At 42.1% G+C, this 72,089-nt stretch overlaps 1 long non-coding RNA gene across 1 annotated transcript; it reads left to right on the top strand.

The window, feature by feature from the left end:
• The first annotated feature begins 45,639 nt into the window (after nucleotides 1–45,639).
• Nucleotides 45,640–46,535, top strand: LOC143336501 (uncharacterized). Its single transcript, XR_013078532.1, has 3 exons — nucleotides 45,640–46,006; nucleotides 46,207–46,383; nucleotides 46,476–46,535. It is a non-coding gene; the product is annotated as an uncharacterized LOC143336501 (long non-coding RNA).
• Nucleotides 46,536–72,089: the final 25,554 nt, after the last annotated feature.

Below are 72,089 nucleotides of genomic sequence, written 5' to 3'. Positions count from 1 at the left end.
TTGCATACTTGTCATGGTGAATGTTTCACCAAACAGTTTCACTTTCATTTTATCTCTAGTTTGGTCTCCAACTCGAGATAGACATATCTGGCTTTTTCGCGACTTAGTGCTCCACAACATTCACCAGTTGGTAACTAACTATGTCTGTTTGTTTAGTGCTCAGCAGGTGTGGTCGGAGGTTGTTTCCCTCCTGGCCACTGTTGGTCACCTGGTGTCATGCGCACCAGGTGTCTTATATCCAGGTGTGTGGCAGTGGCTCTTCCTCTCTTTTGCTCCTCACTTGCTCCTGTGGTGGCTGTGGCTTGGTGTGGTAGTGTTGTGTTTGGACAGCCTGGTGTTGTGATCGCCATTGGGGTGCACTATTCTCTCCACTCATGTAAGTGCCCACCCGTCTTGTCCTTGTTGTCTGTGTGTTAACTTGATTGCTGGTCACACAATCTCCACTCCTTTTAGCACGGCTGATTGCTGCAGCCGGGAAAGAGGAGTGATCTGCTGGCACCCCGCTGTGCTGTGCACGCTTACCGGCAGCTCTGGTACGTTAGTCTACACGTTGTCTGTCTGTTTGTTTTATTTGTCAATCGGCTCCAGCTGATAAATGCAGAGCGTAATTTTTAGGCTGTGATTTTGAGCCGCACATCCAAGGCTCACATCCTCCAGTTGCCTAGGGTTTGCTGTGGCTGGTACGCACTGATTAAGTTTTTCTTCCTAAATTCTTTAGTCGGTTTCATTTTACTAATTTACTAGACCTTATGTTTGTGTTTCTTAAGCAGCCCGCTGTAATTGTCTGTCCCGCCACTACCATCACTCTCTGGGCTGCGCTGCTGTTTTGGTTCTTTTTATTTTGTTTTCTCTGTTTAGTTTCGTTCCTTTTTGGCTCTGTCTCGGGGGCTGGTTGGGTTGGAGCGGACTCCGCCTTGGTCCAGTACGGCTGATTGCTGCCTGAGTCCGCTCTGTTTCAGAAGCTTATGTGGCACAAGCCACTCTGGGGTCTGCAGGATTGCTCATGCCTAGTGACACAGGCCCATTGTTTTAAGCCCTTATGTGTTAATTTTTATTCTTTGGTTTCTTTAATTATCTAAACGTTTGCTTAGTCCACACCAGCTTTGTTTAAGTAACCTGTGTTTCTCTATTACCAGGTGCTGTGGGCTGACTGTGGCAGTTTAATCCCTGGCGGTGGTGCGTTCCTCATGGTACCCCCTTTTTTGATTTTGTGTGTGTGTTTGCAATGTCACAGGTGATTCATTTGAGGACCCCTTTCTCCCTTTTGGTTGCCCTGCCGCATGGTAAGCCCCAGCCCGATCCTTACTCCCCCCTTGCCCATATTGCCCATTTTAGTGTGTTTAACTGGTGTGTGACCTTATTTATCCATATCATCTTTTAAATAACTTTTGTTAATAAAATTGGTTTTAATTGGGAATCGTCTCACTCTGTGGTATTTGAACCTGTGTGACCTTGTTTACTAAAGCAAACCTTAGTTAGGATTTCTTGGGGTGTAATTCCCCAAGTGGCATTATCTGGTATCTCTCCATTTGCAATGCCGGCCCGCTGTCGCCACATTCTGGCGTTGTCGACAGGACACCACAATTAAAGGGGCAGAGACGTGTTTTCCTTTTTTCTTTACTGTTTACTTCATTGTTAGTAGGTGTTTTTTTTTTTGTTTTTTGTTTTTTGTGTGTGTGTGTGTATGTGCGTGCGTGCGTGTGTGTGTGTGTGTGTGTGTGTGTGTCTGGTATTTTATTTGCTTTAATAGGAGAGCCAAAACAGCAGTGTTCCTCTGGGGTCCATTTTTAATTTTTCTTCTTGGGTTTTGGTGCAACGCTTGCTCAATCAGCATGGAGGAGGAGGTGCGGCAGCTCAAGGAGCTTGTGTTACAGCTTAAGGCAGACAAGCAAGCAAGCAAGCAAAGTTTATTTATATAGCACTTTTCACAGACACTGGTCACAAAGTGCTTTACAGTTCCACAACATCAAATATGTATACGTACAACAGTCATGTACATACAATCATATATAGCACCCCAAAATAAATAAATGAATAAAATAAAATACATATATACATAAAATGCACATAAAATATACAGTCATACAAGAAACATTGAGAAAGATGTAAAATCTCAGAATTTATCCAAACGCCTGTCTGAACAAGTGGGATTTTAAGTGTTTTTTAAAGCTCTCCACAGAGTCAATACATCTCAACATAGCTGGAAGGCTGTTCCAGAGTTTTGGAGCTGCACATTCAAAACTACAATCACCACAAGTTTTGAAATTAGTCCAAGGAACACTTAGCAGACCCGTGTCAGATGATCTTAATGCTCGGCCCAAAGTGTAAGGATGCAGGAAGTTACTGATATATTTTGGAGCCTGGCCGTGTAGGGCTCTGTAAGCACTATGATTTTAAATTGAATTCTAAATTTGACTGGTAGCCAATGTAGTTCTGTTAAAATAGGGGTGATGTGAGACCATTTACTAGACAGGGTTAAAAGCCTAGCAGCAGCATTTTGAAACAATTGTAGACAGTGAATTGAGGATCTGTTGAGGCAGGTAAAAAAGGGCTCTCTACAGGCGGACTGTAACCACAGTAGTCTAAACGTGAGGAAATAAAGGCTTGAATTAACTTCTCCAAATCATTTATTGAGACAACAGACCTTAATTTAGCTATGTTTCTTAAATTAAAGAAATTAGATTTAGTCAGTGCCTTAATATGAGCATCAAAGCTCATTGACTGGTCAAAAATTACACCAAGGTTTCGCATGTTGGAGCAAGTAGAAAGGGATAGGGCACCAAGTTTCGCTTTAATAGGGACTTGATTTGTATCAGGGGCAAAGATCATGACCTCAGTCTTATCATCATTCAGCTGAAGAAGGTTATTTGCCATCCACTGCCTAATTTCCCATAAACAGTCATTTAACATAGATAGGTTGTCAATCTCAGCTGGTTTAAATGAGAAGTACTGCTGAATGTCATCAGCATACAGATGGTAGGAGATGTCAGGGAAATAACTAATAATTAGACTGAGTGGAAGCATATAAATAGAGAATTAAATTGGTCCCAAGACTGACCCTTGAGGAACACCACATGCTAGCACAGCAGTGTCTGAAGTAAAACCATTAGCAGAGACAGAGAGTGTTCTATCAGCCAAGTATGATTTAAACCACTCTAATGCAATACCTGAAATGCCCACTAGGTGTTTAGCCTATGAATTAAAATGTGGTGGTCCACAGTATCAAATGTTGCGCTAAGATCTAGTAAAATCAAACAGAACAGTGACCAGTGTCAGCAGCCATTAAAATGTCATTAGAAACCTTAAGAAGAGCTGTTTCAGTGGAGTGGAGTTTACGGAATCCTGATTAGAAATTGTCGGCTATATTGTGCAAATCAAGAACCTGAAGTAGCTGTTCTTGAATAACCTTTTCTAAGACTTTGGAGATGAAAGGAAGTTTTGATATAGGTATATAGTTCCCTGGCAAGGATGGGTCTAGGTTTGTTTTTTTTTTAAGCAGGGGATGAACTATAGCCTGTTTAAAATAACTGGGTACACATCCTGTTAAAAGAGAGCCATTTAAAATGTTAACAATGCTGGGGCCAATACAATTACAAGCCTTTAAATACAGGGTGGTTGGAAGGACATCGAGTGAGCTTGAGGAGGGTTTCATTTTCTCTACCAGGGAGGTGATTTCAGCTGAGACAGGGCAAAAGGAATCCAAGATGGATGGGTTGCAAGGACCAGTAGATAGAAGACTGGAGGAGGGTGAGATATTTGCTCAAATATTGGCAACCTTATCCATAAAATATTGCAAGAAGGAATTGCAATCATGGTCTGAAAAAACTGGCAATATAGGAGGACTTGGAGAGACAAGAGATTTTATGATGTGGAATAAAAATTTTGGATTTTTGCTTGTTGAGATGAGTTTGGAAAAGTATGAGGATCTGGCTTCCATCACCATATTATTAAAAGTACTTATGAGGTCTTTGAGGTGTAGCCTGTGCACTTCAGCCTCATTAATAAATCGAGTACACTTTTTGTGCAAGGAGGGTTGAGACTCCAATTTAAAACATAGATTAAATAAAATACACTTATGGTCACTGACAAATATGTCTTTGAAAAGTCCAGCTGAATGCCAACGCCATGTGTGAGAACAAGGTCCAGAGTGTGTCCTCCTGTGTGAGTGGGGCTGGAAACATGTTGCTTAAAATCAAAAGACTCAGTGAGGCTGATAAAATCAGAGGCCATTTTACATGAAGTGTCATCAATATGAAGGTTAAAATCCCCAACGATTAAAACACTATTCAGTTTTAAAATGGATGATAAGAACTCTGAAAAATCTGATAAAAATGAACCAATTGGGCCAGGTTTACGATAAATTAAAATGCAAAGAAGAGGATTAAAACAACCAACTCTGGACATTTGTAGTTTGAAAGAACTGTAAGAGTCTGTATTCACTTGTTGGCATGAGAACTTTTTCTTGTACACAATGCAAGCCCACCTCCACGACCCGTCAAATGTGGTGTGCTGATAAAATGACAGTCAGAGGGACACAGTTCTATTAAATGTGAGTATTCCATGCATTGTTGCCATGTTTCGGTCAAGAACATGAGGTCGATATTTTCCACAAGAAATAAATCACTGAGAAAAAATGATTTATTTGTAATAGACCAGGCATTACTGAGGGCTATCTTGACCGGTGGAGAGGGAACAGTAACAGTAACCGGTGCACGAGTCAGTCGGCGGAGATTTCTAGTGCGCGCACCACCTTTGTACTGAGGATGGGAAGCTCTGTTTGTCATAATGGTCTGTATAGCAAGGGATGCCTGAAGCTGACAGAGGGAGCTAGTACTGTGTGCAGTCTGGACAATGACCTGAGGGGGAACCGGTGACGAAGAGAGAGGAGCTACTGATTCAGGTGTGAGAGAGGGGCTTGCCTTATACGGTTAATCACGTTGGCCAGCGGAAAGTGCGGCGTGTTGCAAATTAGCTGCTAGCATACGGCTACCCAGCCTATTTGGATGGACCCCGTCGGGCCTGAAAAGAGAGAAGTGGTTCCAGAATAGATTGAAGTTGTCAATGAAGCCTATATCATGCTCTCTATAGGCGGACTGTAACCACGAGCTGAGCGCGAGAATTCTGCTGAAGCGCTCTGCTCCAGGGGCCACAGTTGAGATCGGACCAGATATAAAAACAGACTTTCCACAGGAGTTTAAAAGGCTAAAAAGGTCTTTAAAATCATTCTTGGTCAGCTCAGACTCCTGCCGAGCTGTGTTGTTTGTTCCAACATGGATTATCACTCGTTTAATGGACAACGGCAATGAGCGCAGCAGACCCGGCAATTTATTCAGGATAACTGGGACTTTGGCTCCTGGGAAACAATGTGTGAATGTGTTAAAAACCCAGAGGTTTCTGGTTATTGAATCACCAATTATATCTGTGGAGGGGAGGGAACGGGAGCGAGGTGGCGATTGGTGTGGGCTATTATTTCTGGACGAAGCAGGAGCGGACGGAGCAGGAGCAGACGGTGAGGGGGACTTCACAATTAGCGGCTTCGTCAGGAGCAGGCCTCTTCCACTGCTCCCGCTGGTCATGCCCCATCTGCCAGTGCTGCCATGGTCGTCACAGCAGTTGGTTGTTGTACCAAGGGATCATAAGTGTCTGGTATTTAATGGAAAGACTGGCATTGGGATATCTGAGTGGCTGGAGGAAATCCAGGCATGTGTTCGTGCCCGCCACATTTCTGTTTGCTGACCAAGCCCTTTTCCTCTTCAACCATTTGGAAGGAGAAGCAAAGGAGCAAAAGGAGGAGATCAAAGTTTCACTCTAGTGCAGAGCGAGGAGACCCAGCCCAGGTTATCGCCATCTTAAAGGAACTATGTGGCTGTGCTCAATCTTATGTCACTCTACAGCAGCCTCTCTTTTCTTGGCACTAACTTGAAGGTGAGACACTGCAAAGAGTTTTCTTTAGCCCTTATGGCTTTAATGGCACAGGTAAAGCAGTGTGCACCTGATGGGATGCCCACTGCAGATGTGCTCCTTCAAGACCAATTTGTTGAGCTTGTTTTTGATAGTTCTCTCTGGAGGGAGCTTAAGCAGCTTGTTCGCCACCAGCCAGCTGTCACTCTGTTGGAGTTATGGAGTGAGGCCATCAGGTGGGAGAGGGAGGGTCTTCCAGCGGGTGCTGGGGGCGCAGTTTCTCTCTGTCATCAGCTTGTGGCCTTCAGTGTTGGGTACAGAGTCGTTTTCAGCCAACCCCTATGATCGCTTCACAGGAGCCAGGTTCCAGCAAGCTGGTGGAACTCATGAAGCGCCAACAGGAGCAGCTTGACCAGCTCACCCAGACTGTATCCTCCCTGCAGGCTCCCCATTCCTAAGGATGGAGTACTCGTAATGGCCCTTTAATCTGCAGGAGGTGTCAGCAGCCTGGCCATTTTGCTCGCGAGGGTGATGGTGAGCGGGTCCCTCCCCACCCCTGTACTAATTCTGTCTCTGGTGTGAACTCTAACACTGCTGCCCGCTGAGTTGCTGAGCCACAGCTCAATTGGAGAGTCGTTCACAGGCTCACAGGAAAGTACAGCAGCTGAATTAGTTGCTCCTTGTCGAAACATTGAAGTCTCCATTGAAGGGGTCATGGTTTCATGCTTGGTGGACACAGGTTCCATCGTGTCACCGAGAGCTTCTTTCTGGCACAATTCGCACCTTGGGGCTAGGATTGCCTTCACTCTTGTCACTGGCTACAGCTGTGAGCAGCTAATGGCCTAGCCATTCCATATATTGGCTACTTGGAGCTTGATGTGGAACTCTGTGGTAAGGTGATGCCCCTCTGTGGGATCCTTGTTGTTAAAGACCCCCCTGGTGCCATGTCCCCTGCCCCTGGAATCTTGGGGATGAATGTGATTCGCCGGTGCTACAGTGAACTCTTTGGTGCATTTGGCCCCTCTCTTTTTGATTCACCTTTTGTGTCACAGGAATCTAGCCCACTCATTGTAGCCTTGCAGAGGTGCCATCAGGCTGCCACTGAAGCCCCGAGGAGCTTCACAGGTGCTGTGAGGGTCCAGGGCAGGCGAGCTGTGTGCCTACCTGGTCGGGTAATGAAGTTTGTTGCTAGCACCTGCCCTGGACAGTTCTCTGGTCACTGTGTGCTGTTTGAGCCCCACAAAGCTGGGCTACCTGCTGGGTTGTTAGCTTCTCCTTGCTTTGTCCAAATCATCCAGGGTACAGTGTATGTCCCTGTGGTTAATGTCAGGACAACGGAGGTTCTTCTTCACCCTAGGACAGGTCTTGGCACACTAGGAGTTTCCCAGGTTGTCAGCCTGCCTGCTGGTGTGACTGAAGAGCCCATGGTGGCTACTGTGTCCTCCCAAACAGCTACCCCCTCAGTGTCAAGTAGGGTCAAGTCCCTTGATCTGTCTGCACTGACGGAGCAGGAGCAGACAGGTGTAAAATCTTGCTGTACAGGTACCACTCTGTCTTCTCGGCCCGTGATTGTGATTTGGGCTGCACCAACCTCATCTCACATGATATACCTCTGCTGAATGATGTGCCAGTCAGGCAGAGGAACCGGCGCATCCCTCAATGAGAATATGAGGCAGTGAAGACCCATATCAACCAGCTTCTGGAGTCTGAGGTCATCAGGGAGAGCAGTAGTCCCTATGCATCACCCATTGTTCTGGTTCAGAAGAAGGATGGGGGTTTGCGTCTCTGTGTGGACTACCGCCTCCTAAACAGCAAGACCAGGAAGGATGCCTTCCTCTTGCCTCGTATTGAGGAGAGCTTGGATGTGCTTTCTGGGGCCTGCTGGTTCTCCACACTCGACCTGGCCAGTGGTTATAACCAAGTTCCTGTGTCGGAACAGGACCGGCCCAAAACTGCCTTCTGTACACCCTTTGGCTGTTTTGAATTTAATCGCATGCCTTTTGGCTTGTGTAATGCCCCAAGCACTTTCCAGCGGCTGATGCAGAGGATATTCAGTGACCAGCAGTGTCAGTCTGTGCTGCTCTATCTTGACAACATTGTTGTCTACTCATTCTCTGTTGAGCAACATCTGCACCGCCTGGAAATGGTGTTTGGTCGGCTGCACCAGGAAGATCTGAAGGTGAAGCTTGAAAAATGTGCGTTTTCCCAACAAGCGGTGGGCTACCTTGACCATGTGATCTTGAGCCAGGGAGTCTCTATGGACCCCAAGAAGACTGAGGCTGTGGCTAACTGGCACCCCAGCCATGTGTCAGAGCTGCGCTCCTTTTTAGGTTTTGACAGCTACTATTGGCGCTTCGTAGAGGGCTTTGCCTAGCTAGCAGCCCCTCTGCATCGGTTGGTGGCCGAACTAGCCAGCACAAAGTCGATGAGAAGGTTGGGTCAGGCTCTGGGGCCGTGTGGACACCTCAATGTGAAGAGAGGTTTGAGGCCTTAAAGACAAAGTTGGTCTCAGCCCCAGTCCTTACCTATGCTGACTTCTTGCGCACTTTTATTTTGGAGATCTGGGGTTCTGGCCACAGCAACGAAAATGCGGACGCACTTTCAAGGCAGTATGTGCCGGGTTCACATGTAGTTGCTGATTCCTTGCCTGGCACTTCAGTTCCCAGCGACCTTCGGCAAGACCCACGCTTAGGCCCTGTGGTGTTAAGCACTCAGTCTGTCATCTCAGTCCTTCCCTCCCACTCTGTTGCCAATCTCTGCTCCTTGGAGGCAGATCCCCTCTTGAAGGCTGTCATGCCATTTTGGTGATGGAAAGCCTCACCCACCTGGGCTGAGCGACAACAGCTTTCAAAAGCAGCTCTAGTTCTTTTGCACCAATGGGACCGCCTGGTGGAGAGGAATGGGGTTCTTTTCCACAAGGTCTTCCGTCCAGATGGGGGAGAAGAGTGTCTCCAGCTCATCTTGCCTGCAGTCCTTAAGCAGGAGACTTTAAAGGTCCCATATTATGAAAAACCCACTTTTTCTGAAATTTGGGGTGTTCTTTTGTGTCAATGTCTCAGCAACCCAGTGGTCGAATTTGATGATCGCCACCTCTATCGACCAGTCAAGAGAATCGAGGGGCAGCACCCAAGTTCACCATAGAAACACCAATGACGATCCAGAAGGAAGTAACCCCCAGAGACAGTATATCGCACGAGGAGCGCTCCCCCCACTCTAGAAACAAGGACCTTCGGACTCTCTGCTTTCATATGTTACCAGGCTTGTGTGGTTTGCGTGACGTGGTGACATTAGCAGATGCGCTAAAGTGGACATACACTATTTTTGTGTTTTCGTTACATGCTCATAGAATTTCTTGGGGTATGAATTATGTTTCGTTTGGGTGGCAGTGCTTGGTAGAGGCTTTTAGCTGAGTTTCTCCCTGTCATTCTGGTATGCTACAAGTTAGGATTGGTGCTTCCTTAGCATGAGCATTGACTGTCTGAACTGCATGCATCTCACACTGCTCCTTGTACAGGCAGCGCTCATAAGAGAAAAAAAATGGAAAGACATTTTTTGACTAACCATTCAGAAGCATCATGTTGAATTCTCTGAGTCTGAGGTTCTGTAGGAGCCTCCCCTCCTTCAGGATCCGATTCAGGTTCAAACATGTACGGTTGAACTACTGAAGAACTACTACTACTGCTACTTTCATGCGGGTAGTGCTACGTGAGTCTACGCTCTGCCTGTTACCATGGTAACAGTTTATGGGTGGGGCATAGGCATGAATAGCAGCTCATTTGCATTTAAAGCTCAGACACCAGAAACAGCACATTCTGAAAGGGACTGAAACAGAGGGAAATAGAGGGAGGTGAGATTATTTTCCTTAAAGCTATGTCCAGCAAACAGCTTCAAAAACATGTTTTATGGAACTCTTAGACCTATGTAACTTATTGAAAAAGCGTCATGATATGGGACCTTTAACTAGCTATGACTTTCCTGATTCAGACCTAAAACAGTTGTGCTTTGCCTTGCGCTTATGCACTCCTGTATGTCTTTTAAAGGGGACATGAGACACTTAACAAAGTTTACAAAATTAATGAAAGGTTTTCCACACCAAAACTTTAGCCAATGCCTAACGTTGTTAATAAGTTGTAAGAAAAGAAATTAACTCCCAAAGTTTATGTTCTCAAACAAGGGCGCAGCCATATTGTCTTGGCATAGTGCATGACGTCACAAGGTTGGTTGGATCAAGGTCTTCCAATACTCCGCTGGTGACAAACAGTGACAAAATGGAACCACAAAGAAAGAAGTACTGCAAGGGAGGTCACTTGGTATCGCTCAAGGCTGTAGCAATGAAGTCTACAGAGTGAAAAACCAGGGCAAGACTGTACATTTTCACATTTTGCCACTAAAGCGGCAATCGGTTCTCCGCCGCTGACTAGCTGCTCTCAAACGCCAGAGTCCCCCTCTCAGTCCCGCAGCTCGGGTTTGCAGCCTTCTCTTCAATGTTGTCAATGAGGACAACATTGAAGAGAAGGCTTTTGAATCAGGTGTCCTGGTGACTCGTAAAACAAACAGGTTAAAGCCCGTAGCTGCTCCATCTGTGTTTGATTTTTCATCTTACAGTGTAGGGTCCACAGACCGCCCGACAGAGTCTGGTGGCAGCAAAGAGGCGGCTGTGCGCCGTAAGGCCAGAGCAAAACACTGTGCCGTTGTGGCAGAGCAGAGAGAGATAGCTGGTGGAGATCGCTAGTGCTATGCACAACTGATCAAACTGTAGTCATACATTTAGGTCAATCAAAACGGAAACTGACTGCTGTGGCTAGAGCATGCACTGTCCTGTGTGCGTGCAGTTTGTGCGCGGAGGACACCTTCTATTAATCAGAACCATTACATCATCAGACATAGAGCCGGCGCATTTATGCAGCACGGCTAAAAAAAACAAAACAAAACAAAAAAAAAAACCTTGCTATCTACAATATAATTTGCCTTTGCCTTTTATTCTTGCCAACACAGTGTAATTTAAAATGGATACAAGCAACACCAGTGATGGCAGGCTTAAAAAAATACTGTGGCATAGTTATTTCATAAAATAAAAGCATGGCCACTTCCAACACTTCCCTCTCGCAGCAGAGGTCTGGTCTGGTACGTGCAGGATAAAATCATGCAGGGAAGATCCCCCAGAAGATGGCCTACGTTTGTCTCCCGACAACAAATACACTCTGTCGGGGTGGGCATTTCCCTGCAGTTGCCACACACACCACGTTGTGTTGCCTACTCTCTCAGCACCTGCAGAAACTATCAGCTGCTCTTCCTCCAAAACAACCCGTGGCTGTATTTAAGGTGCTTGTCTCCTCAGTGGCTCGAAGGCGTATGCCATCGGGTGTGATGGTATCGCTTCGAAATTCCGCTCAATTTCGTCCTCTTCCATTCTTTCTTCGTGCTGCCAAGCTAGCTACGTATCCAACCTGATCCAACCAACCAACCGCATGACGTAGGTAATGATGCAAGAACAACATGGCGGCGCACTACTGCTGAAGCAGTTTGATCAGCACAAAAAAAAACTTTTCTAATTTTATGTAAAAGCATTTTCCACCTTAACAAAATCACAGACGTATTCCCACACACTTAATTCTGTGTGAAATAAATAAGAATCGGAGTGTTTCACGTCCCCTTTAAATTGTATTTTACTTGATAATATACATTTTATGGACTCTATTTAATCAATTTATTTATTAACTTTATTTTATTACTACTATTCATTGGGTTTCATTTTCCACATTATATTATGAATTCTCTTTGTAAAAGATTGTGGTATTTGTTATTTAACCCTACATAGCACCAGTGTTGTAACAGGGAAACCAGAAGTGTAGCGCTGACTGGACAGAGAATCACGTAAGTTCCCTGGTACTCTGGTCCAGAGAGGGCAAGGCGAAAGTCATAGCTGGGGTCACGAAGCAGGGGTCCGTATCAGGGGATTGGAGAGCAGGCGAGGTCAAAGGCAGGCAGGGTCGGTAACAGGATATCCGTCGGAGAGTAATCGCTGGAGAGTCTTGCATCAGGGCTAAGAACAATCTGGCAAAGAGTGAGTGTGAGGAAGCCGCTTAAGTATGGCACTGGTTGTGATTAGTCTCAGGTGTGCGCTGGCTGAGCAGGTGTGTAGATGAGGAGAGAGCGGCAGCGGATAAGGAGCTGGCAGACTGTGACAAGTGTGTCTTATCTAATAATACTCAAAGTGAGGTTAAACCCCTTTTGAAAATGTTCTGGGTTGGGCTTTATGCTGAAAAAGGCTTATATTTTTTAAATCAAGACTGGTGGTGAATCAGTTGAATTAAATTAAATTCAGTTTCATTTATCTACCAAAAAATCACAACAAAAGTTGATTCAGGACATTTTCCATGCAGAGCAGGTCAGGACCTTACTCTTAATCTACAGAGACCCAACAATTCCCCCATGAGCAAGGACTTGGCAAAAGTGGGGAGGAAAACTTCACTTTTAACAGGCCAAAACCTCATCAGTCTGTGTCCGTCAGGAAAGGGGGAGGTTCCATTATGCTTCTTTGCTTCAGAGACCTATGCAACGAGTGGGCAGAGTTCTCGCCTATTAAGTATCAAATGGTGACTGCTACTGTAGTAAAGGAATAGGAAGAATGTGAAGATCTTCAATGCCTCTGTTTCCATCTGTATTTCTATCTTATTTTTACTATTATTATGACTGGTATTATTCTCCATCTTATTTACATTCATTTTCTATGTTTATGTTCATTCTGTCTTTTTTATGTGAAGCACTTGATACATGTGATTTTTTTTGTTGTAAAGCACTGTAAGGTAGCTATTCTTGTATGGAAAGTGCTATACAAATAAATTATTATTATTATTATTATTATTATTATTATTATTATTATTATTATTATTATCAGTCAGATTTTAGTTTATAACTAGTCAAGATAATCCATAAGAAACCATAAGAAAAACATAAGCCATAATTCAGTATAAGTTGGAAAGTTATAATGTTTTGTGTTCGTTGATGTAGTGCATCAAAAATCATTGTGTGTTTGTGAGTGTAGTCATAAAGAATTATGATTGTATTATAATTCACCATGAATGCCCCCATAATTCACTATAGATGTGGTCTTCATAGAAATGCCTAATGTGCCCTGTTGTCAAGTTTTTGACAGAAGCTGAAAGGAATAAACTAAGCCTAGACTCCATTGATCTGGTATTTTTTCCGTGTGGCAGAATGGAATTTTCCAAAGCAAATCACTGGTGAATGAAGCCAACTGCTTTCAGTTACGGTGGCCAGAGGCTGCTTTACTGAAAGGGAGAATTACTGTTCAACCATGACTTAAGGCTGCATAAATGCTGTTTAATAAAGCAAAGTGCAGCCAGGTATTTTCCAGTGTGCAGGAGAGTTTGATGGCGGAGTTACTTGTCTGACATTAAATTTGCTGCATACTTACTACACTTCATTTAGATCATAGTAAAAACATTTTCTCTCTATTGCAGCAGACACATTATGGCACTCTCAGTACTAGTCCTGCTTATCTTCTATGATGTTAAGGCCTATTATCTGATAAAAATCTGAAAAAAAGCAATTATAGCAAACATTCCACAAAGGGAATATTTTTGTCTTGGATAAATTCAAGATATTTTCCTTTTTCTTCATGTCTGCTCACTGTAGGTTGAACCAGTGAGTCAGGGGGATGTTGGAGCAGCACTGCAACATTTCCAGGTCACCAGAACCACTGATAGTCTGCTGTGTCATGCAGCTGTTCACACCAGAGCTACCAAAGACAGTGAAAGATTTTATGAACTCAGAGCATAGTGCCACTGTTTCATATCAATTACAGAGCTAATCCATTTACTTTACTTGAAAGACCACATGACCAGAATGGATGGCAATTCTTTTCTTTATCAAGGTTCAGTTCACAGTCAGCAGTGTTACATAGATGGACATCAGTCTAACATTATACCTACCCACGATGAAATTTACAGTGTTTCTACCACTAATATGGCAGTTTCCATATGAAAAAACAAACAAACAAATAAAACCCAGCTTGAAATCAGTTATCTTCAAGATCACAATTATTTGTCACCAGAACTGTAATTGCACTTAAAGGATTGGTTCAGCTAAATGACAATAACATATTTCTCTCTCACCTCTACTGGACAATCAAAAGTGGGCAATAATGTGCTATGTCGTTAATGACTCTGACCACCAATGCTTCCAACGAAGAGCTGTGTTGAATCACTGATTCAGCCAGCTACCTTATCTACCCTAGCATTTCTTTACCCACTAGCATAGGTATTTAAGCGTTTAGTGTGTGTGCCATGGTTTTTGTTTTAAGTTGTACTGTAAAGATCCTATGTCACACATACTGGCACTCCATCTGCAGTGATATCAACCCCACAGTCTATCCTAAACTAACAGTCCACAGTGAAACTCACAGCACTGACTCCATCTCAGGCAAGCTCTGATGACACAAACAAGCAAAAAGCAGACTGGTAGTAGTATTTATCTATTATCTATCTATTTAATCTGCTTCTTGTTTTCTAGCTGTCATCATCTTGGACAGCAGAGCTGTCACTGCCCCTTGTTATAGTTAAAGTAAAACCACTGTTTAAAGAGCCACCTTTATTTAACTCCCAAGCTCCTAACTAGGGGTTTTACTTTACATATCATTGCGTATATACTGTATACTGTATATGTGTGTGTGTGTGTGTGTGTGTGTGTGTGTGTGTATGTGTGTGTGTGTATACTATGTGGGGAGAACATGAATTGATCTCGTTCGTATCCAACTGCTACGTGTACCCTGCAAATCTGAGTGAAATTGCTCCCATAACCAGGTGTGCTTCGCATATAGGGATGCGGATGCGTAATTAAAACGCTGCAAGCAACTATCCAGAGAATTAATTGATTAATTGGACCAAAACTAGTGTAATGTAGTATGTTGTATTTGGCCAATGGATGTCTTTCAGGACCTTATTTCTGTGTTTATTTACTTGCTCCCACCCCAAACACATCTCACCGAACTTTCTCACATTACTTGTAGTGCTACAGTATTGCTTGCATAAATTTTTCTCTGTGTGAAAACACACTGAACTAAACAAGTTCACTTACTAATCAACTGATTTAGTAGCAATGAACTATAGGTGTGGAAACCAAATGCCTGAACATTAGGAAAATGGCAAAATATTTTCCTGTTCCTTCTCTGTCTGTTAGCAAACAACAAAACCCTGCATGCCTCCCAACATCTGGTGAGGACTGGGACAGACACAGTTAAACTTCTGTTCTCTCCCCTTCTACCCTCCATCATCACCTATACTGTGCTTTTTTATCTCGTCAAACTCAAAATTTATTATGTTCTCTTCTGCATATTTTTTGGTTTCTGTCAGACAACAAAACTCACCTAAAACAAGGATCACTACTCATCAGTACTACAAAACAGAAACTCCAAGGTCACTTAAGTGCTAAAAAAAAAAAAAAAAAAAAAGGCATGGAATGAATTGTGTGTGTAATGTTTGGATGAAAACACCCTATTTGTGAACAACAAAAATAGAAAAACACCAGTTCTTGAGTCCAACACTTTTCCAGTTGCTGTAAACAGTAATTATCTGGGGAGACAGTTACCGCTTACAGTTATTGTCTTGAAGTGATACACATTAAGTTTATGGTCTCTTTGAAATATGTAAGTGTAGTAGCATAATCAGGGATATTTGTCAAATTATTTTTAGTAATGTTTTAATTATTGCATTGTAATTTCTGGAATCAAACAAAAAATTGCAGTGGTTACTACTAAATGCTGGACTTGCACTTTTTTATTATAAAAAATATAATAATAGCATACATTATGTAATAATCAACCAAAATGCATGACTTCATCTGTACACGTTACACTTTTAACTGAGCTTACTTAAGCTTTCTCAATAATTGGACTCCTATGCCCTCTTGGGGTTATAGTTGACTCTGATTTTAATCTAAATAGCCACACAAAAGCAGTAACAAGAAGAGCTCTTAATCATCTTGCAAATATTGCCAAACTCAGGGACTTCATGTCAAAAGCCAACCTGTAGCAGGGTTGATTATTGCAATGGTCTCTTGACAGGGCTCCCAGACAAGACTATCAAAAAGTTTCATCTTATTCATTGATGCAGATGCTAGAGTTCTTACAGGGACCAAAATTGCAGACCACATCAATTCAATTCTTGAGTCACTACACTGGCTTCCTGTCAGCCACATAATCGAATTGAATTCTACAATAGTGGTCATACTAGTAATACAATGCCTTATTTTTTGCATCACCCACAAAATTTACCACAGATAAGCGTCATCAACATGCACACAATTGTCAATGCACTTCGACCTGCACCCACCAGCAAATGGGAGCAAGGTTTCAAGTTGTACATGTCAAGTTATGTCAGCAATTGCAAAGGTGAGTAATTAAGCCTATAGTTTTACGTTGACAAATTTCTTGTCATTGTTTTGTTTTTTGTCTTTTATTGCTAGACTAGTTTAAAAAACAAGACGATGGACAGCGTGTGCACTTTTAAAGACTTTGTATTTTTTCTCAGTATCCAAGAAAAAACAAGTAGTCTCTCTGTGAGGGCTTTATGCTAATGTTACAGGTCCACAGGGAAGTCAGACAAGCCCTATAGAGTGAGTGTGGGGTGAAGAAAGCAATTTTAAAATTCATCAACCGCACATTCCACTGGCATTGCTGCGTTGTGTTCCAGCTGCAATGATTGTGACCATTCCAGAAAATGCTTGTGACTCCACACCGCAGTGTCCCAGAAGCAGCTCTCCACTCTGCTCCATGAGCAATACATGTCTCGTCTATTTTTGATGCAAGCCGAGTCATGCTGCATAGAGCAGATTGAGCCAGGCAGAAAGTCAGAAACAGGAATAGCATCAAGAAAATGGTCAATTTTCAAAATAAAACACCCTGCACCAATCTTATATCAACAAAAAACACAATTAAAGCAGACAAAGAAGAAACCATTTAAATACATAGCATACTTACTCCTGGTAGAAACACAAACAAAATCAAGAAAAAATGAACAAATTATCAAGTCAACAACAAGTCAACAAAATCAGACAGGCAAAACAATCCAATTCTGAAACACTCTCAGTGGGGTATACAGCATGTGGAGGACAGAACAGAACCACATTGCAGCCCAAATGTGACGCAGTCATGCCTGGTGGGATCTCCAGGCTACTGTGATTGATACCCTTCGGTTAACCACCTTCCTGGGGATTTGACTAAGTTCAGACATGTTAGGGCCAATAGTAAAACCTAAACCATATACCTAACTAACTGAAAGTGCACAAGATAGCTAGTCCCCAAGATCTGTGTATCTTCATCCTTATTATATTCGTATTCTGAAAAGAAAAATCAGTTTTCTTTTAAAAATAATTGTTTTGTCACTCAGTTTGAAAAATGAACAGAAAAGCATTTTTACTGACATGAATAGATAGAAAACGGTTTGAAATTCAGTTTTTCATTAACAACTTTCATTTTTCTTGAAAAGGAACCCTGTATCTGAGGTTAATATGAACCCTAACCCTTCATCATTATTAACAACAGCTACAACACAGACAGTTGAGTTATATGTAGGTTATGTCCAGTCTATAAATAAGCACAGGACAAGTGCAAGACAACAGATGTTGGCCAACTACTAGCTCCCAACTCTTCTCAAGCTAATTCTAATTCTATTCTAATTCAAACTGCTCCAAATTAGCTTGTATATGTCTCCTTGTATTTGAAAGTTTTGTTCAGCCAACTTTGCCACTTTGTTTTTTTTTTTCTCTCTCGACTTTTTTTTTACGTTCAAGCCGCACATGATTCGTCAACTTCATGATGTGTGGTGGCTTCTGCGTGTACACACTGAGCGGGGGGGGGGGGGCAGGGTTGCAGACACAGCGCAGACGCGCGCGCACATACACACACACAGAGCCACAACAGACAAAACGCTGGAAAGGTGAGAAAATGAGTGACTGCAGGAAATGCAGTAAAATTTGCTATAAAGTATGTTTTGTACATTAGTAATTAATTTTACACATAATTTTACATTATTTTGGTAATAAATTATTTTAAGCAACAAAAAATCTGAGGAGCCATTGGGGAGCCGAAAGAGCTGGCTCTTTTATGAGAGCCAAGCCATGAGAACGGGAATTTCCATCACTATAACACGGTGTACTTTGTACTCACCCATAGACACACATACCGTACAGCCTCACATAGTAGAGCCAATAGCTTAGCTACTCAAATAGTGACCCTCTTAAAGGGACATGTATTTATGTATAAATGTGCTTCTACTGATCATCAAAACTCCACCATCTCTAAACGGCAACATTTCGCAGCATCTAAAAACATTTTTATTGCAAATGGCAGGTTTAACAGGGTCCTGCTGTAAATGCAATATGCCTCAGTGGAGCACCGATCACTGAGAAATATGAAAAAAAAAAAGAAAAAAAGATTAATATGCTTTGTCTTTGCTTCCAGGCACGTGTGGCAGATTGAGTCCCCCCTCCTTCCTTCCAGTTCAATCAACTGGCAGCGGGCTGCGCTCAATCAGCCATCAGTGCACTGATTGCAAGGCAGTCCCGCTGACCTTTATGTCTAGGTTTGTTAACACTGCTCTGGTTCCACTTCCTAACTTTCGGAGTCTGGCGTCTGTGCAAGCGGGGTGTGTTTGGTGTGTCCTCCGTGGCTTTTTTGACGTGTTGGCTGCAAGCCTAAGGTAGGCACTTATGGCATTTTCTGGTGCCGCACATTTATTGCGTGTGTAATTTGTGTAATATCGGCTGTTGTCCTCGCTCTGCAGTGTGGCTGCTTCTGTCTCTCCCCTTCGGCGGTGAATACTGTCCAGAATAATAGTTTCCTGCTCTGAACTCTGGCTTTAGGCGACTTGGTGCTGGGAGGTAGGCTCGCTTGAGTTAATTTAAATCGTAGCCCGTCTTTGCCTGGTCTCCTCGTTGGCAGAGTGCTCAACGGCCGTGCATCCTCATCTCTCCATTACGCTGTCTGAAAACTGTTCCCTGCTGGCTGGTATCCAAATTTATGATTATTGCTTTCAGCGCACTTTCAAACTGGTAATATTAGTATTTGTTAATCCACAGGGCAGGGCAATCCAGGGCAGGAGGATGGTATGCAACATCTTTAATGCAAAAGATTGCCCCTCACTTCAGACCTCCTTGCTTGGAGCAAGACTACATTTAACTCACATTATCTGTTTCTGTTCATCGACAAAGTCTCAGCAACTACCAACTATCTCAACACTCAACCATGTCTCAACATTTCCATCTATTCCTCTGACTCTAACCAGTTCGGTTTACCCATCGACCTCTTTTGACTAAATTCACTGCAAAGTTCACACAAATTTATCGATGGTAACATAAAGTAAGACTAGGCAGTCATGTTCCCCCCAAATCCTCAGATGGTCTCAGAAATGGGCTAAGTGGCCATATCTGGAAGACACTCTGGACATCCATTCTGCTTTGGAGCTGCTTTTACTGCTTACAGGCAGGGAATTCCTGACCATGTCCACATCTGAAGGGGCAGCCCCTCCAATCCAGAGTCTCAGCTCCTTCGGTTCCATCACGTCCAGCATTGCACTCCATCCATCAATGACCCAGATCTCTCCCTTCATCGATTCATCCCTTACCCTTCTTCTGCTACTCCTTCATGCCTCTACCCTCATCTCTCCATCCCTCACCCCTTCATCCCTCACTCCTCACCCCCTCATCCTTTCATTCCTCAACCATCTCTCCTTCCCTTCACCCCTCAACCCTCACCCCTTCATACCTCACACCTCATCCCCTTGTCCATTCATCCGTCCTTCTGCTCATACCTTCATCTCTCTTTCCATACATCCTGCCTTCACTTCATCCCTCAACTCTCTGGCATGGTCTTGAAACCAGTGTTTCTGTGTGCCTGTGATGACCAGAACTCAGAGATACTCAGGTGCAAGGATCAGACAAAAATCCAAGTCCAAAAATGTCAAAAGTTTAGTCAGCCTGACAATAATCTAAACTCAAATACCAGACAGGAGATAAAACACAACTAAACAAGAATGGGAATAACAAAGGCTCAATGCTAGTCGAGTCGGATAATCGAGAACAGGTGATGATAAAACTGACATGAAACTAAACAGTGACAGGAAGTAAAATATACAGGAATGCATAAAGGATAGTGTCATGAAGTTCACGGACTCACTCGATGTAACTTCACACTCATTTTTATTCAGGAGCTACAACACAGCTAGTAGCCAACATATCAACACAACTATTGCTACTTTGCTAGTCACAACATTGATAGCATTACCCAGGAGCCCCCACTTCTCTGAGCCCACAATACACACAGTGATGTAGTGTAACGCAATATAACATCCTACAACTAAATCACATCACATCTTTCCCTTTTAAAGTAACCCTCTGAAAATGCACTTAACACTGTAACGGTAGCTTCTAACTTTAGAATGAATTGTATAACAAATGTAAACTGTAGTTCAGTGCAATAGTGAAACTCAAATACATTTCCCATATGTCATGACGAACAAAAAAAATAGCATTTCACCTGCCCTCACATCTCTCTCTCTTTTGTCTTTTACAAAACAGCTGTAACCTGTACATGACATAAGAAATCAACTTTTCCCCTTTTTTTTAAATTTTTTTTTATTTTTACTTTGTGATATAGTCTTTGCACCTAGTAGGTGGTTTGATTGCTCTCCCAGCCAAGGTCTTCTTTGGAGTAGACCTCAGGCTAAGAGGCACAGCAGAAGTTGCAGTGACACGGGCACCAAGAGGAATCGAAGCCTGGCCCATGTCACAGGAAGAGTCAGTGCTTAAGTCACGAGTCTCTACTGCTGTAGGTGGCACAGGTGACTCTGGCACCACTTGAAGGTGTCTCCTGTTCCTATGGGCAAGCGTGCCCTGCTCTGTCTGCATGTAATAGGACCTGGGCCCTGGTGCCTTAGCATTGACTTTTGCAGGAGTTTTCCAGCTTTTCTCTTCTTCAAGCTTGATGTTGACACTCTGACCCGGCTGTAGTGCAGGTAATGGTTGAGTAGAGTGGCGTCTGTTATAGAAGAAGCGATAGGCAGCTTCAGTCTGGTGGTCCTTAAATCTGACATTTTTGTAGTCTATTGGGCCTGGATTCAGCTGCTTAGGCAGAATGGGGACCGTTGTCCTCAGCTGTCATCTGATCATCAGTTGGGCAGGGCTCAAACCTGTAGCAGAGATCGGAGTGACACAATAACTCATCAAGGCCAGGTGAGGATCTGGCTGGCTCAGAAACCGTTTTGCTGTAGCAACACCCCTTTCAGCAGCCCCGTTAGCTTGGGGGTAGTGTGGACTGAATGTCGTGTGTCCAAAGTTGTATGTCTTACTGAACTCTCTGAATTCTGCTGAGGTGAACTGGGTGCCATTATCAGTTACCAGCTCCAATGGGATCCCCCACCTGACGAACATGCTTTTCAGGCGAGCGATAACGTGTTGACTGCTGATGGTTGGCAGATGTGCAATCTCAATATCATGGGAAAAATAGTCTACAACAACAAGATATTGTTCGCCATCTTGTTCACAAATGTCCGCTGCTATTTTCTGCCATGGACCTTGTGGCAGTGGTGTGGTCACCAACGGCTCTCATGTCTGAGTAGGTTTGTTTCTCAGGCAAAACCCACATGTTTTAACCAGTTCATTAAATGCCAATCCCTGGCTACCACGCCGTCATGTTTGCTCTCCTGTGGCATTTGGTCAAGCCCTGGTGACCTTCATGAATCTGAGAGAGCACTGTCTCCCACAGTGAGGGGAACAACAATCCTGTCATCATACAGAAGAAGTCCCTCGACTTCTGATAGATGAGCTCTGGCGATATGGAACTTTTGTAATGTGTGTGGTATTTGTGTTACCTCGGCGGGCCAGCCTATGTTGATGCAGTGAGCCACAGTTTGAAGGTCTGCATCCTGGCTCGTAGCCTCTCTGATTGTATCCATTCGATCAGCTGTTATTGGTCTCGTTGATATCACTGCCTGTACATAAGCTTTGATGTCGTGCTCTGTGTCAGACACACAATTGTCTCGCAGAGGGTTGCGTGACAAAGTGTCAGCCACAACAAGCTGTTTTCCTGGAACGTGCACAGCTTCAGCATTGAACTTCATCAGTCTCATTAACAATCGCTGACATCTCACAGGTGCTTTGTCGAGGTCGTATGAGTTCATGAGTGGAACGAGTGGTTTATGGTCAGTTTGCAAGCAAAACTTTTCCATGCCTTGTAGATACCTCGCAAACCGCTCGCATGCCCAGACATTGGTGAGGCATTCCTTTTTGATCTGTGAGTAACGTTGCTCAGTCTCTGTCAATGTTCGCGAGCAGAACGAAACTGGCCGGAGCCCGTCTCCCTGCTCCTGGTACAAGGCTGCCCCCAGGCCATAACTACTGGCATCAGCACTCACCACAGTTGGTTTGCTTGCGTCATAGTACGCCAAGACATGTGGTCAACGTAGTCTTCACCTGTTTGAATGCCTCCTCTTGCACATCGCCCCAGCTCCACACAGCATCATTTCTCAGCAGGCTGTTGATTGGGTGCATGACAGATGAAAGGTCTGGGAGAAACCTTCCCAGATAGTTGATCATCCCGATCCTCTGGCGTAGCTCTGCCACATTAGTGGGGTTAGGCAGCTCTGTGATGGCTCTGACCTTTTCTGGGTTGGGCTTGATGCCGTCTTTTCCAATGATGTGTCCAAAATACTGAATTTCAGCTTTTCCAAACTGACACTTGTCCTTGTTCAGTTTCAGTCCTGAAGCTCTAATAGTCTGCATAACTGTGCTGAGGTTTTGGTCATGGTCTTCTTTATCCTTACCAAAGACTAGGATATCATCCATCACCACCACTGTGCCTGGATGATCTCTCAGGAGAGTGCTCATCTTTCGCTGAAATATTTCCGGGGCAGATGTAATTCCAAACGGAAGCCTCCGGAAACAGAAAGTTGTTAGTTTTCTGCTTTCCGTGTCAAGCCGTATTTGCCAAAACCAGCTTGAGGCGTCAACTGTGGCGCCCGAGAGTTGTGGTGCAATGTCCTCCAGTGTGGGCAAAATAAACTTCTCACATTTCACTGCTTTGTTGAGTTTTGTTAAGTCCACACATATTCTTGGTTTCTTGTTCTTTTTAATCAAAGGCACCAGGCGCACACCAGTCAGTAGCCTCCTTTACCTCCTCGATGATGCCAAGTGACTACATTCGTTTTAGTTCCTCTTCCACTTGAGGCAGGATGGAAAAAGGAACACACCGTGGTGTAGTGATGCTGTAGGGCTGGGTATCAGGCTTGAGCACTATTTTCACAGGATCACAGTTCAATAGCCCAATGTCTCCAAAAACATCCTCATATGTCTCAAGTCTCTCCACTCTGTGCACAAGCCCCATTTTAGTTGCAGTTTTCCGTCCAAGCAGGTTCATGGTGAATGGGCCTTCCAAGTGTATTTCACTCCATTAGTTACACAGTCAGTCATAAATTTGCCTTTGCAAACGAGCTCTCCACCAGGACTTGTGAAAGCAGCTTTAGTAGCTCTCAAGGGAGGGTAGGCTCAGGTAAGTGTTTTCTGATATTACAGTTATATCAGCGCCCATGTCAATTCTGAATCATACAGTAGTCCCATTAATGCTCAGATCTTGTTGCCATTTGTCATCATCAGGATAGTCCTCTTCTGTGACAGCTCCTAAAAACCACGCACTGCCGTCATCACTGTCTGTATCTGTATTTTTCACAGCTCCTACAGATTTTGTTTTATGCCTTATCTCAAAGTGTACGATCTTGTTGCATTTACGGCAGCGTTTTCCTGTTGCAGGACAAGCACCATAATCATGCGTTCTGCCACACCTTGTACAGTCTTTTCCATTATCTGTTCTTGCTACGCCTTTAAACTGTTGATTAGTTCTAGTGCTATCTTTGCCATATCTCTTTCCAAATGGCTTGCATTTCTTGAATTTGCTTGTAACAGCACTTACTTCATTTTCCGTCAATCTGTCACAGGCGTTTTGCACTTTAATGAGTTCTGACTGTCAAGCAACGCTGATGGCTTTTTCCAGTGTTAAGTCCGACTCCAGCTGCAGTTTCTGTGACACGTCACTGTGCGGGATGCCGATCCGATCCCTTATTTGTTCGTCTTTAGTAGTTCCAAAGTCACAATATTCCGCCAGTTCATAAAGATGTCTCACGAACGCCTCCACACTCTCCCCCTGTCGCTGCGAGCGTCTGTGGAAACAGGTGTGCTCGTGTATAGTATTCTTCTTCGGCACGAAATGTTCATCAAACCTTCTGACTACTGCTTCACAATAGTCAAAACGGTCCTCATCCACCTCCCGGAATGTGAACGTGCTGAATATGGGCTCTGCCTCTTTCCCCATAGCATATAACAAAGAATTTACTTGCACGTCAGCGTCTTCTTGGTCAAGTTTAGTAGCAATCCGATAGCGAGAGAAACGCTGTGTCCAGGTCGGCCACACCGATGGCTGGGTGAAGTCAAACGACTCTGGCGCATGAAACTTTGCCATGCAGCAGCTGCTGCTCCGAACTCGTTTCTTCCCTCAGTTGGCCAGGAAAGCCACTTCTGACACCATGTCATGAAGATCACGGACTCACTCGATGTAACTTCATGCTCATTTTTATTCAGGAGCTACAACACAGCTAGTAGCCAACATATCTACACAACTGTTGCTACTTCGCTAGTCACAACGATGATAGCATATCCCAGGAGCCCCCACTTCTCTGAGCCCACAATACACACAGTGACATCTTGTGGTGTAATGCAAAATAACATCCTACAACTAAATCACATCACAGATAGTAACTACAAAATATAAACAGGAAATGCAGTTAAATAGACATCACACGACGTCACACAGACACACTAGTGTTTCCCCCTCCTCCCGATATGCCAAGCTAACAAGCTGACATGATAGTGGTATTGATTGACTTATCTAACTCTTGCCAAGAAAGCATATAAGCGTATTTTCCAGTGTCAAACTTTTTCTTTTAAACATAAGAATGCTTGCTGACATACAAAATATGTCACTGGATCCTGATATATCATTTGAAAAATTGATGAAGGTACTCATTGACTGAGGTGTGCTTAAAATAACTTGCTGTTCCACATCTTTTAGGCACTATGGGATTGATTCAATTTGTCGGTCCCATTCACACTAATTAGCCTTTTTACCGACTTTTCCAAATCTTCATATGCTGTCAGATACGTCTTCATACAAAGTTATGCCAGCTATGCAGTTTAGCTCCCAAATCCCAGTTTACACTCTTTCTTCATCCACTCTTTTCATCTCTTATCTGCTCATTAAGCTAGAAGCTTAATTTAAACCTAAAAGATCCCATATCTTTCATATGCTATTGGTAGCAGCTAGAAGTGCAATTTAGTGTAAGTTTTTCAACATCCAGTATTCACATGACAGTTTCTTCAGAAATTGCTTTCTCTGATCATGATTGGTGTTGAATAATGTTGGATTTCCAACCATAACTGACACTGAATCAATATTAATTGAACTGTCATCTGCAAAGTCAGTCTGTGGCGACATTTCAGATGATTATATATTGAAACACTCTAGTGAAAAATTTTGATTCAACCATCCCCTAAAAGGCAGTCTACATCTAAATTTTAGCTGATTCAAAATTGAAACAATGTCAGGATCTGCAGTTTCCCCTCCTTTTTGCCCTATTGTGCCTTTGTATTTCCCTTCCCCTCTGTTTTGTGTCTGTCTATCCCCTGTCTGTCTTTCAGAATCAGAATCAGAATCAGAAAAAGCTTTATTGCCAAGTACAATTTTACACACACGAGGAATTTGTTGTGGTGAAGTTGGTGTATGACACATCTACTAAAAATAAGAGTACTTTTATACACAAGTCTGTTTTTTGTTTGTTTGTTTGTTTGTTTTTTCCGGAAACACAGTCTGTTTTTTTAGAAAGAAGTCCAAGCTGAGCGTTAATGTAACGCATAGAGTTGTGTCTATGTCAATGTGACAAGATGAGGCAGAGGTGGAGTGTGAAGAGTGTCGGGGGGGTTCCGGGCCTTGTTGATAAGGTTGACAGCAGACGAGAAAAAACTGTTCTTGCGGCATGAGGTTTTGGTCCTGATGGACCGCAGCCTCCTGCCAGTGGGGAGTGTCTCAAAGAGTTTGTGTCCAGGGTGGGAGGGATCAGCCACAATCTTTTCTGTACAGGTCCTGGAGAGATGGGAGATCACCAATCACCTTCTCTGCAGACCGAATGACACACTGCAGTCTGCCCTTGAAAACACAAAACAAAACAACGCGCACCAACACACTGATGCAGCCGTCTGCGGCGCCATCTTGATCGGGAAGGGCATGTGTGTTTATTTGCAGGGTATGGCTGACAGGTCTGGTCTGGCCTCCTCCTCTGCTGAGCACACCTCTGACGAGTTATTCAATCAAAACCCATCTGCTGACACAATATAAAAATGCCAGCCTTTCACCCAATATTCGTTGAATCATCCGGTCACCTTTGTGGTACCACTGAGACTCCTGCGATCTACCTGATATAGTGATTATGTTTGCCTTGTCTGCTTCTTGCCTTCCCGAGTCCTGTCTTCGTGTGTCCAGGTGCTTGCCTCATGCTCCAGCCTATGCCCTGTCAGTCTGTCATCCTGAATAACTTGGAACTGGACTCTCACCTTTTATATGAGGTGGTCCAAACTTGTAAAACACACATACGCACTAAACCATTTATTGTTGGAATTAGTGTTATTAGGTTGTTAAAAATTATTTTTGCACATTTTAATAATAATAAGAAATCATGAATCTTTGTGAAAACACATAACTAAGAAACTTGCAGCAAAAAAAGGCCTTGAGGGAACTTTGCAGAAATTACCCCTAAAAAGTGTTATTCCATGTGGTTATTAGAATGTTTTGGAAATGGCATGTTGAACAAAAACATTTGCACAACATTCTTTCTGCACATTATGGGAAAGTTGCCAAATAGAAACCTGCAAGGAACGTTCTGGAAATGTTATTGGAAGGTTTTTGCCTGAGCTGGGTACAATCATATCTCAAAGGAAATTCCTACATACTGACTAACATTTAACACTCAAGTATGGCACTGTTAGCACAGTAAGTATTGCGGTTTGTGACTCTGACTCATGCCACTTAAATAAGTGAAAAACAAAAGCAATGTTAAGAAGTTGTCTATCACCTCATTGTGTTTTGGATGGACAGACATGTCAGGTATGACTCCTATGTATTCAGTATTTTCGAATGAAATATCATCCTGGCAAATCCAGCCATTGTATAATGCCTGGATTCCTGTCTCCATACCACACAGTGGCCAGACTTTATGCACACATGATGGGGCAGAAAACACATTAAGTTTCTATATTTTAAACCATCACATTAGATATAAAGAACAGGTTCACTGTGCAGCAACAATGCTCTTTTGATCTACTACATTCATGTAGTGGTGTATGTGGTATGTGTATTGACTGACGAAGAAGGTTTGATACTGTGTGAGCATGTGTGTGTCCATGTCTATATGAGGCTGCTGAAAAGGCAGGAAGCAGGGGAAAAGTGCTGTTTTCAATTAGCATGCCAGTCTGACAGTCATGTTCGAGTGGGAGGACTTTATAAGCAGCTATGAATGAGAGGAGGGAGAGGGAGAGGGAGAAAGAAGTGCACTACCTCGGTGTGGGAGAGAGAGTAGCTCTTACCCATTTATACACTAACTTCTGAATTAACTTCAAATTGTATAAGTTTTCCTGTGTGCGTGTCTGTGTGTGTGTGTGTGTGTGGGGGGGGGGGGGGGGGGGGGGGGGGTGATGTGGTAAATGTCAGTTCATTTTCTGAGGGTTAAAAAAAACTGACCAATTTGGCGTCTACAGTCAGCCGAAGGTAAAGTGCGTGCGTGCGTGCATGCGTGCGTGCGTGCATGCGAAACATTTTCACTTCCAAAGTGCCAGGGCATGTGAGGACACACACCAGTGAGTTGTCAGCAGATCTAATTTCATGTTATCTTGTTCACTCTCTCCAATAATGATGTTGCTCTCTAAACACTTTATAACTCACTGATCCCTCAGCCTATTTCAATGGTAGTACTCTCAGAGGCCGACTAGCAGATTTCTTAAGAGTAGCAGCACAGAGTTTTGCTAAATGTGAGATTGCCTGTAGGCTTGGATAAATTCCTTGTGCTTTATTGGCCTCCTATGTGCAAAAAAAAGAAAAAAAAATGTTGAACCTGTGTTCTAGGTGACTGGATTAGGTAGAGCACAACCACATAAAATCTAGGTGAAGATACAACCAAGATGCATGAAAGATGTTGCCAGCACCCACCCTGTTGGACCGTTCAGCCAAAATAAAGGACCAATCAGCCATTTTTATCCACCACATAAATTACAGGAAGCAATACAGGCCAGTTTTACTCATCGTTTACAGTAAGGAATGCTGTGAGCAAACCTATAACAAATTATATTATAATTATTAGTTACAACTTACATTTTGTTGTTCTTCATTGTGTAAAATATCTGTCAGACCTATCCTTTTCACTAGACATGAAGACAGATACTGGTCAATTTTGGTCGATACTGGTCAAAACCCCAAAATATGTTCAGTTACAAAGTTAGTCAGTAATTTTTTTCAACAGTGTTCTGTACTTTTTTTTGTTTTTGTTTTTTGCAAGGCTACGGTGGTTAGTTTTACAAGAAGCAGAAGTTAACTGTCATTTAAGTCTGGTCTCATTGAAGTCAAACCCATCCATGATCCTGACCTCCATACCCTTACTTAAACTGTAGTTTGGGTGAAATTGAACTAACAACACATAAACGAGTCAAATAAGTTTGATTTAATTTTTAGGAAATGGTGTTCTTATCATCTGCAGGCTCTCTTTATTAAGTCAAAAACCCTATTCAACCTGTTTTTATTTGATATTTAAAGCAGCTATAATTGATATTTCTATAATAGTGTATCAAATGGTGTGAAAACAATGCAACAATGTTAAAGGGGTCAGTCAATAAACTGGCAAAGAATTATCACATGAATTTGCAGTTTGCCTCTGTTTTGCATCCATTATTGCAAGTTATTGACGACTCTCCATTTTATGAGAATTTCTTACAAATATGATTTTGAACTGATGACACCTTTCTGAATTTCTCTACTGATTATTTGGCATTTTTTGCTGTTTGGCTTTGAGACCACATTGGTCATGTGATTAAATAATATGGGTTTTCATCTGCTTAGCTTAGATTCATGTTGTGCATACTTTTAATACAGCAACTCTTGCCAAATGAGTCAGTTTAGATTTCTGATATCGGAGTTTTATAACAGTTTGTTCATAAGAGGTCAGACAGAGAGTTAGATCTTTCTAATTTACCCAGTAAGTGTAACATCACCTTCAACAATCAATGTGTAAACTTATTTTTGGCAAAGGGAGGGTTATCACTTCAATACTTCTCTACATTTTGGGTTTGACAGGAAAAAATGAATTGGTTTTCAAATTATTGTTTGGTATAATTTTTATGCATACAGTGGTTGGGTGGGGCCAGTGTGACCAAATACAACAAATGAAGCCAATTTCAACAAAACACAAGGATTAAAAACAGCTAAAATATAAATATAAATATTAAATTAAACAATTTTATAGTTATATTTGAGAATGCATCATGCTGTTTCATCTTAAAACAGCTTTTTAAAATGAAAATGTTCTCCATCCAGACAAATGTTTTAGCACTGTATCAGAAATAATCTCCATCCAGACTAACACACCTGAAAAAGCATATCACATGACCATTCACGTACAGTGACTTGCAAAAGTATTCACCCCCTTGGCATTTTTCATGTTTTGTTGCCTCACAACCTGGAATTAAAATGGATTTTTTGAGAGTTCGCGTCATTTACAGAACATGCCTACAACTTTGTAGATGTGATTTTTTTTATTGTGAAGCAAACAACAAATAGGACAAAATAACAGTCAACTTCAGCGTGCATAACTATTCACCCCCAAAGTCAGTACTTTGTAGAGCCACTTTTTGCAGCAACTACAGCTGCAAGTATCTTTGGATAAGTCTCTATGAGCTTGCCACATCTTGCCACTGGGATTTTGCCCATTCCTCAAGACAAACTGCTCCAGCTCCTTCATATTGGATAGTTTTCGCTTGTGAACAGCAATCTTCAAGTCTGACCACAGATTCTCAATTGGATTGAGGTCTGGACTTTGACTAGGCCATTCCAATACATTTAAATGTGTCCCCTTAAACCACTTGAGTGTTGCTTTAGCAGTATGCTTCGGGTCATTGTCCTGCTGGAAGGTGAACCTCTGTTCCAGTCTCGAATCATAGGCAGACCGAAACAGGTTTTGCTCAAGAATATCTCTGTATTTAGCACCATCCATCTTTCCCTTGACTCAGTTTCCCAGTCCCTGCTGCTGAAAAATATCTCCACAGCATGATTCTGCCACCACCATGTTTCACTGTGGGGATGGTGTTCTTGGGGTGATGGGATGTGTTGGGTTTGTGCCAGATATAGCGTTTTCCTTGGTGGCTGAAAAGTTCAATTTTAGTCTCATCTTATATATATATATATATATATATATATATATATATATATATATATATATATATATGTATATATATATATATATATATATATATAGTTATATTCCCATAACTATATATTCTCAATTCACTTCACAAACTTGGACTCTTTTATGCAGATCCATGACATAAAATTCAGATTAAAAAAAACATTTAAATTACACGTTGTAATATAACAAAATAGGTGAAAAGCCAAGGGGGGTGAATACTTTTGTCAGGCACTGTACATGCACTATTTCAGTATTTGCCTCATGATCAATGAGGAAACCTGATGATTGATAAGATTAGGAAGCAAACATGAGTGTCTGTGTCATTGTGTCGAAAAGTCGTTGTTTCCACCCATCCAGACCACAACACAATCCAGGAATTATCAAACTAAAACTAGACTGGATGTAGCTTCAGTCATTCAATCACTTGATTAGTTGGAAACAAGATTACAACAAAAACAAAAACATCAGTATCTGTGCTGAAATTTGTCTCCAGTGGTCACACTCATGGATGAACCAACTTTTCATGAAAAATTTGAAGGGCAATGATGTTATTTCTAAGAGTGGTCCTGGAGAACCATGGCATTTGCCAGCTACCAGAACCACTGGATGTGTAGATGTGGGTCTGCTCTAGACCTTTCCCTCAGCATCTTAAATAAATAAAAGCATTATGTTCTAAGCGAAATAGGTCCAAGCAGTTTTCAAAGCATATTGCCTTTTCATTAAACAGAGATTGAGGATTGAGAGGAGACCTTGGAGGGGTTTCTGGGTGCTTTGCTGTTCAGTGGAAGAGGCAAAACAAGCTTTTCATTCCAACTTTGGCACATTCTCTCAAAGTGGGGCTTAAAAGAGGCAGTGTGGAGGTTGGGCTTCTCAGTGTGCTTTTAATGTTTTCCCAGGCACATCCAAAATAAAAGTCCCACAGTGCCTTTGTTGCTGATGGTTGCACAACTTCAGCAAGACTACCTGGTGTTTTTTCATGGACCTGCACAGCTGAAGTGTTAACTCCTAGATGGCAGATACATTATAGAAACTTTCTTCAGTGAATTAATAGTCTTCATTCATTGTTAAAAAAAAGACTGAATGGCATGAAGCAAAACAAATTCATCCAATTCATCAAGAGCTACTGCATTTTAACTTGATCAGCAGCACATCAAATGGCTTCACCTGATTTTCAGTGAGAAATTTTTGTGACATTGGGATGAGCTTTATCTGAGCTTAGTTCTTCCAATGAACTGTTACGTTGTTTTAAACTATATGATACTTAACTAAACTTAACTACACCAATCCTGTTAATTGTGCTGTATATACATACATGATACGAAAAAAAGTATTAGAAATGCCTGTCAATGTGATACATTGACATAACAACATCACTATTAATTACACTCTCAAAAATGATCATAAAGTTGGAAAAATCCTGTCTGTTACATTGTCACACACACTGACACACCCAAGGCTTCTACTTGAAATTGCCACCAAGGTGTTTAGCATAGCCTAATTAATTAAACCCACGATGACAATCCACAAATGTGCACCATAATTGGTAAACATTTCACTATCCATAAACATGCAATTTTTTGTGTTGTGTGGTCATATCAACGGAGTGATTTGCAAATATGCATAATTTACTCTGTAAACACACATTTTAATTTCACAAACATGATGGTGTCTTGACATTTAGAACTTCCCTTCTATTTTTTTTAACATAATTCTGTCTAATTTGTACTGCAGCAGATCTGTAAAAACAAAACATCTACAGATGTGAGGTGCACTTAGTAGGTACCCCAGCAATGACATTCCCTCGACTGGTCCAACAGAGCTATAGTACTAGAAGAAGGCTAAAACAAGTGTCTAGTTAGCATCTGAATCCATACAACAAGAGACAACAAAGAAAAGGACACCAGCCTGGCTTCATCGAGGAGGTGAAAGACAAAGTGGAGCATCTTTACTTAACCAAGGGGTGGGGAACCTCTCGCCTCTGGGCTGCATATGGCCCGCAAGACCATTTGATCCAGCCTGCGTGGCATACATAAATATAAAAAAAGCAACTTTTTTAGTGATGAAGAAAATAACATAAAATAGGAGATTAACATACTCTTCTGAGTGGTTCCTGGTCGCAACACACAAGGAGCAGTTGATATCACATCAATGCATCATGGCAACTTTGAAAACAAAAGCAGATACAGAGTGTTCTGCTTCCCAACTTTTTTTTATTTTGTTGTCGAAATAAAGGCATTCCAATGTGCCCTAAGTTAGATTGTGTGAACATGCTCACAGTATAGAAAAAGGCCAATCTCAAGCATTACAGTTACAAGTGCAACTAGAAAGGAGTAACACTTTGCATTTTCCTATTCTCCAAGAACAAAAGCCTGTTATGACATCTGAATATGCAGTTGAGTGTGCAAACTCTGTCAGGCATTTGGTGGGAGGTTACAGGACATCAGAGATGGGGACTTGAGTTTGCGACTCGGACTCGAGTCGCACTTAAGTCGCACACAGAGAGACGTCAGACTTGACTTGGACTCGTGCTCAAAAGACTTCAGACTTGACTCGGACTTGTGTTTTGGGACTCGTGAACAATCATTGTGTTTTCTTTTTTCTTTTCTTTTCTTTTTTTTGGCATATTAGGATTGGGGAAACTCTGAAACGTCTGACAAGCTTGATGTCATTCCCTCCTTTTTGACATGGTAACCATGGTAAATATATTACGCATCGGGTGCGCGGCTCGCGGCCCCACGCATTAGTACCTCAGATGACACTACGGCGACCGACACACCGGCAGCTGCTGCTGTATGCTTTGTAATTATGTCTGGTTATAAAAACTTCAAACAAGACGGCACCAACAAAAGAAGCGCTGACTGCAAAGTCTGTGGTACCAAGATTAAGGACGCTGGATCAACCACATCAAGTTTTATCAGGCACCTGAAAACTCACCCAGATAGGTCTGTCACATTAGCGCATATGGACGGCTAGCAAACATGTTTAGCTCAGCATCAGCTATGTTTAACTTAGCTTGCTACCAGCTTTGTAACTGAATATTTGAATAGATGAGTGAATGTTAGTTTGCTTGTCATACTTACTTGCACGGAGCGGCGTTAACATGACGTTTATTGGGTAACGTTATTCATCTATGTTCCTACAATGCCTACAATGCCTTTGACTGGGTGAGGTGTAACATTTTCTATATTTTTGTTCTTATTATGGTCTGACTGAGCCTGCACAATAGGGGGCAAGATATATTCTAACTGTATGTTCATGCTGGAAGAATACAGTTTCCTTTAAAGGAAATCATTCATTGTGTGTTTTCTTCATATTGCATTGCAGTACCCTGTTTAAAGTGATCATATAACAAACAACTAATCAGTACTGATACTTTATGTTAATAGATAAAGGAGAGATAATAATACAGTAGATGCTTTGAATTTCTTAGATATAGCTGTGCAGTATTCTTAGTAGACCGAATAGCAGCGGATGATAGAAGGCTCATTAAAACAAGAAGAGACATGAGAGATTTATTTTTTAGAGACTTGAGACTTGACTTGAACTCGTGACCACAGACTTGAGACTTGACCAAGTCTCATGCTACAAAGACTTGAGACTTGACTTGGACTCGTGACCAAAGACTTGAGACTTGACTTGGACTTGTGAACATCTCTGCAGGACATGAAAAGTAAATAAAAGGAACATACACTGTTCAAAAATATTAAGGGAACTCTTAAGTCACACATCGGATCATGATGAACAAATTATTCAAGTCCTGGGGGATCTCCTCCCAGACCTGGATCAGGGCATCGGTAAGCTCCTGGACAGTCTGTGGTGGTACTTGCCGGCATTGGATGTACCAATACATAATGTCCCATAGGTGCTCAATTGGATTTAGGTCAGGGGAACATGAAGGCTAGTCAATGGCATCAATGCCTTCATTATCCAGGAACTGCCTACACACTCTGGCCATATGAGGCTGGGCATTGTCCTGCACCAGGAGGATCCCAGGGCCCACTGCAACAGTGTAAGGTCTGACAATTGCTCCTAGGATTTCATTCCAGCACCTGACAGCAGTCCCGGTACTATTGGCTATGACATGGAGGTCTGTGCGACCCTCCAAGGACATGCCTCCACAGACCATCACTGACCCACTGCCAAACCGGTCATGCTGGATGATGTTACAGGCAGCATAACATTCAACATAGCATCTCTGGACTCACTGACACCTGTCATATGTACTCAGTGTGAACCTGCTCTCATCTATGAAGAGAATAGGGCGCCAGTGGTGGACCTGCCAGTTCTGGTGTTCTCTGGCGAATGTCAGTCGAGTTGCACGGTGCTCTGCTGTGAGCACAGCTCCCACTAGAGGACGTCAGGCCCTCATGTCACCCTCATGGAGTCTATTTCTGACAGTTTGGTCAGAAACATGCACACCAGTAGCCCGCTGGAGGTCATTGTAGGGCTCTGGCAGTGCTCCTCCTGTTCCTCCTTGCACAATGGAGCAGATACCGGTTCTGTTGCTGGGTTGATGCCCTTTTACGGCCCTGGCCAGCTTTTCCTGTGCAACGGCTGGTCTCCTGGTATCTCCTCCATGCTCTTGAGACTGTGCTGGGAGACACAGCAAACCTTCTTCCAACCACACCTATGCATGTACCATCCTGGAGGAGCTGGACTACCTGTGCACCCCGACCGGGCTGCAGGTACCACCTCATAATACCAGTAATGACAAGGACACTAACAGAACTCAAAACTAGAGAGGAATCAGTCAGGAAGGATAAGGAGAGAGCAATTGTCTGTAGCCACCACATGCAAAACCTGTTAGGCTTCTGCCACTAAATTTGTTTGGACCCAAGGATGTAGACCTGGACACAGGACTTATGAAAAAAAACCCAATGATTTATTAACAAGAAGGAATAACAAAAAGTGCACTCGTACGAGTGGATAACAACAAAACTAAAGGCGCACTCAAAAGGAGTGGAAATAACAAAAGGAGCTCCGATGAGGCGAGTTTGAAGACTAGGCATGCGTGGAAGCAGCAGGTAGGCACTGAAACAAAGAAGCACTCTGTAAGTGGTAATTCTATACCATGGAACATTAGCTGAGACTCTGGAGGAGAGGAGGAAAAGAGACGTAGTACTCACGCTATATAGACCAGACACCATCATGGAAGGATAAGGAATAATCCGGCACAGGTAGGAGAGGGCTCTCTCCTCAAATACTGCGCCAATCGGAACAATGCCTCTCAGGTGAGCCCCTGAAGGGGCGGAGCTGACTGGGAGCATGGAAACGCCCAGCTACATAGACAGGGGAGAACAGACAGACAACAAACACTAGGAAAAAGGGCAAGGAGACACACTAGGAGAGACAGGTAAGCAGGATCCCAACAAAACCATTCCCTTTTTGGGTGTTGAATTCCTTTTTTCCTCTCCATTGCAAATTTTGTCATTTTCATTTGCACCAAAGCAGGTGTAATTGAGTCACAATAACTTGCGCTTCCTAAATGGACCAATTGATATCCCTGAAGTTTAACTGACTTGGTGTTATACTGTGATCATAAAGTGTTCCCTTAATGTTTTTGAGCAGTGTGTTTGCAGGTCATTTAATGTGGCAAAAAAAGTATACAAAATAGATAAAATTAGCTTAGCATTAAACATCTACAGCAGTAAAATGCAACTGATATGCTAGACATGTTACTTAAAGTGCTAGATATTGTACTAAATATGATAAATATGTTACTTAATTTATATTATTGTTAAATTGATTTCTAATACATGAAAAGGGTACCATGTACTAAAAGGAGTAGTAGACTGTCTGAAAGTCTTTAAAGTCTCATGAGAGTAGAAGATAACAGAGGTAGACTGATTGAATCACCACATCTGTTAGGCTTGTGTTTGGCACCTGTTGAAGACATCAGTATCTAGATGATGCAGTGTGCATTGTAATCAGACAGCAAAGTTATTTAGATATGAAAAAAATGCGTCGTTCTCCAATAGGTGTAATCAAGTTCTAGTTTCATTCAAGTATCAGTTCCAAGAATCCACCAAAGGCAGTTGCCCTTATTTTCTTTTCATGAGGCCAGCATGAGCCTTGATCTGGTCTAATCTTGTCCTGTTTCCTTTGAACCTTAACATTATGCTCTTTCTTTCATCTCAACATAAACAGTTAAAGAAAAGTACTCCAGCAGTGGCGTAGCCAGGATTGTGGGCCACTGTTTTTTTTCAACAATTGTCGCAAAATTAAATAACACGTGATTTCATCACAGATCAGACAATTAATGGCAAACAATAATGGGCTACACTGATAAATAGATTATGCTTTATTCATCTCCGAGGGAAATTTAAGGCACGACCTACATGCATGCGTGTGATTTTAACATCGAACATAAAGACTTGTCAAATAGCTAGTCAAGACCATGGAGAAGAGAATCATATAAAGTAGCCTGGGCTAAATATGAGCAAAAACACGTACACCACACTAAAAGGTTGTAGGCAATTGCGAGTATATATATACAAATAAAGCATATTACCTGGGCTGCAGTAATCAAATCTAAAATCAGCAGACTTGAAGCAATCACTGTCATACATCATGCATAAAATTTTTAGCTTATTTAATATGCAACAGTAAATTTGTTACTGATAAGTAGAGCAGGGCCAAAGAGGTGTGCTACCATTCAAGTCAAATGGTATGATGCCATTGTCCTCCAATGCACAGCATGGCATGGTCACAGGTATTGTTTACCTCAGTTATATGTTGGAGGGACACTGTTTCACACAAACTGCAATAGAAGCTTGTCACCTGCAGCTGTTCATCTCACAGTTCATTGTGACTTGAAGTATTTCTCCCTGCAATATTTAAAACGGACCAAATAGCACCAAATATGTTCATGCCTCACCTTGTTGATTCCCAAGAATTATGGCTGTTCCTGGATTGTGGATCATGGTTGTGCCTATTGCCGTGGCCCTACTTTATGGCCATTGCAATTATTATTGGTCATATTCCTATTATTATAGCATTACATTTCCTATAGCTGCTTCACAATAAAAGCCTTCCACATGTGATGCACCAGCAGCAACTTAACATAACTGAAAGTGATCAGTAAACAGTAAAATAAGGCTGATATCCTATAGTAATAGGAATTGAACACTAGATCAGGTTGATTCAGATAGAAGCTACAAAATTACTGAGAGCTGCACATAGAGAGTTTAAATAGAGCTTTCTCTCTGCTCACCAACACAGCCACTTATTTTGAGGCAGTCAGCATAAGACACAGCTTTCGGTTGAGGGAGGAAACAGCCATGGGTTGTCAAATCTGTTACTGGGCAGGACCACAAAAGTGCGACTCAGCATGACTGTCCCCTGCTGTGAAGCTGCAGTGGAATCATTTGTCATCACAGCTTGGCATGAATTGGTAATAAACTGCACCAGTTGAAAAAAATGCCTAACAACATTACAATGTTTTAATGGTTTAATTGAAGTTGTTTCCATTGCACTGCATCGACAACTTGCATTCCATACACACAAGAACACACAGTTTGCACAAGATAGTAAGTACAATAAACAGCAGTATGAAGGTGTTACCCAGCCGCTACCTAGGATGTCATGCACTTAAAACTGTTAGAAGGGGTGTTCAAGTGATGTGGCTACACAGGGCCTCATGCTTCTTCGAGGCCTTGTAATATATTTTTTTTAAACTACATACTTAAAAGCAAATTGTTTATCAGTGCAAAAAGGGCAATGCACAGTCTGTCTATTTCTTAAATGATATGCAAGATGGATGAAAAATGTGCGTTGAGTGCAATTTTCTCTGAATTCACAAGACTCACAAAAAAAAAAGTGCACGTCTCCTCTCTTCTCCTTGTCCTGCAATGTGGTCTTGTAAGATGTGTTGTCAGTGTCCCGTGGGTCCTGAAAGTGCACACACAGTCGCTGTAAATACAGGGCCTGTTAGCTCCTTCTCTGTGCTTCAGACGATAGTGCTTGAAGAGACCCTCTTGGTTTGTGCAGGCAAAATCACAAAATTTGCACCTCATAGGACAACTGCAACAAGAAATAAAAGTCCAGTTACTTGATAAAATAAACAAATAAATAACAAAACATACACTCAAAAAATGTGCAGCATATACAGCATATAAGACCCTCCATACACAAACTTGTCAGTCCACCAATTTAGCATTTAATTTAATATTTGGTGCTGTCTTATAGTTTGTGTTGTCATACATACTGGTGGTATAAACTGATTAGATACATGGTTTTATTTTTCATCTCCTACACATTTGTTTTCACTCTGGTCCAAACCGCATCACTGACAGAGTGTCATGTTTACATGACTAATGACTGTAAAAATTAGTCTCTAAAGTAACACTAAACTTTAACATCAAAGACATACGTGCGCAGTACACCAGTTATTGGTAGCACTGCTCATTTTGTTTAATAAATGAGCTCCAGTTCGACTGTAGCTGCACTAACGGAGCTAACAGAGCTAATGGAGCTAACGAAGCTAACATAGCTAACTGGTAAACAGATGTACATTTTCGGCAGTATGAGGCATATCTGATACTGGTATTGGAATCGGAACAACTCTAGTCTGGTTCAGTGTTATATCTTGATGACTCTGGCTGTTTAATTTTAGCTTGGTAACATGTTTTGAGTTTCTACCTTGAGGCTACCTTGCTAACACAACATACACAACGTGTACACAGCCCTCATACAATGACTACAGGTAGCGAGTGAGCTCAGTGTATCTGTGTGCTCCCCAGTGCCCGCTCATACTAGGCTGTGCACCCATTTGTTTATTTAACAATGATTAAGTTACTGGCATATTTAAACAAGTCCTTCCCATTTAATTTATACATGATTTATGCATTGAAAGAACTCTCTTTAGCCGTGAGAGGGATACTTCTCCAGATCCCAATGTTAAAAGGCCAATAAATATATAATAAAATAAAGTATATATATACATATATATACATATATATGTATATATATACTTTATTTTATAAAAATACCTGGACGGGCATTTTAGAACCATATTGAGCAAAATACTCACCTTGAGAGTAAAAAATCTCGAGATGTCGGCAGCACATGGACACAGTGTGGTTGTGATGGAACCCCTGCAGATACGCATTGGAGACCCCCAGTTCTTGTTCTCTAGTTTTCTAGAACTTGTCCTGACCTCAAATGTATAGTTTTGAGGTTTGCTAACTCAAGTTATTAAGTGAGACCAACTTTAGCCAGGAAACTTGAAAACGATAGTTGGAATACATATGTTGATTAGTTTACAACACAACTCAACCTTTTTTGTTTAGTTAGCTGAAAAAAATATGGTTAGGCCAACAACTTTAACAACTTTTTATTTTTAGTGCAGTAACAAGTTTCAAAAAACTTTGGACAGGGTCATGTTTACCACTCTGTTGCATCACCTCTTCTTTTAAAAATACTCTGTAAAAACATTTGGGAACTCAGCAGACCAACTGATGTAATTTTGAAAGTAGAGTGCCTCAGGACCTGTACGCCTCCAGGACCCTGAGGCGTGCAGAAAAGATTGTGGCTGATCCCTCTCACCCCGGACACAAACTCTTTGAGTCACTCCCCTCTGGCAGGAAGCTGCGGTCCATCAGGACCAAAACCTCACACCACAAGAACAGTTTTTTCCCGTCTGCTGTCAGCCTTACCAACAAGGCCCGGAACCCCCCCTGACACTCTTCACATTCCACCTCGGACTCATTTTGTCACATTGATATAAATACAACTCTATGCGTTACATTAACGCTCAACTTGGACTTCTTTCTGAAAAACGGACTGTGTTTCCGGAAAATAGCAAACAACAAAAAACAGACTTGTGTATATATATTTAAATTGTTATATTTTATGCTCTTATTTTAGTAGATGTGTCATGCACCAAATTCACCAGAACAAATTCCTCGTATGTGTAAAAGCGCAATAAAGCTTTTTCTGATTCTGATTCTGATTCTGATTCTGGTTTGCCCATTCAGGCTTGATATATGATTTCAGTTCCACAGTAGTTTGGGGTCTCCTTTGTCATATTTTACATTTCATAATGCGGCAAGGGGTGACGAATCGCAGGCCGGCCAGTTTAGCACCTGGACTCTTTACTACGGAGTCATGCTGTTGTAATATGTGCAGAATGTGATTTGCCATTGTCTTGCTGAAATGAGCAAGGCCTTCCCTGAAAAAGACAATGTCTAATTGGTACTTCTAAGTGCTTTCAAAGGCACCTGAAGTTGCGTGTGGTTCTAGAGGATTTTTCGCTTCTCATCCAAGAGGCCTCTTCAGTTCTAACTGACTGATGGCTTCCCACCAGGCATTTATCCCTTTGCAGAATCATAGATCCACCCGACTATCATGTGAGTCGTTAGGGTCATATGAGTCATGGTGTAAATGGAACTGCACTAATGCACCCATATACCATCACAGATGCTGGCTTTTGAACTATTTGCTGATAACAAGCTGGATGGTCCCTCACCTACTCAGCCCGGAGGAGCTGTATCCATGATTTCCAAAAAGAATTTCAAATTCAGACCACAGGAGTTTTCCATTTCACCTCAATCCATTTTAAATGAGCTTAGGACCAGAGAAGGTGGCAGCATTTCTGAATCTGGTTTATATATGGTTTTCTCTTTGCGTGGTAGAGTTTAGTTGCATTTGTGGATGGAACTAGGAACTGTGTTCAAAGGCAATGGTTTTTGGAAATGTTTCTGAACTGTTGCATCGATGTCCATTGAAGAATCATGTTTATTTTCAATGCAGTGCCCTCTGAGGGCCTGAAGATCACAGCCATCTAAAATTGGTTTTCAGCCTTGTGCCTTGCGTACAGTGGTTTCTTCAAATTCTTTGCATCTTTTAATGACATTATGTGCTGTAGACAATTAAAACCCCACATTCTTTGCAATTTTACATTGAGACATATTATTCTTAAATTGTTGCACTATTTACCAGCACAGTCTGTCACAGAGTGGTGAAGAGCTCTTAAAACTTTAAACTTGAGGCAGCATATTTAAACATTATACTGAGGAACTGAATTTAAGTCTGGCTGTCCCAGGATGAAGAATACATGGAAATCACTTTCATTTCAACATGAAATTTAATATTATTTGTGATAAATACAAACTGAATTTTCTAATCAGTTCTATTAGCTGCAATTCAAGCAGTCTAAAACAGACTTGGCTGCAAAGCAGGACCAAGCATGAAAATGATATATATTTTCTGTGGTCTCATCACTCTTTTAGTGTATGAATGATGTGCTGTGTAAAGCTTAGTTATTACCTACCAAACAGGGAAAAAAACAAAAATTCCTGCATCACCAACTGAATGCATGTAGATCCCATCACAAAAAACCTATGCATACAGTGTTTACTGATGCAATTTAATCATTGTATCATACGCATCTGATTTTTAAAACCCTCTGCAACCACTAAGTAAACGCAAACACAGGTATAGGTTGTCAGAAATTAACTTTGTTGCATTTGAAACTGTTGTCATAACTTCTCAGGCATCATCCATCATACGCAACATTTTCTCAGGCTTTTTCTGCAGGCCTGCTGATGAGTAGTGTGATACCCAATCTTACATTCTTCAGGGCTTTTAGAACTTTTGCTGAAACAGTAGGGAAGAGAGGTGGTGGTTTGGGCTGAATTGCTGGGGAAGGTGATTAGTACAGAAATACCACAGAAATATCTCTCATTAAACTACAGGCAGACTGCCGTCCCAGCAGCCATCTGGAGGCCTTTTCCTCACTCTCTTTTACTGACAAATGATAGGCTTTTATGACCATCAGAAACCCATCTGGTGACATAAATTCAAACACACATTTTTAAAAAAGCCTGGTGAGATTCAGAGTGTAGATACATATTGTAGCAACCCTGCAGTGACACAGTCAGTCATATTATATTGTGTTACGTTAATGTTGAGTTCTGTGATGTCCGGCTGTCTGTGAACGTGTTCAATAGGGAGGTATGTGGTTGGATGAGAGAGCGAGGGGGCGGGTGTGTGTGCCGTGTGTATGTGTTGAGGGATGCGGACGTATGTGAGAGGGAAGAAGAGTGTAGAGTTAGTTACAGACTGCTGTTGCAGATATTGTTTTTCTTTTGGCGTTGTTGTGGCTGACAACAACTGTTCTTTATTAAAGAAAAGCTTCATAAGTTTATAAGTTAGTTGCAATTTTTTTCTTGCTATATACTTCTAACATCTTTTCTTATATAGTGTATTTTTAATGAAGCAAAGGTTTTGGTATTATATAACTATCAAAGCAATGTGTAGAAATACATTAGTAAGTAAAACATGCATCATTGCAGTCATGAATGACTAAACAAGTGAGTAACCATCGCTATGTGAATTTGTTTCTTTTCAGTGGAATTCATAGGTCACTGGCGTATGCAGTGTCCAAAAACACTAACTTGCATACTATGGGATTGTGGCTACTAAAGGAATGCCTCCTTAGATTCATTACATATATTTAACCGCAATATGGTGATCTGCCGAAGCAAATTTGAAACTTATATGGATGACTAATAAGAAATAAGTCCTTCAAGCTGAAACTGTCAGTTCCTCTTCATATAAGGGGGAGAGGTGACCTTTTTGTGTGGTGAGAGTTGAGACTATCATCAGTGTGGCCTTCCCTCTTCCATCAGCTGCTGTGTGTCTGCAGTCTTTTCACTAGAACTATGAGGAAACTTGGTCAGGTACAAGTCCTGGTCCACAAAGTGTTGGTTGCACACACTGATTGTGCAACAGCTCCATGTTATGATACACACATTGCCTCAACCTGGCTCAATAACTGAATGAAACCGAAAAAGTGTATTGTGAAAAAATTTACAATAAGCTTTACATGCAAGCAAGTTCAAAATTACAAATCATTATTCTCATGTTGAAATGTTATTAATGAAGCTTTGTTGCCCACCTGTTTATGACAGTCACATTACCTTGTATAAATACACAAACTCTACAACCTTTAAAAATTAAAATATATATTTTTTGGTGAGACAATGTCAGAGAAGTGTTGATAGAAGCACAGTCAGTGATCATCACCATCAGCACAGGCTACCCTGAGGGCTGTGTCCTGAGCCCTCTGCTGTTCACCCTGTGTCATGTGTCAACATGACTGCAACCCCAGGGCTGTCACCAACCACTTTGTGACGTTTGTGGACGACACAACATTGGTGGGCCTTGTCAGGAACAACAACGACCTGGCCTACAGAGAGGAGGTGGAGCAGCTGGTGGGTTGGTGCAGAGACAACAGCCTGATCCTGAACTTGGACAAAACCAAAGAGATCATAGTTAACTTCAGGAAGAACCAGCCCAGCCATGCCCCACTTCTCCTCAACAACATGGTTGTGGAGGTGGATAGCAGCACATCACAGACAACCTCACCTGGTCTATGAACATCATGCCACTGGTCAAGAGTGTACAGCAATGCCTGCATTTCCTGCGCAAGATGAGAAGAGCACACCTGTTCCCACCCATCTGCACTACATTCTACAGAAGCACTATAGAGAGCATCTATAAACTATAGATGCCATAAACTATTCAAGACGGTGACACATGCACAATGCAAGGCTCAGCGTCTCACTAGAATATGCAATATAGTTTTTCCTACTGGTTTCGAGCCTGTTCGCTCATCACAGCTTTGCAAACACTTCCTACACCAGACAGCAGCTTTTGGTTCTAAGATTTTGATGCACAAGCAGTGTATTCGACAAACTGCAGCTCCCCCAAGAGATTGCCAGGACAGTGAGGCCGACCGACTCAGCTACGACGTCATGATTTTCACTGAAACGAGGCTTAACTACAGCATCCCAGACAACGTGATAGAGCTTGAAGGGACACCGCATCCTCAGAGCAGAAACAGCGGCAGAGCACTCGGGTAAGGTCAGGGGCGGAGGAGGACTGTGTAACTACATGAACAAAACTTGATGTACAGACTCTGTTATCAATGGGAGCCACTGTTCTGCTAATCTGGAATGTCTGAGGATATATCACCCGGATGCTAATGCTAAACTAGCAATGAAAGAACTGTATGCTGCTATCCACAAACAACAAACTGTGCACCCTGATGGAGTCTTCACTGTTGCTGGAGACTTCAACCACTCCACACAGAGGACTGTTCTCCCCAAATTTCACCAGAATGTCTCCTGTCCCACCAGAGGAGACAAAACCCTGGACCATGCTTATACCAATATTCCTTAGGCTGACAAAGCCACCCTGCTCCTCCACCTGGGACAGTCTGATCACCTCTCATTGTTCCTACTCCCCAAGTACACACCACTCATCAGACATGTGAAGCCGTCAGTGAGGACTGCTAAAGTACGGCCAGAGGGAGTGGATATCACACTCCAGCACCAGTTCCAACACACAGACTGGAGTATGTACACCACCCGGGCCACACTAGACTCAGGATCCATTGACATGGACTCATATGACTCCTCCGTTCTGGATTACATTAACATGTGTTGACAACCACCCACACCACCCTTGGACTACAGGTAAACTAAAGGCTGCAGTCACACCCCCCTTCACATCAGCGTGGCTGAGGGTGAACATGTCTCCAGCTTCAAGTTCCTGGGCATCCACAGCTCCAAGGACCTCTCCTGGACCCTGAACTCTTCCACCTTGATAAAGAAGGCTCAACAGCACCTCTACTTCCTGAGGACACTGAAGAAAGTTAACCTGGCTTGTCAAATCCTAGTTAACCTCTACCGCTGCACCAATGAGAGCATCCTGACCAACTGCATCTCAGTATGGTACGGCAGCTGCAATGGTCCAGTATATCACTGGTGCTAACTGCCATCGAGGACCTCCAGCACAAGTGGCGTCTAAGAAGGGCATGCAGCATCAGCAGAGACAGCTCCCACCCCAACCACGGACTGTTTGCCCCCCCTACTATCTGGTAGGAGGTTCAGGAGCCTCCGCTCCCGCACCAGCAGGCACAGGAACAGCTTCTTCCCCATACCTTTTACCCTAACTTTGGGGGAAAAAAAATGGTACATACATAGAGAGACTGAGTAAGATACAGAACCAGGGGTTTCACAAAGGAGTTTCAACAAACTCTGAGTCTAATCCTGAACCCTGAGTTGATCTAGCCTGAAATAGGAAACTCTGAGTTTCCGGTTTCAGAACAGGTGATTTGAGTTAGTTCAATCAACTCAGAGTAGGTTAAGCGTGTGCACCACGACTATAAAAAGCCAATATCAATGGAGCCCCGATTCAACGAGTCACCATGGCAACGGGGAAGAGGAGGGCTACATTTTTTACCCCACTAGAACTGGAAATCTTAATGCGCTCATACGGCAAATTTGAACACGTTTTTAGAAAAAAGTGCAACACCACTGCAGCTGCAAAAGAGAGGGAGACGGCGTGGGAGAACATTGCTGATCGGGTCAATGCGTAAATTTAAATGCAGTCCTTTGCAATCACAATAATATTACAGGGGAAAACTGCTTGAATGGTAGCTCATTAATTTATTTCATGGTGGTGCAATCCCGCGGGGGAGAAGTGCACTTGGCAGCAGCTTAAGATGAAATATAAAAACATTGTTCAAACAGGTAAGACCTCGGCATAATTTAATGGGGGTACCTCATTTTGATCATGTTTTACATTGTAAAGTAAATATTAAGTGGCTGTTTGACTGTGCAGTTGTTTTATCCCCAACATAATGCTGTTTTCACACACATAAATGTCTTCTCATCTATCATATTCTGTTAAATAATTAAGCCTATTTAAACTAACACAGACTTCTGCTCAGCCAACAGAAAGAAGGCAGATGCCCGTAAAATGGGTGGTGGCCCAGCACCGCCACCTCTAACGGAGGCAGAGGAGCTGGCCCTAAGCCAGAATTTAGGAAGGCCAGTGGCTGAGGGAATCCCTGGAGGGAGCTCATCTTCAGAGTTCACCCCTCAAGACACAAGTGCCTTTATAAAATGTAATATGCCTAGGCTTATATACCTTTTTCAGCCTATTCATAAAAATATTTGTTTCCCTTTCATGTTTTTTTTTTTTCTTTTGTCCCAACAGATTCTGATGGTGCTATCTGCCTGGTGGAGCCCCCTCACGCCACAACAGACCTTGTAACTGTAAGTAGGCAATACTCCAAACATTTTGCCAAATGGTCTGGGGCATGGCTGGGCAGCAGCAGGAGAGTCTCTCAACTTCCACTGCACAGATTGACACAGTGAGATGGATGTTCAGTAAACACCAGAGGTTCATTCTGTGGAATTCATGTGCAACTGTATAATTTAATACCCTCCTTATGTATTGTTAACAGTAAAAGAGATTTATAAAATTCACCTGCTGAAAAAAATCCAAAAAACCAACAAAGAAATGCAATACTTGGACCGCCACATTAGGAGGGCAGATCTAGAAATTGAAATACTGGAGCACAAATTGGAGGTGGGTGCATGGTCACAGGTGAATTATGTTAATTATGTTAACTATGGGAACATTAACTAAACTAGCTCTTGTATTTGTAGGAAATAACGAAGACCAAATGAAGTGTGTATTGTGTCTTTATTTGACTGTTGTGGTGGTGGTGATGATAATGGTGACTCAATCTCTGAAGTGACTATGGCATATGGTGTCTCTGACTGCCCTGCCATCCTGAATAGCTGGCAGGTGGATGGGGTCATCATCAGGGTCTTCAATTTGTAGGGCAGGGTGTTGCTCTCCTCTAATAGTGGCAATATTATGAAGAACAACACATGCCACAATAATATCACAGGCCCTCTCGGGGGTCACCCTGAGGTGACGTAGGCACTGGAAACGGGCTTTCAGCAGGCCTATGGTCATATCCACCAGGCTCTCATCCTGCAGTGAGCCCGGTTGAAGTTCTGTTGGGGGCCTGGTTCAGGGTCAGGATAAGGGATCAGCAGCCAAGGTTGGCATGGGTAACCTCTGTCACCCAGCAGAAGGTCATCAAACTCTCCTGTAATGTGTAGTGGACACATCAGAGTATATTAAAGGAGGAAGACAAGTGAATTATATTGTGCAAATCTTTAGGCTGCTTACCACGTTACAGTCTGTTGCTCAGGTTAGACTCACGATAAATCCTTGAGTCATGAACAGACCCAGGCCACATGGCCTCCACATTGGAAATTAGGTATGCAGCATCACATATGATCTTGACAGTGCAGAGAATGACAGATGTTGAACTATGATGCAGTCTTTAACATTTTGAAACAGTAGTCAATCTACATGTACCTGCACATTTATGCTGTGAATGGACTTCCTATTCACATAATCTGCTTCATTATGTGAGGGAGCCGTTATGGGGATGTGTGTGCCATCTATGCAGCCAATCACACTGGGAAATCCTAAAAGAAATTAAAATTACTAATCCCAGTCTGAGGTTGCAGCACAATGTCATTAACAGAATATAATTTATAATTCATTTGGATCTCTACATCATTCACCTGCAATCCTGTGGAACTCCTCCTTGATGACTCTGACAGGTTTATGTCCAGGGAAAACGATGGGTAATAGTCATTTCAGGGCGAGGCACACTTTTCTGACCACCCTGCATACAGTTGCCTTACTCAAGTGCTCTGCATCTCCGACATTATACAAAAACTCCCATTTGCAAAGAAACGCAGTGCAACACACAATATCTGCTGGGGTGTGAGAGCATAACTCCGGCTGGTAATGTTGCAAATGTAAGGACGGATTAGGTTGTGTATGTAGATGATGGACTGTGACGTGAAATGGTACCGTTCAAAAAGATAATTGTCTGGAAATGCCAGAACATCTATGCACGGTCTGATAACCATCTCCTGACGAATATTTCATTTCCTGCGCAGTAATGCTGCACCTTCATCCACGGGGTCATTGTCAAAAGGACATGCCATGTTAGTGGAAAAAAAGTGCCTACTGACTGATCTTTTTTAAATAACAGACGGCAGAACTATGTTATGCCAAAACTCGCCTGCTGACTGAATGAATGAGGAAATCAAATACCGTGTGTGGCTGACAGAGGGCAGAGACAGAGAGAAACTCGAGGTTCATTGAGAAAAACCTGGTCTCAACCAGGTTAGGTTCATAGAGTCTGTTACTATGGTAACTGACCGAAAGCTTAAGTTTCCTCTCTCTGTGAAACAGGCTAGAGTTACCCCTCTTTCTCTGGTTTGAGTTACCTCCCTTTGTGAAACGGAAAACTCAGAGTTTCCTTCATTTCAGGCTTAACAAACTCAGAGTTTTCACTAAACCTGCTTTGTGAAACGGGTGCCAGGACATCAACTTTATAAGTAAGAACATTTATAACATTTATAACTACAACTACTACTACAACGACTGACTCAACGATGACACATTAAAAACTAATTAAACATACATGACAAGACAGTGAATACATAAATGATGGTGAAACCTGAGTTTGCAGGAAAAGTATGGCTTATCAATGCATCCAATACAATTTGTAAAGGCTGTCACTGGAGCAGCTGATAAAGTGGGGAAAAATTTAGATTCACAATCCTAATTATAAATTCACCCAGTTAGGAGAAAGATAAAATGCTACTTGTATGACCATATAATGGTAGCCGCAGAATCTGTGTTGTGACTTGAGTAGGCTGGGCAGCATTGCAGCGAGTGGTGTCTGTGGGTTAAGATTCAGCAATTGAAGCTGATATTTGAGCAGACAGAGGGGATCTTCATCCTGGTAAACAAAAGAATCTGCTTGCCTGAACCATGATGGCCTTTTGTACTGAAACATATCAATTGCTTTTCCCTGGACAGGAACACATTCAGTTACATTTTTGTTTCTGTCTCAGCAGTAACGTTGTATTGTATTCCCTTTAATCCCATTTTGAGAAATCTTCCATTGTTCTGTATGAGAAATTTCGTGTAGGTTTGAAACAAATTCTTGGTTGTTAAGCGCTGGACACAGCAGGGATCCAATTGTCCTGCTGTGTAATGACAAACAGGGCCACTAAGGCTCAATTACTAATCCGTCTTGTCTTCTGTCTACCCCAGGAGAGCTTTGATGTTCTTAAATGTAAATGAAAGTCTTTGTTATGTATCTGGTCAGAGCTGGTCACATGGTCTTTTATGAATGTAGGACAGGAATTAGCATCCTTGTCACTTTTCTTTTGAAGAATATCTTACACTAGGAAGTGAAGTGACTCATCAACTTTTCGAGTGTCCATGTTCAAACCTCCAATGTCCACACAGAGCCTTAGGTCAGCACAATCACAACCGGAACATGCCATCTTGCAGCATTTTCTGCATCTGGTCTTCAGTGACACATCCTAAGAACATGTTCAATCAGGGAAGTTTGAAGATGAAAGATGAACATTAAACTTGTCATAGAGTGGGTGAGAAGACTCAACATTGCAGCTGTTTGTTCCTCCTCAAGGCTTGCTTCAGCAGCTTTGCATGCAGAGTATATGATAACCATTGAGTGCAGCATCCAATGACATGGTTCACTGTCATTAAAGTTCACCTTGGTTTTCCAGGGAGACTGAAAATAAACCTCATATGCTGATCTTATGGAAGTATGGCAGGTTGGCAAGGCTCATCTACTATCTGGAGGGAGGATTACCTCAACTAAATATCCTGTCCCCATAAAGTTTCCCCCCTGCCTGATCCCTGACTCTAGAATCACTAGTGAGGCAGGCGGGGGCTTTGCAGCTGACTGCATGTGGGGTGATGTCACACGATAGTAACTGGAATAGTACATGATATTCAACCAGGCTGAGAGCATTTGAAATAGTGGGACTCACTGGTTTCTTCTGGAATAAACAAGGGAAAGCTGTTGACTACCTGGTCTGAAAATGGCATGGAGTTTGTGACCTCACAGCAGTAACAAGTCCATTAGAGAGATAGACATGTAGTCCCTATTGTCCCAGATGGACAGCAGTTTTTTTCATAGACAGTATATATTCCATACAGAAACATACAGACATCTACAAAAGCACTGAAGTAGCTAACCTGTTCTATTGTCTTGCCATGGGTGGAGATGGGGTTCAGTCCAGCGTTGTATGTGTTTGATGTACTAATGAAGTTATTTTATTTTGTCCACATTCATCTGGCACTCATCGGTGCATCATTCTGCAAAGTGAGAAATTGAGCATTGATAAATTGTAAAAGAATTATTCTCATTCATAGTAGATTCATTCATAGAGTATTTGAACTCACCATGTGCACTAAGGGGTATTTATATTACTGAGGAGATAGGTATACCATAAAGTTCAACTTTGTGGGGTGCTTTTACAAGGTCATGACATGTTCTTGATTGCCAGATGACATGTTGCTTGTCAGATGTTGTCAAATGTTGAAAAGGTGTAAATTCATTCATTTCTGTAAGACCTACATGGAGTCTTTATTTCTGTCATATTGTAACTATGTCAGCTAGCAGTCTGTGGAAATAGGAAAACAGTGGCTAAAGTTACACTAAAGACACACTGAAATTAGGCATTGTTCTCTGGCTAATCAAAGTAACAAGGTAAATAACTCCAGCAATTTCTTCACATGTTCAAATATTAGGTACATCAAGCTGCTGTAGTGTTTATTTGATTCCTGAACATTTCAACCACTAAGTGAAAAAAAAAACAAACAAGGAAGTGAACCCAATTATGCAGACTAAAAAAAAGGCAGGACAGAAGCAGTTCCAATGATAATTTATTTAACAAAATGAAGGCAAACAAAATCCAACTGAGGCACAAAAATCCAAAAATAAAAGCAATCACCAGGGGCCTCATTTATAAAACTTGCTTACGCACAAAACGGGGCTTGAAAGTTGCGTACGCAACTTCCTACGCAAAGGTTGTGATTTATAAAAATAAACTTAGCGTGAGAATTTGCGCACCGGTACGCCAACTTTGATGCTTGCTTACGAACATTTTGGAGACGGGGAAACTGGCGGTGCAGATGGTGAGGTGGTGAATTGAAGCCAGATTGATCTCATACATTTAATGTGATCACATATCAGACTTATAGATCCGCGTAATCATAAACACCCAAGTCTGCAGTGTTATAGATGTGTTCCTTTGGTGAGCCGTTAGGCCTACTACTGTATGCACAATGTTCATATATCATACTTCCATCTTCAAATGATACAGAGCGGTGGATGGCACTGATGGATTACTGTTAATTGCGACAAGGTGTGTAACAATCATTCAATTTGCTGAGTGAGCATATAAATAGTGCGGTGACACTCGTGCGTAATGCTGCACAATGGATGCGCTGGCACTGCTGGAAGATCACGCAAATGGTAGGATCAGGATGGAGAGAAATTTTAGGGACCACGGAGATTTGCTGGCCCATGATGATGACTGGCTAATAAGCCGATTTAGATTCCCAAGAGCGGTGCTCTTGAATCTATGTGCTGAACTGGGCCCAGTGTTAGATAGACCCACCCGCCGGAACCGCGCCATCCCGGTGCATATCCAGGTGCTGACCACTCTGGGGTTTCTGGCGACTGGCTCCTTTCAGCGGGAATTAGCCGACAGGTAAGTGTTTGATATGATTAATATTATGTAATGTTACATTGTCTGTCTAAAGCCCCTTTTGGGTATGATATAATTCAGTTAAATTGTGTCCTTAGGTCTGGGATATCGCAGCCATCCCTCAGCGCCATAATGCCAGCCGTTCTGGATGGCATTATAAAAATGACCAGTCGATACATCAGGTTTCCTTACACTGTGGGTGAACAGGCCAACATTAAAAGGCAATTTGCAGCAATGTCCGGTTTCCCAAATGTGATCGGCGCAATTGACTGCACTCACATTGCTATAAGGGCTCCGAGTGAAAATGAATTTGCTTATGTGAACCGAAAAAATGTGCATTCACTCAATGTACAAATTATTTGTACCTCGGACATGATCTTGAGCAATGTAGTGGCACGGTGGCCTGGGTCAACACATGACTCATTCATCCTGACGCACAGTAGTGTAGGGAGCAGACTGCAGGCAGGTGCTGCGCGTGATTGCTGGCTCCTGGGTAAGTACATAAACACCATTGTATAGACTCTACCCATTAAAGCCTGATTTATAATTACTCTTCTGTTATACCTTGCAGGTGACAGTGGCTACCCCCTAAAGCGCTGGCTCCTCACCCCCTTCATCAACCCGCAGAGCGCAGAGGAGGTGCGCTTCAATGTGGCACACTCTCGCGCACGCTCCGTCGTGGAGAGAGCCATCGGCCTCCTCAAAGGTCGGTGGAGGTGTTTGGATGCCTCGGGGGGCAGACTGCTTTATCACCCTACAAAGGTGTGTAAAATAATAATGGCTTGTGGAGTTTTGCACAATGTGGCACTGGGGAATGCTGTTCCCCTCCCGCATGGCCTCCCTCCCCCACACCACGAGGACCCCGACCCACAACCACCTCCCCGACATGAAGAATTTCAGCAGGGAGCAAGGCTCCGTGAAGGTGTCATGCGGCGTTTTAAATAAGACGGCAAGTATGTTTCATTTTTTAACAATATCTTTAATGGAGCTGGCAATGTCAGACATGACCTCACACATGTTGCCCATCACTGTGCGTATTTGCTGGAGTTCGTCACGGACTTCATTAATGGCACTGATGGTGTCCCTTTGTGTTTGAAGGACAACGTCTGTCAGGACCCGGCCACTTCTAGGTGCGCCATGCGGTCGGGACGCACTGGTGCTGGGGACAGCCAGGGCTTCAGCCACGGTGCCAGGACACGCCGTGCCCGGAACCTCCTCGTTACCCACCGCTTCCAACTCCACAGTGACTGGAGACACAAAGAAGTCAACAACCTTTTCACAAGTCTGTCAAAATATTTAATAAACAGATAAAACTGTACTTTACCGGTCTCCTCTGTGGTCTCTGCCAAATCGGTGTCTCCTTCCTTCTCTGAAACTATGCCATACACGCTGGCCGTACCAAAGATCGAGGCTATCTTGGTGTCCAGGGGTGTGGGCTCAGGTGCGCCCTCGCCCCCACCAGTAGCAGATGCGCTTCGACGGTGCCATGCCACTTTCTTCTTGGCCTCCACCTTCAGATCCGACCACTTCTTTTTTATTTCTGCCACAGATCGCTCTGCGGCACTGGAACTGTTCACTGCGGTGACGACGTGCTGCCACTCATTTCTTTTTATTTTATTCGTGACGCCACTACTGTGACTACCAAACAAAATATGTTTTCTGGCCTCCACCTCACCCACAAGCACCTCGATTTCAGTCTCCGTAAAATTTCTTTTTCTTTTCTCCGCCATGATCGTACGTAAAATGCCATTGATCAGCAGGCTTATTTATATGCAAAGACATTCATGAGGTACTTTGCATTGACCATTCATGGTAAAATGTGGGTGTGTCGGAGGCGGGATGTGAGGTGAATCCACCTGCGCAATCTTCCAGGTGGAGTGTGATTTATAAAGGGAAAATTGCGTGCAGGTGTGAGTACGCACGTTTTATAAATCCGAATATTTTTTGGCGTACGCCCTTTTCAGCTTTTGGGCGTACGCACACTTTTAGTATGGTTTCTACGCAATGTTTTATAAATGAGGCCCCAGGAACACAAGGCAATTATCTAAGAAACAGGGGAAACCAGGCACTAGGCTAGAAATACTCACTAGAAATCTCAGGGAACAAGGAAAGCCACATATAGGGCATGATGGGACAAAGACAAACACACTCACTTAAATAGACAGGGGAAGAGAACTAATTAAACACAAATGGACACAATCAAAGAATCACAAGGGCAGGAAAACACAGGAAATAAAGTAAACTTTGACACACAAGGGATGACTACAAAAGATTCAGACATAAAGAGCTGAGGATGACAGCTCATATTTTTGGAGCTGTATCATCACCAAGACTTAATTTCCTCAGATTATTCAATAGCATATCTCTTTTTGTTTGAAGGCCAACTAGTAAGATTTCAGTTTTGTCCTTATTTAACTATACATTTATTTATTGCCAAAAGACATATAGTAATGGAGTCTATAGCTACAGCATAATTTGGTTCAGCAGAGAAGTGTGTGTGTCATCTGCATAACTATGGAAACATACACTGCGCTCTCTAATGATGTCACAAACTCACAACATGTATGGATGTCGTTTCTCAGACACATGATCTCCCAAGACACAACAGAAGTTGTCTCGGGACACTTTCCATATAGGGCTGGTTCAGACCATACTGTATCAACAGAGACCAAACAATGACAGCTCTAATAGTAAACTCTTAATGATGTGTATATATAGCATAGTATATACATATATGATATATTTATGTATATGTTATATGTATGTATAAGTAACAGTGTATGTATGTAATATAGCACAATGTATCTAACAATAATGCATGAATGACTAATAGTAGTAGCAGTTGCAGTGGATATCAGGCAGGGCCATGACAGGAGACCTGGCTATAATCCACAATCCAGGTTCAACCACAATCCACGGGAACCTGCGAGATGAGAAAGCACAAAGATGCCAGGGAACACATTGTTAGTAGCATGCCTTGGTAGAACATGAAAGCCTACAGATAGAGAGGGAGAGAAGAACAGAAGTGCTTGGTGTATCATTGGAATTTCCCCGAGTCTAATCCTATAGCAGCATAACTAGGGGCTGGTCAAAGGGCAGAGTCTGCCTCCTGGACAAAGACCAGAAGATGGTTCCACAAGAGAGGAGCTTGATAGCTAAAGGCTCTGGCTCCCATTCTGCTTTTGGAGACTTTAGAACCATAAGAAAGCCTTTGACGTATGTTTTAACCCAGTTCAACACAGTCAGACAGACCAACTGACTGAAGATGATATTATGAAGAGATATCACAGTCAATAATATCAAATGCTACAGTTAGATCTAAGAGGACTGAGACCTTATTTTCATCAGAATTTATTCTGTGGTCTGTATTTATTTTAGTCAGAGTGGTTTCAGTGCTCTGCTTTGTTCTAAAGCCTGACTGAAATTCCTACAAAGAAAGAAAGGCATTATTTTGCACTGAAACTATCTTTTCCAGGATCTTACTGATGAATGTGAGGTTGTGATATCGGCCTATAGTTCTTGAGTGCTTTACTATCTCGGTTTGGTTTCTTTAGTAATGGTTTCACAACAGCTGTTTAAAACGCATCAGGGAAGATACTTGTTTGCAGATATGTATTTCTAATTTGCAGGACATGACTTGAAATACTGTCAAACACCTGCTTCAAAAATGCTGTAGTACAGGGTCAGCACACTAGTTGGAGGACTCAGTGACAATCTTACAGAGCTTAGCCGATGTAAAACAGGTGAATTTTCCCATGGTTACAGCTTTTTTTAGGGTTTACCAAGTTAATTTGTGTTCACATCAGCAGCAATGCTGGCTGTGATTGAGGCTATTTTGTTGATGACAAACAATGCAAGTTCTTTAAAGTTTGATGGAGAGAACTGTGGATGGGTGGGGGCAGTGCTGAGCAGCTGAGCTGGTTAATAGTGGAGAATAACATTCTAGAGTTCCCACCATTCTCTGTAATCTTGGAAAAGAAATCCTTTCTTGCCAGAGGTATTGCTTTGTCATAGTCATGGCTTCTTTGTATATATTACAGTGAACTGTGAGCCCAGTTTTCCTTCATTTTTTTTTTTTTTCCAGCTGCTTGACAAATTCTCTTCTTCTTGTTAGCTCTGCTGTTTAACCATGGGGAGATTCTGACAGTCTTTTTGTTGATATGGATATTCAGGTCTCCATTCAGGATTAATCTGTTATATTTAATTATACTAAGTGTGATCAGCTCTGAGAATTCCTGCTTAAACAGTGATGGATATCTTGTTTGATACAGTGTAATGATGAGCACTGATAATTTTACTCCAGGCTCAAGAGCAAGATATTTAAATGATGTAAATTCACCCAGGTCAATGTCAATGTGTACAAACTATTTAGAAAAAATGGTATATTTTAAGTATATTTTGGAGGACAAACCTCTATCAGTGTTGCTACACCATTACTGCTGTTTAGCCAGGCCTTAACTAAAACCATAAAATGCAAGTTCTTTTCACTTATCATGTCATTAACGAAAAAGGATTTGCTAGCCAATGATCTGACATTAAGATGAGGTAATGTCAGTTGTAGGGATTATGTGACACGAAAAGATACTAACTGTGCTGAACGTTGACAAATTTAAGATTACTGAGACAGGTATCAGATGGTCTGTGATTGCTATGATGTGTTTGATCATGCCACCAGATCACCGGTGTGCTTAAGGAAGTGGCATGGCATCTGCCTCATTTCTGATAGATACCTGAATGATGATGTCTTTGATTAATGTTGTTTACTAGTTCAAAAATTGGACTGAACTTCAGTGTGGCAGCTTTAACTAACTCCTTGATTGGTGATTGTTGCAGAGGCTGGGTCCTTGGAGGACGTGATGAAGATGGGGACAAAGGGTGTTGCATCCCTGACTGGAACAGACATCCTCTGGATGCCTTGGGTGATGTGAAGCAGGGGGTCTGGTGAGGCTTTCTGCCTGTGCAGGCTGGATACCCCATCAGGGCTAAAGCAGTCTTTACTATTCCAAAAGATATTGAAATTGTCGATAAACATTACCTCATGATTTAGGCATTCCAATGTCAGCCATGTATTCAGGGCAAGGGGTCTGCTGAAAGATTTGATGCCTTTCCCAAGGTTGGAATGAGGCCTCATATGAATATGATGACAGTCGATCAATTTCTCCAGTGGCAGGCAAAAGTCTTTCTTCAGGACCATTGCCATTTTTTCATGCCAGGTTATAGAGTTCCCAATCAGAATGGAATCTGGCTTATGAGGTGTGGGTTTACCAGTATTATTTCTGGCCAAGCTTGCCCAGTGGTTGCACATGGTGTTTTGTATGTATGTAGGTAGAAGGTTAAGACAAGCAGCCCTGCAGGAAGAAACCAAGCTTCCAGCAATATTGTCCCAAATCTCGAAATCTATTCTTCATTCCAGCAAGAGGGTTTAAAGGGGGCATTCAACTCTGGAGGTGTTTGGGAATGCCTCACATTGCAGGTCAGAAAAGCACTCTGTTCAGTGGTGAAGCAGCAAATGCTCGATGAAGAGAGCCTACAGACAGCTCTATGTGAAGTAGAACTTAAAGGGAAACCATGGTTTGATCTATTCAAGAAGGAGGACCTGAGATAGCTCAGCATTTTTGTCATGCCATGGAGGCATGTTTATGGACCCAAGGATCTCCTTTAAACCCTGTCACCACAAAACACAAAAAAATCACAATGATATTCAACAGAATGGAGTCCTTGGTGAACAGGTTCCTGACTGCAGTACCACCTGCTGTGGGTTCTGACGAAGAAAGTCTCGAGCAATAGCCAGCACAGCTCAGAGTTGGCAAAATGATCTTACTTCCTCCTCATGACTGAGTTGATGTTGAAATAATGATCTTTCAACATTGCCAAATTCATTGCATTTTGTACTGATCATCCACAGATCAATATTGCTCGTTTGTTGCATTTTGATCATTAGAGTGTGATTATCAGTCATTTCATTTATCCAGTGAAAATAAATGGTGGGTTAATATATTCTAATTTAGACCAAGTTGTTGTTCTGTATATTTCTTTGAAGTACAAACAGATCAATTTAATCGAAATTCCAGAACTAAATTAACTATATTACTTATTCCCTTCAGAGGTGGTGCCCCAAATTTCACTTTCTACAATATGGGACTTTTAAAGCTGGCACAATCAGCAACATTACAGGGTTGTTCAAGAATAGTATCAAAAAAAAAATTATCAATATCACAGCTAAATATATATACACAGTACCATGCAAAAGTTTCAAACAGGTGTGAATAAATGCTGTAAACTAAGAATGCTTTTAAAAATATAAATAATTGTTTATTTTTATCAATTTACACAATGCAAAGTGAGCAAATCAAAATCAAATCAATATTTGGTGTTACTACCCTTTGCCTTCAAACCAGTATCAATTCTTAGGTACACTTGAACAAAGTCAGGGATTTTGTAGGATTATAGTCAGGTATATGATCAACCATATATACCAAACAGGTGCTAATGATCATCAGTTTCACATGTAGGTTGAAACACAGTCATTAACTGAAACAGAAACAGCTGTGTAGGAGGCTTAAACCTGGGTGAGGGACAGCCAAACTCTGCTACCAAGCTGAGGTTGTGGAAGGCAGTTTCATGTCACAGGTCATACACCATGGCAGGACTGAGCACAGCAACAAGACACAAGGTAGTTATACTGCATCCGCAAGGTCTCTCCCAGACAAAGATTTCAAAGCAGACTGGAGTTTCAAGTTGTGCTGTTCCAGCTCTTTTGAAGCACAAAGAAACCGGCAGCGTTGAGGATCGCAGACGCAGTGGTCAGCCAAGGAAACTTAGTCCAGCAAATGAAAAACACATGCTTCTTTTCCTTCTTTTCCATCCTGAAATCGGAAGATGTTCATCAGTGCCATCAGCTGAGATGGTAGAAACCAGTACACCCATTTACTGTCCGGAGAAGTCTGGCCAGAAGTGGTTTTCATCTAAGAGTTGTAGCCAACAAGCCATACCTCTGACATGGAAACAAGGCTAAGCGAATTAACTATGCACGAAAATATAGGAACTGGGGTGCAGAAAATGGCAGCGGGTGGTCTGGACTGAAGAGTCAAAATTTGAAAAATTTTGCTGAAGCAGAAGGCAGTTTGTTCGCCGAAGAGCTGGAGAGTGGTACAATAATGAGTGTCAGGCAACAGTGAAGCATGGTGGAGGTTCCTTGCATGTCTGAGGCTACATTCCTGCAAGTGGAGTTGGAGACTTGGTCAGGATTAATGGTGTCCTCAATGCTGAGAAATATAGGCAGATACTTATCCATCATGCAATACCATCAGGGAGGCGTATGATTGGCCCCAAATTTATTCTGCAGCAGGACAACAAGCCCAAACATACAGCAAATGTCATTAAGAACTATCTTCAGTGTAAAGAAGAACAAAAAGTTCTGGAGGTGATGGTATGGTCCCCACAGAGCCCTGATCTCAACATCATCGAGTCTGTCTGGAATTACATGACAGAAGGATTTGAGGAAGCCTACATCCACAGAAGATCTGTGGTTAGTTCTCCAAGATGTTTGGAACAACCTACCAGCTGAGTTCCTTCAAAAACTCTGCACACACCAAATATTGATTTGATTTAGATTTCCATTCTGTTCATTCACTGCATTTTGTTAATTGATGAAAATAGACTATAAACACTTACATTTTTGAAAGCGTTCTTAGTGTACAGCTTTTTTTTCACACCTGCCAAAAACTCTTGGCAGAGAGAGAGACAGTCATGTCACAACTTTTACTTTTAGTATCCACTGAACAACCGTGGAAGGCTTAGGCTTCATCCAATTAATTAATTTATTAATTAATTAAAGTAATTATTTTTCTTACATCAACAAAATATGTAGTATATGACTAGACTGTGGTAAACAAGGTGATACTTCTAATAACAACAAGATAAGAACTAGAATGGGTCCAGTGGGGGTTTCTGAATTTTCTCCATTTCTTGTTCCAGTTCCTAAATATATTATAGTATTGCCATCTATCATACCGCAGTTTCTCCAGCATTTGTTGGTAGAATTGCTTTTCAAACACAAGTTGTCAGCAGGGTCCTAAAGAACCTCACTGTAACCTTCTAATCACATTCTTTCCATAACTGGCTCCCAACCCCTATTGTATTTAGTTCCAGTTGTGCACACACTTTTTGAATGGCCAATCAGTATAGAAACAACTTTGATGATGGACCTGTTTCTGACCCACATTCTTTCAGTAATGCATTGAGATTGACTGCCGACACAACTTTAATCCATGTCACGTGTCAGTCTGAGAAGTGTATGATTGGGTTTCCATTTCAAGTTTTGTTTGATCCCATCTTCCTCCCACCTTTACGTTTAGCTTCAGTTCCTCTTCTTCTTCAGTCCCTCATTACACACACACAAATACACACACACACACACGCACGCACGCACACACACACACACACACTCTTGTTGTCATATCATTCTTCCATACCATGAAAGTTTCAAACACTAATTCCTGCTGTCAGCGGCCTCTTTGTTTTCAGCGTCATCTAACTTAACAGGTGACTGAGTGACCCCTGCCTGGAGATTAACTAATTTCTTTAACAACTCTGAGCTGTCACATTTATTACAGTCTCTGCCTTCAGACATGACTAAAAAGCTAGGGAACTGAGCTCATACATAGTGTGTGTATGTGAGTGTGTGTGTGTGTGTGTGTGTGTGTGTGTGTGTGTGTGTGTGTGTGTGTCTAAATCTGTGTAGTCATGTGGCCTTGATTGGCCACTATCAGCTGAAAATAATAAGCCACTTGATAAGTAAAATTGGAGGCATAATTTAACAATTTGCACACCTCAATGATCAGAGTTGTGTTAATTTTGTTAACTATTTTTATTTAGTCTTCGTCTTATTCTTTTTCAGTTTTAGTCTTTTAGTTTTATCATATTTACTCAACCTCATGTGTTGTTTTTTGTTTTCGTTGATGAAAAGTCTGTGCATTTTAGTCTTATCTTGGTGAAAGAAAAGAGACTATTTTAGTCTTGTTTTCGACACTGTAAACTATTGTACATGTTAGTTGTAGCATGCCGTGTTCAGGCAGTCTGTACGTAGTTCCAGACGGGAGACATCGATCGGTCTGTAGTTCACTTCATTTTCAACTGTTCTTCCACACACAGCTAAACTTCCTGTCTGCCCGTCCCCTTATATGTTCCGTAGTCAACAGGTACACATCTGCTCTCGCTACATTGGTCTTTTTCAGTTATCAGATTAGAATGAACATTTCAGTCAATCTAGTATACCGAAAACCAATATTGTTTTTTGTCATTTCAGTGAAACTGATGTCACATAAAATGTTATCTTATCATTATCTGATGAAAAACACGTTGAATGATCCAGAATGCAACTTTGACCCGAATTAAGTCTAGCACTAAGCACTTGAGGCTGGTTCCGAAAAGGAGTCATTGCCCACTGAATTGATCAGTGATAGGCTCGTGTGTGGCATTGTCAGTGACTCTTTAAGAAAGTCTCTATTGAGAGATAGTGAGTTAACACTTGCCAAAGCCATCTCAACCTGCCGCATTCACGAGATGACAGAGGAAAATAGCTAGACACTAGCCACACAAGACAAGGCAAGGCAAGGCAAATTTATTTGTATAGCACAATTCATACACCAGGCAATTCAAAGTGCTTTACAGAAGCATAAAAATACATTAAAATCATACATTTCAAAGAAAGAAAGAAAGAGAGAGATTAGAAGAGAATAGAAAAATAAAAATAAAATACAATTAAAGGAACATTAAAAACAGAAGCCAGTAAAAGACAATAATTTAGCATTTAAGACAATAATTTAGCATTTAAAATGATTACTTTAAGTAAAAGCTGTAGCAAATAATAATGTTTTCAACCCTGATTTAAATGAGCTGACAGTTGGTGCAGACCTCAGGTGTGCAGGGAGAGTGTTCCACAGGTGAAGAGCATAATAACTGAAAGCTGCTTCATTTTGTTTGGTTCTCATTCTGGGAACACACAATAGACCTGTCCCTGATGACCTGAGAGGTCTGGATACTTCATATGGAGTTAATAAATCTACAATATATTTCGGTCCTAGACCATTTAATGCTTTGTAGACCAACAGTAAGATTTTAAAGTCTATTCTTTGACTCACAGGAAGCCAATGTAGTGATCTGAGGACTGGTGTAATATGGTCCATTTTTCTGGTGTTTGTAAGGACTCGTGCAGCAGCATTTTGAATCAGCTGTAGTTGCCTAATTGATTTTTTGTTTAGGCCAGTAAAGACTCCATTGCAATAGTCCAACCTACTGAAAATAAATGCATGAGCCAGTTTTTCCATGTCTTCTCTGGACAGACATCCCTTAATTCTGGTTATATTTTTCAGGTGGTAGTAGGCTGATTTGGTAATGAGCTTTAACTGGCTGTTAAAATTCAGGTCAGAATCAATAATTACACCAAGATTTCTGGCTTTATCTGTTGTTGTCAGTGACATGGAATTAAGGTGAGCGCTGATCTTTGACCTTTCATTTTTGGGGCCAAATACAATCACTTCTGTCTTATCTGCATTAAGCTGAAGAAAATTCTGGCACATCCACTCCATCATTGATTTGATGAATACACTCACTCAGTGAAAGTAAGGGACTGTAGTCATGTGATGACACAGAAATATAAAGCTGTGTATCATCTGCGTAAGTATGATAAGAAATATTATGTTGCTCCATAATCTGAGCTAGGGGCAACATGTAGATATTGAAAAGAAGTGGTCCGAGAATGGACCCTTGTGGCACCCCACACATCATCTTTTGTCGTTCAGACACATGCTCACCAATTGACACAAAGTAGTCTCTATCTTGTAAGTAAGATTTGAACCAGTGTAGTACAGTGCCAGTAAGTCCCACCCACTTTTCCAGTCTGTCAAGAAGTATGTCATGATCAACTGTATCAAAGGCAGCACTGAGATCTAATAATACTAAGACTGAGGCTTTGGAAGCATCATTATTCAGATGTATGTCATTTAAAACTTTGATAAGTACAGTCTCAGTGCTGTGGTGTGGACGAAATCCAGACTGAAATGCATTAAAAAGATTGTTCTGTATCATGAAAGCATGCATTTGTTGAAAAACAACCCTTGCAATAATTTTTCCTAGAAAGGGAAGATTTGATATTGGCCTGCAGTTACTTATCGCTGAAGCGTCCAGATTAGTCTTTTTTAGGAGAGGTTTTATTACTGCAGGTTTCAGGGCCTGGGGAAAGTGACCAGACTGAAGAGAATTATTTATAATCTGCAACACATCTGGAGCCATGCAATTAAAGACATTTTTAAAAAACTTTGTTGGCAGAGTATCAAGGCAGCATGTTGTGGATTTTAACTGTGATACAGTTTCTGTCAGCCTTGTATGATCTAGATTCTAGAAGGTTAAAGTGTGCTAGATTAACTGGAGAACAAGAAGGCACAGATGGACTTATCATTTTGCCTGAGCTGGAGCTGCACACTGTTTGTCTTATCCTTGACAATTTATCTGTAAAAAAGGCTGCAAATTCATTGCATGACTTGTTGGATAGCAGCTCAGGAGGGACTGATGCTGTGGGGTTTGTCAGTCTATCCACAACAGAAAACAAAGTGCGGGCATTATTACAGTTTCTGTTGATAATCTCTGAGAAGAATGCTTGCCTTGCCTTCTTTAGTTCCTGGTTGTAGGTGTGAAGACTGTTTTTGTAAATCTCATAATGAACCTGGAGTTTAGTTTTTCGCCACCTGCGCTCTGCCTGTCTGCAGACTCTTTTCTGGACTTTGACCAGTGTGGTGTTTCTCCAAGGTGTCTTTTTCCTTCCTGATAAAACTTTTGTCTTAACTGGGGCGATGGAGTCAATAATAGTCATAACTTTGGAACTGAAACTATTTACAAGGTCATCAGTTGAAGCTGAGGGCAGTGTTGGTGATGGTGTAAAACACTGAGTGAAGACTGCACAGGTGTTATCATTAATATAACACTTTTTGATTACCTCTGTTCCGCTTTTGTTAAGAATAGCAGGTATGGCCATTTTAAATGACAAGCTATCAATGTTGATGCAATAAAGCCATTTACAAGTAGAAAACACCAGTCAAGACCCCAAGCAGTCTCTCAGACCATCACAAAGTGCAACAATTGTGGAGGTAGCCACGCAGCTAAACGGGACAAGTGTCCTGCCTTCGGAGAACAGTGCCATAATTGCAAAAAGCTAAACCACTTCAAGAGCTGCTGCAAGTCCAAACCACGCAGCCGAAACTGTGCAAACAAAAAGGTTTTCAGACAGCCTGTGCATGAAGTTGCAGTAGATCAGCCCAAGACATATGTGGATGAGACATTTTATGTTGATGGTGTCAAAGTTGACAGTGATATTGACTGTGTATCCTCTCAAGCTGATGAGAAGGATGAAGGATTCGTCACAATACACATAAACGGCAGGCCCACTGAAAAGAAAGTCGACACAGGAGTAAAATGTAACGTGATGTCACAAGAGACTTTCAAATGTGTGGCTACTGGTGAGCAACTTGTGAAGCCAAACACAGCCACAAACCATGTTGCTTATGGGGGCTCCAAAATTAAAACCACTGGCACAGTTACGTTGTCGTGCAGTTTAAAGGAGCAACAACACTCACTGCTTTTCTATGTAGTAAACACAGAAGTGCAGCCGCTGCTTGGATTTCGTGCATGCGTGAACATGAGAATTGTAAAAATTAGTCCAGATGTCCATCAACTCATCACAGAGAGCAACAGGGACTTCAGCACACAGATTCTCACACAGTACAAAGACCTGTTCAGTGACGAGCTTGGAGAATTCCCAGGGACATAGTCCATGACGATTGACCCCAGCATACAGCCTGTGGTGCAGCCAGCCCACCGCATCCCTGTTGTGATGCAAGGATGAGTTAAAGCTGAACTCGAAAGCATGCAAAACATAGGTGTCATAACACCTGTTACCAAGCCTACAGACTGGGTCTCCTCTATGGTAGCAGCACATAAGAAGAACAAGGCAGAAATAAGACTGTGCATCAATCCAAAAGACCTCAACACAGCATTGAAAAGGCCCCATTACCCCATGCGCAGTGTGGAGGAGGTGGCAGCGCAGATGTCAGGAGCAACAGTATTCTCTGTTCTGGAGAACTCCTTCTGGCAGATACGCCTCAACAAGAAATCCTCAATGTTGACCACATTCAGTACACCATTTGGGCACTACAGATTTCTGCAGATGCCTTTTGGCATTAACTCTGCAAGTGAGGTGTTTCAGTGCAAAATGGAACAGCTATTCGTGGGTTATCCATGCTCAGTCATCGTGTATGACATCATCATCGGAGGCCACGGAGTAGCTGAACACGATGCCAACCTAAAGAGAGTGAGAGAGGTCAACCTCAAACTCAATCCAGCCAAGTGCAGATTTTGCCTGGACCAAGTGAGCTATGTAGGCCACATCTTCACAAGCAAAGGTCTAAAAGTTGACCCCCAGAAAACTGCAGCAATCACTGACATGACAGTCCCCACAGACGTCGCTTGACTGCAGCGTTTCCTTGGCATGGTAAACTATCTTGGCAAATACATCCCGAACTTCAGTGACATCGCAGCACCACTGAGGAAACTAACCCACAAGGAAACTGCGTGGTGCTGGTATGAGCAACATCAAAGGGCATTTGACCACCTGAAATCATCAGCCCAGCTCCAGGGAATGTTACTCCGACTGCAGTGCTACGACATCAGCTTGGTGTACAAAAAGGGTAAACACATGTATCTGGCAGACACTCTTTCAAGAGCCCCAAACACACAGATCTCCCAGAGTCCTGCTGACAACGATGCTTTTGAAGTCATGTCTTTAAGCTACATCTCCACAGCACGCCTTGAGGAACTCAGAAAACACACAGCAGAGAATGAGGTGCTTCAAGCCCTCAGTGCAGTCATCCAAAGAGGTTGGCCTACCAAAGAAAGCCAACGCCAACCTGTTGTAAAGCCTTTCTTTCCTTACAGAGACGAACTCACAGTGGAGGAAGGAATCATCATGAAAGACCACAAAACAATCATTCCTCAGTCTCTACACAAACAGTACATAAATATCATGCACAAAGGTCACCCAGGTGCTGAAGCAACCAAGCACAGAGCTAGAAGCATCATCTTTTGGCCAAATATGTAAAATGACATCTCTAAGGACTTATTCTCATGCGCAGTATGCAACAGCACCAAGCCTCATCAACAGAGACAACCTCTGGAACTCCACCCTGTTCCAGACCTCCCATGGTCCACAGTGGCAACAGACATTTTCCAGTGGCGTGGCCAACACTACCAAGTGCTTGTAGATTCATATTCTGGATGGTTCGAGATCGACCTTCTTCATGACATAACGTCATCAGCTGTGATCTCCAAGTTGAAAGGCACTTCTCAGTCCACGGCACACCGCACACCCTGACACTCTGACAATGCTAGACAATATACCAGTCAGCATTTCAAAGACTTTTCCAAACAATGGGATTTTATCCACACCATCAGCAGCCCTGAAAATCCCCAGTCAAATGGGCTTGCAGAGAGAGCGGTCTGCAGGGCCAAGGAGCTGATGGAGAAATCTTACCGAGATGGGACTGATGTGTTCCTGAATCTTCTGAACCTCAGGAACATTTCCCATGATCCAACATTAGGCTCCCCTGCTGAACGCCTGATGTCATGTCAGACACATGCAGCAATCCCGGTGAGCACCAAACTACTGGAACCAGCCCCAAAAAACACCCAGCAAATCATTGCCCAGCCCCTAAACAAAAGGCTCATACTAAAGCGACACTATGACAAGTCAAGTCGTCCATTACAGCCTTTGACGGAGGGACAATTAGTCCACATGCAGACCCTTAAAGGTCATAACCAACTTGGGACTGTGAAGGAGATAAGTGAGGTGCCACGTTCCTATGTCATCCAGTCCAACGGGAAGACATACAGGAGAAACCGCCGCCACATTCTTCCTGTTGCAGAGCCCCCACCACCACTGCTTCGTGCAGAGGACCCAGACTCACAGATCTCTATTCCCCCCACAATGGACTGTTCAACCTCCAGACAACAAATGCCACCCACACCACAAACACCAGAACCAAATGCTATGCAACTAAAACGAACATCCCCTCTCCGGCCACTGCTCGTACCACACTTTCCCACTGAGAACAGCAACACACAATACATAACACGCTCAGGACGCACTTGTAGACCAAACCCAAAATATATGCAATAAAAAAAAGCAAATAAATAAATAAAAAACAGAAGAAACAAGAAGAAGAAAGAACAGGAAAGAGAGAAGTTTTTTTTTCTTTTTCTCCATGTGTCCATTGTTGTTTAAGTAATTAATGACCATGTTATGAATATGCCCACATATTGCAGTAAGTTATAGTGAGTAGTAAACAGTTAATCCACATGGATCTGCTGTTGTGTGTGTTAAGTTCAACCAGAAATACCATTACTGGATTCCTTACTGAAAATTGTGCAGCAACACTGTAAGAAAGGAGTATTGTTTTATATAGAAGGTGCAAGCTAAAGGGAAAGGATGTAGATCATTTGTTTAAATGATTGCTCTTTTTTTGTTTACTGCAAGCTACCGTACCTGTGGATCCATCAGCCAATCACAGTACTTTTTCTGATGCTGCTAATGCGGATGTTACCATGTCATGTAAGCTCGCTGTTCCTGCTATATTTCACTCTTCAATAAACTGGTGTGTTCATCAAGTAAGTGTGATCATTGACTCACACACACAGAAACAGGCAAGTTTCTACATAAGCCTCTCAGGTAGTTTCACATTTTGGCAAATATGCATATTTACTTTGTTTTTCGAGTTAAATGAGAGGATCAGTATCAATTGCATTTATGTCCATTAACTATGGAGTGGTTTTGAGCTTTTATGCTAAGATAACCACACCCTGACCCCAGCTCTGTACTCTAACCCCCTAGAGTCCGCTACATCTATGGTGGTGCAGATTTGCCCTCCCCCAGTTTCATCTTGAACATAATAAAAATAAATAATAAAAAATAATAAATTCTTCATGCCCCATTGGTGTATAAACACCATATTAGCATCGACAGAAACCTCTGTTTTCTTTTAAATATATCTGATAAAAAAACAAATTAGCATTTGAAAAGCATCTAAAATAAGTTAAAAACAAACCAATACATATGCTGCGCAAGACAACACAGTGCAGCTGACAGTGCAAACCCCACCCCCTTATTTGCAACTCTCTTCCTATGCCAATTAGTTATAATTGTGGTGATTTGTTGTACTTCTGTGTTTTGTTTTCTGTGGAGTTGTGTGGGGCTTGTTTTTTCATTTGTCCTCTTTCGGCAGAGGTTGGGCATGGTTTGGGAACACAGCTGGTGCCAATCACAATCCCGGACATGATAAAGACGGTGAACAGCGGAGGACTCATCGCCAGATTATTTCCACCACTCAGTAGTATAGTCGGGTATCAGTAGTATTACTAGAGAGACTACCAAATTTGTTTGTAAACTACATTTTGTCTTGCTCTTTAGTTCTCACCTGTGTGCTTTTTTTCCTTGTCTCCACAGAGGGTCCGCCTGTTCCAGCTTCCAGCACCAGTGTCCCTGCCACCTTGCCGCCCAACCTCGCTCCAGCACGGGCCTCATGTCCGCAACTACCACCACAGTGCTTGCACCAGTGTCTCCACCACCACGTGTCAGCCTGCCTTGCAAGTATTCATCCACCAGAACACCGCGCGCAGCTACACATTGAGGATCCACTCACCACCGCTGGACCCCGTGCCTCCCCAGCTGCTCACCAAAAACTCTCACATAACCATTCATCAGTGCATTTGACAAACCTCCACTTTGTCAGAAACCTCCACTTAAAAAGCCTACTCTTGATCCAGGGGTTTTAGCCAACTATAGACCTATATCCAACCTCCCCTTTCTCTCAAAATTTCTTGAGAAAGCAGTTGCTAATCAGCTGTGCAACTTCCTACACAACAATAGTTTACTTGAGGATTTCCAATCAGGGTTGATTTAGAGTGCATCATAGCACAGAGACAGCACTGGTTAAAGTTTTCAAATGACTTTCTAATTGCATCAGATAAAGGACTTGTCTCTGTACTAGTCTTGTTAGATCATAGTGCTGCATTCGACACCATTGACCATGGTATCCTATTGCAGAGACTGGAACACTTCATTGGCATTAAGGGAGCTGTGCTAAACTTGTTTAAATCCTAATTTTCAGATCACTCTCAGTTTGTACACATTATTGATGTCTTCTCTGTGCTTACTAAAGTCAGCTACAGAGTTCCGCAGGGTTGTGTACTTGGACCAATTCTATTCACCTTGTATATGCTTCCTTTAGGGAACATTATCAGGAAGCACTCAATGAATTTTCATTGCTATGCAGATGATACCCAGCTGTATTTATCAATGAAGCCAGAAGAAACTAATCAGTTAACTAGACTACAAGCATGTCTTCAGGACATAAAGACCTGCAATTTCCTGATGCTAAACTCGGACAAAACTGAAGTTATAGTACTAGGCCCTAAACACCTTAGAAACTCACTTTCTGACATAGCAGTTATGGATGGCATTGCACTGGCCTCCAGCACCACTGTAAAGAATCTGGGAGTTATCTTTGATCAGGACATGTCCTTTCACTCCCATGTAAAACAAATTTCAAGGACTGCCTTTTTCCACCTACGTAACATTGCAAAAATCAGGCACATCCTGTCTCAAAATGATGCTGAAAAACTAGTCCATGCTTCATAACTTCCAAGTTTGAATAAATAGATAGATAGATAGATAGATAGATAGATAGATAGATAGATAGATACTTTATTCATCCCCAAGGGATATTCACAAATTCCGGCATATTCCACAAATTTTAAGTAAAAGGCATGCAATAAATAATCTAAAAGCACAGCAAGCAAAGAATTAAAAGTTAAAGGTACAAAGTGTAAAAAATGTCCACATGTCCAGTGCAATAGGACTAAGTAGTACAGATGTCCAGTACGTACAGAATTAAAAGCAAAGATGTCCAGTGCATACAGAATTTAAAGTAAAGATCTCCAGTGCAAACAGAATTAAAGATAAAACTGTCCAAACAGAAGTGAAAGTCTTGCTCATGAGGGAATTGTTGGGTTTCTGTAGATAAAAAAGCTTGGCCTGTACCAACTCTATAAAAAAAGTTTCCTGAGACAACTTCTGTTGTGATTTGGCGCACACAAATTGAATTGCATTGAATTGAATTGAAAATTGAATCTGGAAACCCCTGTTGTTCACAATAAATTGTTAACCTGTCACTCCGCTTCTGAGTCAACTTTTGAGTCCTAAAAACAGCTGCAGATCATAACAATAATGTGGCAAGACCTAAGTCACACAGGAGAACCAGATAAGTTGCCATGTGCCTTCAAGTATTATTCATTTGGAGACAAGCTATGCATTTTTGAAGATGGAAAGACACTTTGGAATACTAGAAGCAAGGTTCACATTAGTAACCTACTGAACTGATGGTTACCCTGTTCTGACCTTTGACCAACCCTTGTATATTCACTATTAAAAAAATTAACCTCATCCCTTTCACTGCCAACTCTTGATTCCAAAACAACAGGGGCATACATTGGCTATTTAATAGTTCAAATCAAAGGAGCAGATGAAACAGTTTGTGCATGATGCACACCTAAGACACAACAGAATAACTTCAAGTGAACAAAACATCACGATGAATAAGGTAATGTGTTTCTAAATATTCCAGCGCAGTTGTAAAACTGCGTACTACAACAGGTTTCTTTACAAGTTATTTTGTAAGTATGATCATGAAACACATATTACTTACAGTAGATATTATTATACTGAAATTGTCTGAAAATACCCTCAGACTCATTGGCGATATTATTAGTGGTGTCAGTCTTCTTACCTCACTTTCAAAGAAAAAGCCAATAAGTGTATTTCTCAAACAGGCATTTGCTATGATCTTAATAATTGGAAAATTTGATTATTTGACAAAATTAATTATTTACAGGGGAAATTCTGCAAACAATTTCAACTTTAGCACCCCTGCCATTGTGAGGATTAACTCAAATGATGTACAAGTAAACACAGACTGAGGAACAGAACCACAGCTGTGCACACCATGATTCTGCCTTCCAATCAGTCTATTTAAACCAGTTAAACTGGCCCCTCTGTGTCTCTGTCAGTTTCCCCCTCTCTCTCTCTGTGAATTTAGGGGGAATGATGGAGCCTTTGGACTCCAAGATGAGGAAGTGCCCCCACCATCCTGTGCTCTCTGATTCATTCGATCATTCTGGCAACCATGCTGTCCAGAACTCTGCTCTACTCCACCATCTCAAATACTCATGCTAGTTTCCTATTTGATAGTCAGATCACATTTTTATTTTCTACTTTGCAAAGAGTTTTGGGTCAATAATTTAAGAAGGGGCCCACTGATGCAGAACATGCTCAACCTTTGCCCAAGTGTTAGCATATAAAAGAAGAGTACCTTTGCTTCTTTGATGTATATGTACAAATGCAAATTGGAATTGCATTTCTGCATTTGCAAATCCTATGGTGACAATCCGATTTCTTCAGCATTACAAAAATACAATGACAACATGTCAGAATGTATTCTGACAGAGACAGCTTTGTCCAGGCACGTTTTGTAGAGAGTGGGCAAATACAAGCTGAAACTGCATTCAGAATGAGCAGTTGTGGAGCTGCCAGCACAGTCTCACTTTGTCTGGAATAATTCATATAGATGAAGGATAACCTGTCTTGGAAACTCTGTGATAGCTCTGTGGACTTAATCATGGAGAGAGACAAGAAAGTACAAAACTACTGGAGAGAGAATATGTTGTTAGATGTTAGTCATCAGTGTGATAAGAACATGTACAATGGACAGAGAGAGGAGATGAGCACAGTGCATTGGAAATCCCCCAGCAGTCTAGGCCTATAGAAGAATAACTAAGGGATAGTTCAGGGTTCACCTGAGCCAGCCCTAACTGTAGCTTTTATCAAAGAGGAAAGTTTAAAGCCCTCTGTCACGTGTGGAGAGGGTGTCTGCCTCCTGATCCCATGAGTTATGACAGTGCCAGACTTTGCAGTGCTTTAGCTGAGGAGAACGATTTTGAAGTTATATGGTGGATTTTACTGGGAGCCAGTGCTGAGAAGCTATTATGAGAGAAATGTGATTTCTTTTACCTGTTCATGTCAGTCCATGTGCCA

This window comes from Chaetodon auriga, chromosome 18 (assembly GCF_051107435.1).
Source record: "Chaetodon auriga isolate fChaAug3 chromosome 18, fChaAug3.hap1, whole genome shotgun sequence".
Classification (NCBI taxonomy): Eukaryota; Metazoa; Chordata; class Actinopteri; order Chaetodontiformes; family Chaetodontidae; genus Chaetodon; species Chaetodon auriga.
This window is presented reverse-complemented; position numbering and strand designations above follow the sequence as displayed.